This window comes from Coptis chinensis, chromosome 3 (genome assembly GCF_015680905.1).
Source record: "Coptis chinensis isolate HL-2020 chromosome 3, ASM1568090v1, whole genome shotgun sequence".
Taxonomy (NCBI): Eukaryota; Viridiplantae; Streptophyta; class Magnoliopsida; order Ranunculales; family Ranunculaceae; genus Coptis; species Coptis chinensis.
The window spans coordinates 60,084,522-60,141,927 of record NC_141458.1 but is presented as its reverse complement, the minus strand read 5'-3'; the positions used below and the strand labels follow the sequence as shown (position 1 = coordinate 60,141,927).

The 57,406-nt window shown below is 36.9% G+C and overlaps 3 protein-coding genes and 1 long non-coding RNA gene across 8 annotated transcripts; 3 read left to right on the top strand and 1 right to left on the bottom strand.

Annotated features, from left to right (window-relative positions):
- Positions 1–25,291: 25,291 nt before the first annotated feature.
- LOC147510243 (uncharacterized) lies at positions 25,292–26,843 on the bottom strand. Its single transcript, XR_015216752.1, has 3 exons — positions 26,506–26,843; positions 25,492–25,626; positions 25,292–25,408 (listed from the first exon to the last, which is right to left on the bottom strand). It is a non-coding gene; the product is annotated as an uncharacterized LOC147510243 (long non-coding RNA).
- Positions 26,844–30,343: 3,500 nt separating this feature from the next.
- Positions 30,344–36,261, top strand: LOC147510242 (polyadenylate-binding protein 2-like). The gene is made up of 5 exons (XM_086599300.1): positions 30,344–30,657; positions 30,887–31,669; positions 31,763–31,840; positions 31,928–32,018; positions 35,901–36,261. Exons 2-4 carry the CDS (start codon positions 30,926–30,928, stop codon positions 32,009–32,011), a joined length of 906 nt encoding a protein of 301 aa, XP_086455426.1. The 5' UTR covers positions 30,344–30,657; positions 30,887–30,925; the 3' UTR covers positions 32,012–32,018; positions 35,901–36,261.
- Positions 36,262–36,818: 557 nt separating this feature from the next.
- LOC147510241 (eukaryotic translation initiation factor 3 subunit B-like) lies at positions 36,819–45,124 on the top strand. 5 transcript variants are annotated; one of them, XR_015218773.1, is made up of 9 exons: positions 36,821–39,475; positions 39,542–39,672; positions 41,143–41,234; positions 41,316–41,438; positions 41,591–41,789; positions 42,159–42,221; positions 43,079–43,910; positions 44,045–44,123; positions 44,736–45,124. XR_015218773.1 is itself a non-coding variant. In XM_086602257.1 (8 exons), exons 1-3 carry the CDS (start codon positions 39,478–39,480, stop codon positions 41,326–41,328), a joined length of 300 nt encoding a protein of 99 aa, XP_086458383.1. In that variant the 5' UTR covers positions 36,819–39,477; the 3' UTR covers positions 41,329–41,438; positions 41,591–41,789; positions 42,159–42,221; positions 43,079–43,910; positions 44,045–44,123; positions 44,736–45,124. The 5 variants fall into 5 exon arrangements, 3 of the variants coding, with proteins under 3 accessions (XP_086458383.1, XP_086458385.1, XP_086458384.1); XR_015218774.1 differs by lacking the exons at positions 36,821–39,475; positions 39,542–39,672 and adding an exon at positions 40,690–40,837 and having other exon boundaries at positions 43,079–43,553; positions 43,641–43,910; XM_086602257.1 differs by having other exon boundaries at positions 36,819–39,672.
- A 7,506-nt stretch (positions 45,125–52,630) lies between these two features.
- On the top strand, positions 52,631–55,988 carry LOC147510240 (EIN3-binding F-box protein 1-like). Its single transcript, XM_086602256.1, has 2 exons — positions 52,631–52,968; positions 53,254–55,988. Exons 1-2 carry the CDS (start codon positions 52,944–52,946, stop codon positions 55,176–55,178), a joined length of 1,950 nt encoding a protein of 649 aa, XP_086458382.1. The 5' UTR covers positions 52,631–52,943; the 3' UTR covers positions 55,179–55,988.
- The last annotated feature ends 1,418 nt before the right edge of the window (positions 55,989–57,406 follow it).

Sequence of the window (57,406 nt, the reverse complement as noted above, 5' to 3'; positions counted from 1 at the left end):
GGAGTTTCCCCCTTGTTTTGTTTTCTTCTCCATTTGAGAGACATCTCATTTCCTCCCATGTGAAACATCAAACCACATTTACTTCATTTTTATCCACCACATTAAAACAAAGTGACACCTTGCCTTTTTTTTTCACTATTAACACCTAATCTAATTAATTACATGCAAGGTGTCAACTTTGCACCAATAATTTGTCATTTTTGTCTTGACATGCTCCATGATTGATGACTCATCCAATCTTGTGGGCTGCATAGTGGGTCCTATGTGTAGTCCAGTGGCGGTTTGGTCTTTGGGCAATTTTACAACTTCCTGCCTATGCGTAGAGTTCATCGCCCTGATTGTCTGAGCAGCTCACTTGTCGCATTCGGAGTCCTAGTTCAAGAGGTAGGAGCTTCGGAAGTTTGATGCTTCTGTGCGGATTTGGAAGAATTCATATATATGTCGTTCCTCGTGCTTTATCGTAGGTTTAAATAATATTTCCATGTTTACTGCGAATACCTGCAAAAGTATGAAAACATATTTATTTCATGATTATTAAACACATAATTAACCAAATTTATATGTCTCAATGGGGGTTTCATAATACACTTTTGGGTGTTTATCACTAGACTTGTGGTCAAAGGCTTTAGACAAAAGGAAGGATTGGATTATTTTGACACTTACTCTCCAGTTACAAGAATAACTTCCATAAGGATGCTAATAGTAATAGCATCAATACATGGATTTGAGATACATCAAATGGATGTAAAGACGGCATTCTTGAATGGTGAGCTAGATGAAGAAATATACATGGAACAACCCAAAGGGTTTATTGCTCCTAGACAAGAAAGGAAAGTTTGCAAGCTTGTTAAATCCTTATATGGATTAAAGCAAGCAACTAAACAATGGCATGAGAAATTTGACAACGCAATGTTGTCAAACGGTTTCAAAATAAATGAGTGTGACAAGTGTGTCTATGTCAAAAGCACTCAAAAGGGATGTGTCATTGTTTGTCTCTATGTAGACGATATGCTAATTTTGGGTAGTAATATGCATGTCATAAAATCTACCAAACAAATGTTGTCTAGTAAGTTTGACATGAAAGATTTAGGTGTCGTTGATGTTATCCTAGGAATTAAAATTTCTAGGACAGAGGATGGACTTGTTCTATCACAATCTCATTATATTGAGACGATTCTTGAAAAGTTCAAGAAATATAACATCACACCAAAAAGGTCACCAGTTAATGTAAATCTTCATCTAGCCAAAAATACTAGAGATAGCATATCTCAACTAGAGTACTCTCGTATACTTGGTAGTTTAATGTATGTCATGAACTGTACAAGGCCTAACATAGCATACTCTGTGAGCAAGCTAAGTCGATATACGAGTAATCCTAGCAAAGATCATTGGACTGTCATACTGCGAGTTTTGGGATACTTAAAGTATACTCAGAATTTTGGTCTGCACTATACAAGATATCAAGCTATTCCAAAAGGATACTGCGATACTAATTGGATATCTGACACTAAAGACTCAAAGTCCACAAGTGGATATGTCCTTACACTTGGAGGTGCAGCTGTTTCTTGGAAATCCCCAAAACAAACGTGCATAGCGAGGTCCACTATGGAATCAGAATTCATTACATTGGACAAGGCTGGAGAAGAAGCAGAGTGGCTTCAAAATTTCTTAGAGGATATTCCAACTGGGCTAAACTTGTGCCAGCAGTGTGTATACACTGTGACAGCCAATCTGCTATTGGTAGAGCACAAAGTAGCATGTATAACGAGAAGTCTCGACACATACGTCATAGACATAACACCGTTAGACAATTACTCTCAAATGGAGTTATCTCAATCGACTATGTAAGGTCAAAAGATAACATTGCGGATCCGCTTACAAAAGGTTTAACAAGAGAGCAAGTGGAAAGATTATCAAGGGGAATGAGCTTAAAGCCTTTGAGATAATCAACTAAGAGTCCTCATAATGGAAAAACCAACCTAGTTGACTGGAGATCCCAAGATCTAGGTTCAATGGGCCAACTAAATTATGTTTGTGACTCAGTTAGCACTAGAGAGTAATATTATACTATAACCCATTCCTATATAAGACAGTGCATATCTGTCGCGAGAACCAGGATAAGTCAAGCTTTTAATGATTTACTATATCTTGGAAAATTATGTTATCTAAGTGGAGTATTGCAGGATACTCTTTATAGAAATCACTTATGTTAGCGTGAAGTGGAGCCGCTTCTATGAGAATTTTAAAGGTAAATGTCTTAAAAGCACTATCTGAAACCAAGAAGTGTTCAAGGCTAAAATAAACACAAACGTGAGAACCAACAGTATTCGAGAAGGTACTGCGTGAAGATGATTGTTTAGGTTTATACAAACGGGTGATAGTTCAAGGACATTAATTGAAGTCTATTGATCATCCAATTAAATCCGATCGTCTTTCACTAAGGCAAGTTCAAGGCCTCCCATGCTACTTAACTTGATGCGGTATCTTTTCATTTGTAAAAAAATAGAAATCCGATGTTTATGATAGAATAAGCCAAATTTTCATTCATATGGGGGATTGTTAGAAAAATGGATTGGCACAAATCCATTGAGATATGAATGAGTAATTTGTCTCCTAAGTTATCCCACATTGAGATGAAATGGGTTTCTTTTGAAACAGTACATAAAGTAAGAAAAACCTTTTCAAAAGAATGCACTAGTTCGAAACAGTGCATTATGCCGAAAAGGTGCGACCTTTAGAAATGTGCACTGGTTCGAAACAGTGCATCATGCCGAAAGGGTGTGACCTTTCAAAATAGGCACTGGTTCGAAACAGTGCTTTATGCCGAAATGATGTGTCTTTTCGAAACATGTGACTTTTCAAAGAGTTGCTTACTTTTTCCCAAGAGTCACTCTGTTGTTTCGAAGAGGCACCACTCACCTATAAATAGTGAATGAATTTGGAGAGAAAGACACACCAGATCACACAGAGTTCTGATCTTTCTCTTCTCCCCCTGTTCTTAGTCAAATACTATGTTGTGTTCGCTGATTCTATAGAATTGAAGTGCTAGCTTTCTACAGAAAGAAATCCGTTCTATCTTGGGAAACAGTTTTCTATCAACCTTCAAGCATCGTGAGGGGGAAAATCTGTCTTAAGGACATCGTGTATCTACACTAGGCTCGGATTTAACTAAGAAGTACAAGACAAAAGGTTTGTATAGTTTGGTAATTGGTAAAGAGTAAGTACAATTAAGTTGTATATTCCTAACGTTCTTGTGTCTTGCATATCTCCAGATCTTTTTCCATCTGGACTAGGAGATGAACTAGTGCAAGCATCAAAAAACTTCAACAGAGAGTATTTGATAACATAAAACCATCACGCCTAATGGCTCGGGTGAAAGAACACGATGACTGCTACAAACTAGAATATGTAGTCCCTACTGTATTAGAAGTTGTTCTTCGCGTCATAGTGAAGAGCACGACCTATGCTCAACCAAAGCATGCTAGAGCGCGACCTGCACCCATGCCTTGACGAGAGTCCAGGAGATATTGCGTGTGCAGAGCGCGACCTGCGCTCGACCTGCGACATGCCTTGACGAGAGTCTAAGCAATATAGCGCATGCAGAGTGCAACCTGCGCTCGTCCAAGGCTCAACCCGAGCGCACCCCGCACCTCATGTTTCTCAAGTCACACCTACTGTTTTGTTTCTATTTAATTTGTTACCTCTATTTAGAACTTGTAACCTATATATAAACAATTGTAATCTCTTTAGAAATCAATCAAGTAAACATTCTTAAATCTCTCTCTCTCTAATTTATCATAGTATCAACCTAATATTGATCCAAACCCTAATCCTAAACTCTATCAGCTTTTGCCTCCTCTCAATTCTCAATGGCCGACGCCTCCACTCCTAATAATAACTCTCCTCCAGATTCTGATGATCCTTTCTATGTCCACCACTCAGATAGCCCCACGGCTATCCTCGTATCTCCTCTGTTATCAGGGGACAATTATCCAACTTGGTTACTGTCTATCTCTAAAGCCCTTTGAGCAAAGAATAAGTTTGGTTTTGTCGATGGCTCTGTAACTCCTCCCAGCACTCCCAAAGAAAAATTCAAGTGGTCGCGATGTGATGACCTTGTTGCTTCATGGATTCTCAATTTTGTTACTCCAGATATCCGTGGCAGCATCCTCTATGCCGACTCTGCATCCGAAATATAGAAAGATCTAGGTGATCGTTTTTCACAAACTAATGTACCCAAGGTTTTTCAAGCTGAAGGATTCCGTCACTCTTCTCAACCAAGACAATCGTCCGGTATCTGTTTATTTCACTTTGCTTAAATCTTTCTGGGATGAATTAAGTTCTTTATCTACTATGCCTGCTTGTACTTGTGGTCATGCATCTATTTTTTCCAAAGAGGTTGAAGACGGTCGTTCTATGAAATTCATGCAAGGCCTAGATGCTCGTTTTCAATCCATCTACAGTCAAATTCTCTTGATGGATCCTATTCCTCGTATGTCCAAGATTTATTTTTTAATCCGACAAGAGATTCATGCACTCTCTCTTCCTTCTGCTCCAGACGCTGCTGCCCTGAGTACTCATTTTCAGAAGACCAACTGGGCTTCTTCTTCGAAATCAGGTCCGTCTAAACCTCCACAGTAGCCTGGTGGTTCGCACCAACCTCAAGCGCGCGCGCCCTCAGATACAGGGCCACCAGAGTGCGCATGCGCTCGTCCATTCTGCAACCATTGTAACCGAGTTGGACATCATATTGGTACATATTACAAACTGCACGGTTATCCAGCCAAGCCTGCTCAGGCTAATTCGGTTGCTACAAACTCCAATTCTCCCTCCATAGAACAATACAACCAACTTCTCAGTTTGCTTGATTCAAGTAGTATCTCTTCACAAGCAAACCTGACAGGTATATCTCTCTCGTGTTTTTCTAAATCCTTATGGATCATTGACTCTGGTGCTACCAATCATGTATGTTCATCATTACATATGTTTTCTCATTATCATACTTGTTTAACATATTCTACTCTTAAACTTCCGGATGGAACATACCATTTAATTATTCATGTTGGTAGTGTTATTCTCTCTCCCCTTTTGTGTCTTGAGAACATTCTGTTTGTTCCCACCTTTCATTTTAACTTGCTTTCCATTAGTGAACTAGTCAAATCTCACCCTATCTCTGTCACGTTCACTAATGGTTCTTGCCTTTTTCAGGACCAGTTAATGAAGAAGAAGATTAGATTGGGACGACTTAATGGGGGACTCTACCATCTCCAACTAGCTTCCGTTTGCTCATCCCACAACTCCACCACAAATAATTTATGGCATTATCACCTAGGACATCTATCTTCCATGCCTTTGTAGATTTTAGCTAAGCAGTTTCCTTTCATCTCTAGTTCCAATAATGCTACTTGCATTGTATGTCCGCAAGCTAAGCAAACACGTTTATCTTTTTCTCATAGTTCAATAAAAACTATTAGACCTTTTCAAATGATTCATTGTGACATTTGGTGGCTTTTCATTTACCATCATATTCCAATGCTCTTTTTTTTTAACTATTGTCGATGATTTTAGTCGTGTTACATAGATTTATCTTTTGACTGTCAAATCTGAAACTGCCATGCATTTACAATCTTTTTTTGCCATGGTTCATACTCAATTTTATTCTACAATACATTCACTCATATCTGGCCATAGCAACATTGATGACCATTTTCATGAAATCCAAGTCCTTCGATCCGACAATGGCTCTGAATTTATATCCTATAATAACATGCAACAATTCTTTTCAAAACATGGGGTAATCCACCAACGTAGTTGTGTTGCTACTCCCCAACAAAATGTTGTTGTTGAAAGAAAACATCGTCACTTACCCAATGTTGCACGAGCATTACATTTTCAAGCTCATCTCCCATTATCCTTCTGGGGTGAATGCATTCTCACCACAGGCTATCTCATTAACAAAATCCCTAGCACCTTGTTAAATGACAAATCACCTCATGAGCTTTTATTTACAACACCTCCCACTCTTACCCATCTTCGTGTTTTTGGTTGTTTATGTTTTGCTCACAACACTTCCATTAAAAATAAGTTTGATCACCGCGGGAAACCTGGCATCTTCATTAGTTATCCTTATGCTCAAAAAGGCTATCGCATTTATGATTTATCTTCCAAGAAAAGTTATACTTCCCGTGACGTGATTTTCCACGAGACTGTATTCCCCTATCAACATTTATCTTCCCCCCATCACATCTGCCCATTTCTCCCTTACCCATCCCAAACAATGGAACCTTCGACATTCAATCATCTCATGTAATTCCAATGGACAGAGCACGCCCACGCCCTGCTCCAGCCCAAATCGAGCGCGACCTGCGCTCTCTTCTTCCTGACGATCTTCCCACTCCTACAGCTCCATCACCCGCACTTTTGGAAGACCCTCAACCATCACACCTAAATCCTCCTACCTCACCTCAATCTACTAGAGTGCGACAACCCCCACCACTCCTCATCAAAGATTATCACTGTCCTACTCTCACCAAGGCACTTACAGTCCCTCGTTCGGCCAACCTCCTCCAATCGGACTCTAAGGTAACACGGTCTTCCACTCCATACCCTATGGCTTTTTATGTTTCTGACACTAACTTTTCTACTTGTCATAAAACTTTTTTGTCTAAAGTGCCTTCTTCAGTTGTTCCCACATCCTTTTCTCAAGCTGTCAAAATTCCAGAATGGAGAGCTGCTATGGCTGCTGAAATTGCAGCTTTGGAACAAAATAACACATAGACTCTTGTTCCGTCATCCTCTCATCATAAGCTTATTAGTTGTAAATGGGTTTTCAAGATTAAATATCATTTAGATAGTTCTATTGAACGTTACAAACCTCGTCTTGTTGCCAAGGGTTACAATCAGATTGAAGGCCAAGACTATCATGACACTTTTGCACCCGTTGCAAAATTAGTCACTGTTAGATTACTTCTCTCCATTGTTGCTATCAGAAATTGAACTCTTCATCAGCTGGATGTCCACAATGCCTTTCTCCAAGGCGATTTGGATGAAACTGTTTATATGGCATTACCTCCTGGATTCGCTAAACAGGGGGAGATCAGGATATGTCGCCTCAATAAGTCCTTATATGGACTCAAGCAGGCTTCTCGGCAATGGTTTGCCAAACTATCTACCACTCTTATCACTACCAGCTTCACTTAGTCTAAGTCTGACTATTCTCTATTCACTAATATTTGTGGTTATAATTTTACATTTGTCCTTGTATATGTGGATGACATTCTGATCACAGGCAACAATCCATCTCTCATTCAGAACTTGAAGAAAATTTTAGAAGCAAAGTTCTATATCAAGGACTTGGGACGTCTAAAATATTTCTTGGGTATCGAGGTTGCTCGTTCGAAAGAAGGATTATTTCTTACACAGCGCAAATGTCTTTTGGACATTCTGTCTGATTGTGGCACCACTCGTGGTCGTATTTCTGAGTTCCCTATGGAACAAAACATCAACCTCCTTACCGATGATGGCACATTACTTCAGGATCCTACTGTCTATCGTCGCTTGATTGGGCGTTTCTTATATCTCACAGTTACACGTCCAAATATCACTTATTCTGTTAATTATCTCAGCTATTTCATGCAGTCCCCACGGACTCCACATCTAGATGTTGCTCATCATATACTCCGCTATCTTAATGGTTCAATCAACAAAGGGATTCTCTTATCCGCTAATAGTTCTTTACACATCTCTGGTTTCTGTGACTCTGATTGGGTTGGCTACCCTGTCACTCGTCATTCTACTAGTGGTTATTGCACTTTTCTTGGTTCTAGCCCTATATTCTGGAAAACAAAGAAACAGAGCATTGTATCCCGTTCTTCTACTGAAGCCGAATATCGTTCCATGGCTATTCTGGCATGTGAACTTCAATGGTTGAAGTACCTTCTCTCTGACTTAGGCATCTCTCATCCTTCTTCAATAAACATGTTCTGTGACAATTAGGGCGCCCTTTATCTCTCTCAAAATCTAGTTTTTCATGAACAAACAAAGCACATCGAATTGGACTCTTATTTCTTACGCGACAAGATACAGGCTAAGTTACTATCTCCTACGTTCGTTCCAACCTCAGATCAGGTGGCTGACGCCTTCACTAAATCTCTCGGCAAGGACACCTTTCTAAGATTAATTCGCAAGTTGGGCGTTCTTGATATTCACTCTCCAACTTAAGGGGGAGTATTAGAAGTTGTTCTTCGCGTCATAGTGAAGAGCGCGACCTGCACTCAACCAAAGCATGATAGAGCGCGACCTGCGCCCATGCCTTGACGAGAGTCCAGGAGATATAGTGTGTGCAGCGCTCAACCTGCGCCCATGCCTTGACGAGAGTCCTGGCGATACAGCGCATGCAGAGCATGACCTGCGCTCGTCCAAGGCTCAACCTGAGCGCACCCCGCACCTCGTGTTTCTCAAGTCACACCGACTGTTTTGTTTCTATTTAATTTGTAATCTCTATTTAGAACTTGTAATCTCTATATAAACAATTGTAATCTCTTTAGAAATCAATCAAGTAAATATTCTCAAATCTCTCTCTCTCTAATTTATCATTCTGTAGCTAAGGAAGAGATAAAGATCACAATTAAAGATGGGATTTTAACCATAAAAGAAGAGCAAGAGGAAGAAGAGGAAGAGAGCTCAGACGATGAGCATTGGTCTTCTTGGAGATGTTATTATAATCCAAATCTTTTACTGCCTAACAATGCAAAGATGGATGAAATGAAAGATGGCGTGATATCTATCACCATACCTAGAAGTAAGAAGCCTAAAGCCCATGTCAAGGAAGTACAAATTTACTAGCTCACGAGTCCAAGGAATAAATAAAATCTTTTACACTTCGGCTTGTTGATTGACTCATGACTGTGATGAGTATATATATATATATATATATATATATATATATATATATATATATATATATATACATCCCCGCTCACAGACGGACATCCATAAAATGGACTTAACAAAAAAATAAAATTTCACAAAACATACTTACGAAGGGTTTTAACATATTTCTCTCTTTATATCAATTAATGGGAAAAAAAAATCTTTATATCATATCTTCAAACATAACGTTCTCTCCGGGTCTTCTCTTTCTCTCTCATGCGAGATAAAATTTCAGTTTGACTGTTTGACTGTTGGAGTAGTAGAGAGAGATAAAAGTGATTGTTTAGTGACAGAAATTGTTCGTTTCCGCAACCAGGGTTTGAAGGTTTTTCTTTTTTCCTTTCCAGCAACAATTTTGATATGTGGAGGTTCGATTGAGTGATCTACTGTTAGGTTGTTGGAATTGGGCATCAAAGGTGTTGATTTATTGTAGTTTGGGTACTTGAAGTTCACCATTTGAAATGCAATTTGATGGGTGCAGTGGCAGTTAAGGTGAGTGGTGGTACACTTTGGGTAGTTGTTCACCTTATTTGTTTGACGAAATGCTCCATAGATGGAAACAGCAAATGATGGTAAAGACATTTAATGATCTGTTTTTGACTTCCACTGGAATTTCTACTAGGTAGTAGTATTGGTAATGGAAATTGTACTTTAGTAGCAATTTTTAAATTGATGGTGAATTGGTGCCTTTGAATGGAATTGGTTATGGTGCAACATTGTATTTCCGGAATTATATAATAATCAATAACATAAGAAATATCATTATGTGCATTCCTTGCTTCATTAGATCATCTTAAATTATTGTTTAATGTCTACAACAAGCTTATTGGGGCTCTATTTTACGATTCAAAAGGTTTGAACTTGGGTGTTTCGGCGAGGGACACCGCGGGGACATGGCACGATATCTTGCGTCGACAGCGGAAAAACAAGTTACTAATGTGAGCTTCTTCGGATTAGCTCAAGGCAATGCAAGAGGGGCAATTCCCTCGGCAAGGATTGCAGTTTACAAAGTCTGTTGGGAAGAAGGATGTGATGCACAAGATATTTTGTCTGGTTTTGATGATGCTATTAGTGATTGGTGTGGACATACTTTCAGTCTCATTAGGCGGAGAGAAGTCAGATGACTATTCGATTGATCTAATCGCCATCGGTGCATTCCATGCCATGCAGAATGGGATCCTCACCTCACGCGATCATCGAAAAATAATGGTCCTGAACCAGGATCAGTTTCGAGCATTGCTCCTTGGATCCTAAGTGTTGCAGTGAGCAACACTGATCGGAAAATCATAGACAAAGTTATCCTCGGTGACAACACCACTTTAGTGGTGAGAATGACTCGTTGCATTTAAGTACACATAGTTTTGGTTTTTTCAATTGTTACTATATTGTTTGGTCGTTTGTTTTTTTGTTTGGTTAGGCTGGGAGAATGGAAAACCAAAGTTGGCAATGGCAGTGGGTGGCAGTGACAATGGCATGGTAGTGGCAACGGTAATGACATGGTAATAGCAAGTTGAGTATTCTGGATGCTCAACTTGAGTGGGGGAAGTGTTAAGTTGGTATTGTTGGTAGTATTTGGAAGTTGGCAGTATTGGTAACATTTAGATTTCCATTGCTCCGTCCATAGAGAATAAGGCATTGTAAATTTCTTCAGTAGACACGTCTTCAGTAATATATTTTCAGTTTTAGTAATGATTGGATAAATATGATGTCGATACATTCTCATCTAAGTAAGGATTTGAAGTAGTAAAAAGTTTTTTTAAAAAGTCAATAGTATGATTTCCTATATCTTCTCAAGAGTGAAGCCAGTTATCACTTTCATCTGTTAAAAAGTTGTTTTTGTATAATAATCAAGTTGTCAGAAAATTTATATGATTTCCTATATCTTCTCAAGAGTGAAAATTTATTATTTTTAGCTAATAATCAAGTGTGTAACAAAAATCGCACCAGCAACACAAAGACTACTGGCATAGACAATTTGAAGCCCAGCTTGTACTAACTGCTAGAATAATGTTGAAGTATATATATCAGATTCAGAATGGATATGATACATTTGCAGCACTTGATTCCTATTCAGTACTTTAACTAAATGTGGATTAAAGAGAATAGTCAAAAAGAAAGGCTTGGTGAATTCCAAAACAAGAAAGAGTACTTAACCAAATGTGGATTCCTTTTTTTTTGAGCTAACTCTCACACACAATTTAAGCCACTTTCAACAATATATAGTACACCTTTCCACTACAAAATTTTAACAACTTCCCCATAAACTATATATACACAAAACTATCTTCACTTTTGGCTGCCCAAACAACACTCCTACAAGAATCTAATTTACAATTGCACACATATTAATCAAATTAACTTCCCTTGAGAACTACTATTCTGTATTCAAAATTTTCTAAATAAACCGTCAGCAACCCAATTCAGATGATAGTGTATAGATATTGATTGCTACGTTTCCTGTTATACTCCAAAAGGCTTCCATAGGTACGATTAGCCACTCCCACAACGAGAGCCTCGGTATCTGGACTGAAGGATATTCCTGCAATCTCACCGAAAAGATCAATCTCTTGCTCTCTCTCATTTACTCGGTTATTATGTATCATAGATGTGAACAAAATCTCTTTGCTCGGTTTATTGCCATGAATCGCCATCCGAAATGAACTTGATTGCTCTTATTGCTCCCATCCTACCCTTGAGCACAGCCCGATGATTGAGAAGGATTCCTCACATCCCGTGAGTCTGCATGTCTTTCCGTCACGGTTACCGGTAGCTAGGATCTTGCCATCCGGGTGCCAAGCCGAGGCGAAGGAATAGTCCAAATGTCCTCTAAGACTCCCAACCACACAAAAAAATCAATATCAGCCTTCTCGGATATAACCAAGTTAATTACCACCATAAATACTAATTTAGATTATACTAGTTGATTATGCAAGTATTACACTTACTTTTTCCTCGACCGAAAGCATCGCAATAAGGCAATTCACATTGTCACCGGTAACGACAGCGGACTTTCCGTCGGCTAACAGTGTTCTACAGCCAGACATCAAAGAGTTAGCAGAATATTCCAAATATGACAGCAAGTTGCTTGCCACAAATTGTGTTAAAGTGGTTGATGTTGTAGTGTACTCACATTCACGGACCAGGGGAAGGTGAACTGACCAAGGCAAGCAAAATTTTCAATGTCAAAGACCTCACTGCAGCATCATTGTTTGTCGTCATCAGTCTTGTAGTGCCGCTATAGGAAAACAAATTAGATAATGGTAGGGGGCTTTGTAAGTTCAATTTTGCATTTCTTGCATGCAAGAGGAACTGATAAGTGCTCAAAAGTAATGATTTATAACCCCAATTATGTGTATTTTAGTCTCCATTTTATATTTAAATATTCTAATATGATGCAATTTGAGTTTTTGCAGGTCAAAGAACCTAAATATGAAATATGGAGGGAAAAGAAGTCAAACAAGTCAAAAAGGAGTCACTGGGAATTACAGCTAAAGGCCTAGGGCAAAAATGTCATATTTGTCTCCATAAGTGCCAAGCCTAATGGGACTCTAAAAGAGGATAATAATTGAGTTAGAAGAGTCTTCAATCTGATCTCAAAGCCTTAATTTCGACTTCATAGGAAGATGAGATCAACATGGAAAAGAAGTCAGAGTTTCACAAGAATTAGGAAACTGAAAGCTGTCAGAAGCTGCAGCTTGGAAAATAGCCTGCAGGGCAAAGTGGGCCACGTCCAACTTTGGCCCAACCGAATTTAACTTTTCCAGGATTTCTTCTAGAAATATTACAGAGAGTTTGACACCAAATAAACATAGGATTCGGATATCTATCCGCATCGAGCATGTAAGCCATATATAAGGCACAAAAACCTCAGTTTACATTATCTAGGAAATTTAGTTTTTGCATCTTAGATCTAGAATTAAGAGAGAAGAAAGTTCAGACCTTTTCACCATTAATAGCTATAAAGATTATTCCTTTTCATATTGTGTTCATAGCATAGTATGAGGGGCTAATCTCCCTTCTCTTGGGAGGGGAGATGAAGCCTTTTTCGTATGTTTTAGTTTAGTTCTTCTTCTATCATGTTTTAGTTTAAATCCCTCATTGAGTTTCTTCTTATTCGTCCATTGATCTAACGCTCCTGTGGAGGTTAGGAGGTCTTAGGGTAATTCAAGATTGTGTAGAGCCAAATACCACAAACCCTAGATTCTTTTCTTCTAGTTTTTAGTGTTCTAGTGTGATGATTGGATTCTTTATGGCACCTCAATTAGTTGTATGGTTAATGCCACATGTGGATTTTCCATGGCACCTAGAGTTGTATATTGAATGCCACTTAAAGCACAATTTGGTTAGATAGAAGATATCATTGGAGATTGAAGAAGTATTTAATGGAAAGATAGAAAGCACGTTGAAATCCACATATTATCATCATGGTTATGAGCATCAGGTTTGTAGGTATGGTGAGTTTCTATTGGAGATTTATATTAAGCATGATAGGTAGATCTATTAGACTAATTCTATGATTTTGGTGGATTCATCTCTCCCAAGATATTCTCTCTCTTGATTCATATATATATATTTAATTTAGTTTATTTTATGCATAGTTTAAATCTCAAATCAAATCAACCATATATTACTTATTACTTAGCCACATCTTTTACTTGCATCCATTAGAGTAATTTAGATTAGGAATTTCTATTACTATCAACTAGTTATTTAGAGTAGGATTGATACCTTGCTAGCCACTATACTAATCAATATATATAATAGGCTAAGTAAGATTTGCAAAAGATACGTAACACAAACAACGACACAAATAAATACGTGTTGCGTGCTTTTTCAATGGCGCCGCTGCCCGTCTAAATTGATTAGGTGATATAATATTTAATTTAGTTTACTTTAATTTAGGAATTCATATAGTATAAATTGCATATTTAGCATAATTAGATTAATTTAGCATAATTCAATTAGATTTGCATAGTAAAAAGTATTTCCATAAAGTTTAGTGTTTGTTTAATAGAAAAGAACAGTACAGAAAACGTATTTATAAATTTCAAAAAATTCTGAAATTTTACAGAGTTGATCTGTACAGTATCGGTAATTTATTGAAATTTTTTCGAATTTTTAGTGCTTGTCTTACCTGGGTAACTAACATCGTCTTTGCAGTAACCCGTTTTCAGTTTTCAGGACGCAAGCATCTGTACAAACAGTCGAGCAGAGTTATTTTCACATTATCAAAAATTCTAAATTTTTTACAGGAAGAACCTCGACACGTCAGGAGCCTCCAGTAAAAATTTGAGTACTTTTTGACCTGTTTTGACCACTTAACTAGTTGCTTGTTTTCAGTGTGTTTCTGCAGCTTTTCAGGACCAAGGTCTCTGGAAGAACAGTCGAGAAGAAGGATCTATAAAATTCTAAATAATCCAAACTTTTTACAGGATCATCCTTGAGACGTCAGGAGACTCCAGTAAAAATTTCGTGATTTTTAGTGCTCTTTTACGTATTTATTCAATCGATTGTTTACAGTGTGTGCAGAAAAACTTCTCACTTGACTCTGCAGGATTGAACAGTAAAGAAGAGGGACTTAGCAAGCTCCGATTGCTCTGAAATTTTACAGGCTACTTTCTGGACGTATCAGGTAGCTGCTATAAAAATTTCAAAATTTTTGGACTTGTTTTGCTTGCTGTAACAGTAAGTGCTTCTCTTCCAATCGTGAATCTCCTCGTTAGCGGTTTCATAATTAGCATTAATAGTTAGCATCATATAGTTTGATAATATAATTTAGTTAATTAAGTGCATATTAGATTATTTTACATAGCTTTATTATCTAGTGCATGAAAACTTGGTTTAAGTGATTCACCTCAATAAACGTTTAATCGGAAGAGCTAATTCTTGTAACAATCTTCCAATTCGGTTTTAGAGAATACCACACCATCAAACTCGGGGATCGATTCTGATTAAAACACACACACCACTAGTAGATTTAGAGAATACACCGGAGAGTACAATTAGACACCATGGCTGATCAAAGAACTCTTAGCACCTTGTTTCAACCTATCGCAGTTCAACCACCAAACCGCATAGTGATGCCGCACAATAACAATAACTATGAGATTAAACCGACCATTCTTAATATGTTGCCAAGATATTATGGCAAAAAAATGAAGAACCATATAATCATCTCGAGTAAATTCTTGAGCATATTAAGTACTTTTAAAGCACCTCATCTTTCACCAAGAGACTAAATTAAGGTTGTTCCCATTGACTTTTGAGGATGCCGCGACTACGTTGGTATAGATCCCTACCCTCTAATTCTATAACTACTTGGGAGCAACTATCACAAAAGTTTATGAAACAATATTACCCTTTACGTAAAACCGAAGCCATGCAATTGGCTATTTCAACTTTCAAAGGAAAACCTAATGAAGAGTTTCATACAACATGGGATAGATTTAATGATTTACTTGTCCGTTGTCCACATCATGGTTTTGACATACTTAATATCGTACATTACTTTATAAAAAGGTCTTTCACCTATGAACCGTCGATTAATTGAATCAATGAATGGAGGAAGATTTACTAGTCTTACTCGATGAAGCCTACACTTTTTGCAAAACTTTTCTCGAGAGTTCTAAGGATTGGGCCAATAGTAGTGACCATGAGGACATGGCACGGGTAGATGGGGGATGAGTTTTAGTAAACCCGGTATGTATGAGGTTAAAAATGAACTTAATGAGAAACTTGAAGGTGCCATTGCTAGTTTAACCACAGGAATCGAAAACTTAAATAAGAAATTTGATTCATTTACTTCAAACCCTCCAATGAATAATCAACCTCAACAAGCAATGAGTGCCAATCAATTTTGTGAAAGTTGTTTTGCCACAGACCATGATACACTAGTTTGTCCAGTATTTGTTGCCCATAACTTTAGTAATAACTATAACCAAGATCCACGAAATAATTATCAATGGAGACAGAACATGTCTCCACAGCAAAACCAATATGGTTTTCAAGGTAATCAAGGGAACAATAGGCAACAATACATGAATAATAGAGGCGCAGTAATACCTTCTCCACAGTATTACCCACAACAACAACAACCAAACGTAAATAGAGAATCAGCTATTGATCCTATGGCTAATTACCAAACCCAACCCAACACCACAGATGAAACCATGAAAGCTTTAGCCACCAAAACTGAGAATGAATTCAAAAGAATTGACCAAAAATTTGATATTATGGCTCAACAAGTAACACAACAAATTTCTCGTAACTCAACAAATAACTCAACGGATGAGCCAACAATTCAATCGGATACTAGCTAGTCTAGCGGAGACGGACCAAGGGAACTCTACCAAGTCAACTGAACAAAACCCTAAAGGTAGAAATGTTTATCAAGTTGAAACCACCCCTTCATCCGTATCCCACGAGGTAGTTAACTCAATATCTACCCTTAGGTCCTGGAAAAGAAAATAGATAACAAAGTTGACATACCGATTACGATGAAGTTGTTATAACAAAAGATAAGGAAAAGCCGGTTGAAACCGAGAAAACCAAAGAGCGGTGTAACCGAAAAAATTCCACCAAGACCATTCCCTCTAGGTTAAAAGATAACAAAAAAGGAAGCACAATATAATGAGATCATGAATATTTTTAAAATCTACATATCAATATTCCTTTTCTAAGTGCAATTAAACAAATACCTTCATATGCTAAATTTATAAAAGACCTAGTAAAGAAAAAAACAAATATTCCTAAGGACGCTTTTATTGCACAAAGTTGTTCATCCTTTCTACAAAACAAAGCCGTAGTAAAACATAAGGACCCGGTAGTCCTACAGTTATGTGTAGAATAGGAGAGGACTACACTGATCAAGCATTATTGGATTTAGGTGCTAGTGTGAATTTATTACCATACTCAGTTTATAAACAACTAGGGTTAAAGGACTTGAAACCAACAAATGTTAGACTACAGATTAGGCGATAGATCTATTAAGATTCCACGAGGGATAATAGAGGATGTGATTATCAAGGTCTCTGATTTTTATTACCCCGTTGATTTTATAGTTCTTGACACTTTGCCTACAAATGGAAACCAAATTCCTATCATCTTGGGTAGACCATTCTTAGCTCTGTGAAGCTTTAATTAATTGTAGGAATGGGAACATGTCTATCACTTTCGGGAATATGAGAGTAGATGTAAACATCTTTACATTATTTAGAAACCCTGACGATGATACGGAAAAGATGGATGATCTATGTGCAATACACACAATTGCTAATAAAATTTTTAGGAACACTCACTACAAAGATCCATTTTTATCATGTGTATCACAATTAGGCATGAATTATAACAATGATAGTGTTATACACCATATTAATACTTTGCTAGACACCGGTCAACCTCATACAAAAATATAAAGACATTCGAGCATCTTTATGTCAAGCTACTTTTAATCGTAGATTTATCAAAGATTTAATTAAGATGACTAAGCCCTCTACTAAAATGTATAGGCCACGCATGGAAAAGAAGGAAGATAAAAAGAGCAAAAATTGGATTACAAACAAGTTTTAAGTCTAGGGAATCTGACTATAAAAGACCCACAAATTTATAAAATTAATTACCTAATTTAGTTAGGGGGGTGAGAATTAAGTTTCCCCTATGTGTCGGTTTATATGACATTAAACTTAAGCTTATGGGAGGCAACCCAAGTAGTTTAAATAGATAGTAAAATTATTTCTTAAAAAAAAAAAAAAAAAAAAAAAAAAGATGCGTACCTGAGCTTGTGCTGAAAATTCATAGCAAAATCCTCACTAAACTCACATTGCTTCAACTATATAAGAGAAGATTTTTTTTTCCTACTTCTACTTCAACTCTCGTTAGCTTTATACTAATTCCATTTTAATTAGGATTAGAGGACTTAGGATAGTCCAACATAACCCAAAAGACTAAATATTTTCGTGCAAAAGAAAGAAGAGAGAGTCAAGAGTCTATAGAATTCAAGTTCAAAAAGGAATAGAAATCTACCCAGCGTCAGGAAGCTGTAGCTTTGCGTTTCTGACTAGAAGAGAAGTGGAGCACGTCTGAAACTTCTCCTATAAAGCTATACTTTGTAGCATCTCCTGAGTTCACTATTTCAATACCTTCTACATCTCTTTCGTTCTGTATCTCATAGCCAAAACATGTCAGAAGAAATCGACCCATACTCTCCATATTTCACCGCTTTCACCGCAAATACCTCTCAAATCATAAACCGGCCATGTGCTACAATGAATTATATAAACTTAGGAACATTCCAGACTGTTGAATTCACCCAAATCAATCTCTCTCCAGATGCCAAGATCATACCAGAGAAGTGCTACCAAGATTTGTTTAACAGCCCTTTAGGACATTACTTCGGAAATCAACTAGAAGTTAGAAACTTGACTGGTTTGTTTTATACACCAGAAGACACTTACTCTCCTCAGATGGTTCGTGAATTCTATTCTTGTCTTCAAACCTTCAGTACTATGGGATACCTAGTAGGATCTCTTAAAACCATGCACTTCTGCATAAGCCCCGAAGTGATTTCAAGGATGTTTGGAGTAGAAGATGAAGAGATTAGGCGTGAACTAACAGGATTGGTGGAGGATATGAGTCGAGGAGTCAATAGAAACTTTCTAAACCAAGAACCAAAGAATGGGGCTCTCACCTACGAGAAGCAACTAGGACCAGGTTTGAAAGTAATAGATCGCAAGCGCATCCCTATAAACACCTTTGCTCGGAACCGTGCCTTAGCTTTGATGTGGATCTCTACCAATATCTTCGGTGATCCTAATCTATTTTCTGCTGATAATTATAGCCTACACTTACTAAAGGATTTGGAGAACGGTGAATTCTACAACGTATTCTATAGGATGCTAACACAAATCGTATACATCTTTCTTAGGAACACCAATAAGCTAGTGCTCCCCGTTTTTATTTGCAAGATGGTACGTTACTTGTGTCCAGGCTTAGAGAATCACTACAAAGATTGGGTCCCAATTCAAACAGTCAATGCACTACACATTACTCTTAGGCGCTCTAGACTCTTGGCTTGGGATTATAAGGTTAAATTGGACATCAAATACGGAAGAAAGTTATTGTCGAGGTGTTATTGGAGTGATGAAGATATTTATAAAAATTGTACCGACAAGGAAGTTTGGAAGATAATTTTTGAGCACATTGATAGCAATGACAAGGTTCGGGAAGGAGCTTGAAGTATCGAGAGTACGGAGAATTAATCTATTTTTTTTACTCGTTAGGGTATAGTATTTGGAAGAGTTTATGTAGAAGTTAATTTTATTTTCTACTGTCATGGGATTAGTTGTTTTTAATTTCTTAAAATATCAATAGTTTATGGAGTGAGTGATTAGTTTTTATGAATAAGAATGAAATTGATATGAGCTTTGAAGTGTATCTTGCGACACATATATATATATGTTAAGTTGTGCTTTAGTAAGGTGGAATTCTTCTCCATTCTGGACTAGATCTCTATTCCCGACCCGATGAGTTAGAATCCCACTTTGTTTTAAAACCCAATCCTAATAAAAACTCTCTAAAATCGATTTTGGGCCTTAAAACTCAAAAAAAAACAACCAAAAAAACGACTTCATCTTCTTCCGGCCGCTTCCACACTTATTCTTCTTCTTCTTCTTCTTCCAGCCCGAACCACCACCACGAGTTGCACACTTCCTCCGCCCCCACCACGAGGTTGCACACCTCCAAACACACTTCCAAACCCCACCACAACCCGCAACTTCCAGCCGCACCCTTCCACACTTATTCTTCTTCTTCAGACACACTTCCAGCCGCAACCACCACGAGTTGCACACTTCCAGCCGCCCCCACCACGAGTTGCACACCTCCAAACACACTTCCAGCCGCCCCCACCACAACCCGCAACTTCCAGCCGACCAGACACACTTATAATCGTGTTCAACACCTGCTCACCGGCAAGATCGATCGCCGGTCAAGCATGATGGGATTCGAATTATGGGTGGCTCAAGATTCGACCGCCGTGTTCAACACTACCGCTCAGTTTCGATTATAGGTGGCTGAAATTTGCGATTTGAAGTCGTTTTTCAGTTTTTCTTTCTTTGTTTTTGTTGGCTGTTGATTGAGGAGAATGGGAAAAACATGAAGGTAGTAATGGGTGTTGAATTGTGAAGAAGGAATAGTGCTGTAGTTAGGCTCGAAAATTTTTTTTTTCAGAGAAACAAGTTTGTTTTGTACTGGACGATTTTTGGGTTTACTGAACAACTGTTTGCAGTATTGTTCCAGTAGTCTTGTTGTGTTATTTTACCCTCTGTTTGGCCATCTCCATTACGACAGCCCTAGGATAAGTTAAGCAAAATAAATATGACGACCGAACGAAAGATTCACGCCGAACTTTGTTATGGAGAGTTGTTTGACAACAATGCCATGAACGGATTTTTTAAAGAAGAATGTGAAACTCGGGGTTGGGACTGTCTATTTTATTCTAATGAAGACAAATATCATGAAGGCATTGTTAGACGTTTCTATGACTGCAGAATTGATTATGAAGAGGTGAATGGGAAAATGACATTGTATTGGGATAATGACTCTGAACCCACCATTATCACTCCTGATTTTCTAGTCGAAAAAATGGGAATTTCAGCACACTATGGACCACAAACAAAGGCGAAACAATCATGTGATTATAGAGCCGTGCTTGGAAAAGAGTAGAAGTAGATTCTGCAAATCGTGTCGAGTTTGCTCCGCTTCAGTGAATCAAATTTTGACATATCGTTGGATTTGTGATAATGTCATTGGGTCGAAAGTAATTTTTCTCTGATTTATGAACACGGTGGTCATATCCTTTTTATGCTAATGAAGAGGGATAGCAAAATTTGTTTGGGAAAGACTATAATGAAGAATATTATGGAGAGGAAGAATGCAAATCATGGGCATCTCATCCTTCCAAAATTTATCACTAGGCTTTTGTGCGAGTTAGAATTGTTTAGTGCAGAAATAGTTGAGGGAAGGAATAGAAACTTAAAGAAGGACAGATTCCTAGGCAGATTTTACACCGGCCCACCGATTTTGGGAGCCTAGTTTATTGATGCGAGGGTGAACCAGTTTTGGTATGACACCAGCTCATCCGACCACGATTCCCCACCTCCTTATTTTGAAAACACTAGTGTCTTTGATGCTCGAGATGGATCCGAATGTGCGAGACATGGGTTTAACACTGTTTAGGGGTATGCACAAATTGTATAATTATCAGAAAAACAAGGAGGAGATGAGTATTCAGCGACATAAGGAGTTGATGGAACATATTCTTATACTCCAGAATAACAAAGCCTGAAACATCCGTTCAAAAAGAGAGGTCGTCCAAAAATCAAAATAGAGTCCTCTATCTAGGATTATGTATTCCAAGATTCTTAATATGATCACTCATGTACTTGATTGTCTATTATGGTTTTATCACTCTTATTTGTAGCCTTGTAGGCAGAGACAAATCTTGTATTCCGTATTTTAATTTATTATTATTATTATTATTATTATTATTATTATTATTATTATTATTATTATTATTATTATTCATTGTTTATTTTTTATTTTTATTCAGTCGTGTCATTTGTACATGTGACTCTTACATTCTACCTCCACCTTTTTGGAGACGTATAACTCTATAGACATGCACATGACAAATATAGACATGCACATGACAAATATTTAGTCGTTGTAGTAATTTTAATCCTCACGAATCATTACTCCTATTTCTTTTGTTAAGGATATAAATTCTACAGATTTTAGCTGATGTAATTTTGCACGCATTTAAGGTAATATCCCTCCTTCTCTGATTATTTCAATCATGGTAAGCTTTAAGTTATTTTATTTAGTCATTGAGGACAATGCCTAATTTAGTTAGGGGGGTGAGAATTAAAATTTTGCAATATTTTAATTACAATATTTGGAAAGTTTATATGTGAATTATGGTGATTCTAGGTGAAAAGTATATTTTTATCGTTTAAACTGCTAATGAAATAGGAAATTATAAGTCATGACCGAGATTAGTAAGACTTTTTAGACTAAGTTTCTATTACTAGAAATAGATCTCACTGATAAAAGTCTTAGTCTAGAGTAAGTTCATATAATACACCACTAGAGGAATTTCAACTAAAAGAGCAACTTAAACTTCTACCAAACTAGATGATTAGTACAGAGACTTGACCTGTGAGACTTGAGCCTTTCAATTTTAATTTCTTGGAGAGTTTTTACGTAAATCTGAGTCCAAGTTGACTCAACCATTTTTCAGTGCTTAAATTAGTTGTGTAGTCTCATTTATTCTTGATTTGGTCAATCACGAGGTGACATCAACTGGGGAGATAGCCATTAGGTCTTGTAGTCTATTCAAAGCGGAATATCATACTGATAAGTCAAGTAGTGAACCAATCAGCCTTTATCCCACCTAGTAGGATTATCATATTAACCACTTTTGAGCCTTATATATTAAACCTTTTATTTTTAAACCAATCATCTTAAACCCAACTCCAGATAAGGAGTATATCCCATATTATCAGCCTTATCCATATTTCTGAGGATTTCTAAAGACTAAAGAGAAAGCTAGAATGAAGAAGATTTTTGAAGGAAATTTTACTAAAGTCAAATGAAGAAAATCATTCCTTTTGCTCAAAGAAAAAAAAAAAAAAAAAAAAAAAAGAAAAGAAATATAAATAATTGAGCAAAAGTAGTGATAGAGGTCAAGTGTTGCAGTCTACAAGTGAAGAAAATTTCCAAGAAGGTCAAAAGCAAAAAGTCTTTAGTATATTCTCAGAAATTTTTGAATCCTTTTTACCCTTTTCTTGTTAACTTTGTCCTAAGCCCCGCTTTTAATACCCGACTTATCACCAAAGTATGATATGAAGTGTAGAATAGGTGAGAGGATGCTAAAGTGAAGGACCCGACACTTCAAATGTGATTGACATTCTTTCCATGAGACTTTATTTATATATTTGCAAATTTCCGTCTTTCTGACTAAATATGTGGGATGTTATACTTTTTACTCATTTCCTCTGCATATAGAGGTAAAATAGAAAACTTATCTGAGAGAGATTTCCTTGTGAGTGTATGAAATGGTGAGATTTGAAGTCGAAATACTAATCCAAAGGTGAGGTAGAAATTCCGTTGCTTGGAAAAGAGAAAGGAATCAAAATGGTTAAAATGAATAAGCTCTAGTTAGGATGATTAGTCAGGTCTTTTCTATCTTTATGAATAGAACCTTAGCCTAATGTTTTATGATCATGGGTGTGATAAGTTGTAACCTTTTGATTTAGACATTTTAACTGAAAAAGTTGTTTTCTCTAGATTTCACCATAGTTCATATGTAAAATTGATTTTGTGGGTATATCAACTGAAAACCCTCACGAGGCTATAACTCGTCCTTTAAGGGTAACTTAAAGGTTTAAGGCCTTGTTGCATATGGTAAATGCAACCGATGCCTGAGAAAGTGAGTTAGTTTATTATTTAATTAGTATTGTTAACTTTGAACACTTCTCTAGTATACCACATATTTGCTAAGAGACTAGCAAAATGCTAGTTGGGGGTTGTGATAAGTGCTCAAAAGTAATGATTTATAACCCCAATTATGTGTATTTTAGTCTCCATTTTATATTTAAATATTCTAATATGATGCAATTTGAGTTTTTGCAGGTCAAAGAACCTAAATATGAAATATGGAGGGAAAAGAAGTCAAACAAGTCAAAAAGGAGTCACCGAATTACACTAAGCGCCTGAGGGCAAAAATGTCATATTTGTCTCCATAAGTGCCAAGCCTAATGGGACTCTAAAAGAGGATAATAATTGAGTTAGAAGAGTCTTCAATCTGATCTCAAAGCCTTAATTTCGACTTCATAGGAAGATGAGATCAACATGGAAAAGAAGTCAGAGTTTCACAAGAATTAGGAAACCGAAAAGTCTGCGGCTTGGAAAAATAGCTTCTCTGAGGGGCAAAGTGGGCCACGTCCAACTTTGGCCCAACCGATTTTAACTTTTCCAGGATTTCTTCTAGAAATATTACAGAGAGTTTGACACCAAATAAACATAGGATTCGGATATCTATCCGCACGAGCATGTAAGCCAATATATATAAGGCACAAAAAACTCGGTTTACATTATCTAGGAAATTTAGTTTTGCATCTTAGATCTAGAATTAAGAGAGAAGAAAGTTCAGACCTTTTCACCATTAATAGCTATAAAGATTATTCCTTTTCATATTGTGTTCATAGCATAGTATGAGGGGCTAATCTCCCCTTCTCTTGGGAGGGAGATGAAGCCTTTTTCAGTATGTTTTAGTTTAGTTCTTCTTCTATCATGTTTTAGTTTAAATCCCTCATTGAGTTTCTTCTTATTCGTCCATTGATCTAACGCTCTTGTGGAGGTTAGGAGGTCTTAGGGTAATTCAAGATTGTCTAGAGCCAAATACCACAAACCCTAGATTCTTTTCTTCTAGTTTTTAGTGTTCTAGTGTGATGATTGGATTCTTTATGGCACCTCAATTAGTTGTATGGTTAATGCCACATGTGGATTTTCCATGGCACCTAGAGTTGTATATTGAATGTCACTTAAAGCACAATTTGGTTAGATAGAAGATATCATTGGAGATTGAAGAAGTATTTAATGGAAAGATAGAAAGCACGCGTTGAAATCCACATATTATCATCATGGTTATGAGCATCAGGTTTGTAGGTATGGTGAGTTTCTATTGGAGATTTATATTAAGCATGATAGGTAGATCTATTAGACTAATTCTATGATTTTGGTGGATTCATCTCTCCCAAGATATTCTCTCTCTTGATTCATATATATATATTTAATTTAGTTTATTTTATGCATAGTTTAAATCTCAAATCAAATCAACCATATATTACTTATTACTTAGCCACATCTTTTACTTGCATCCATTAGAGTAATTTAGATTAGGAATTTCTATTACTATCAACTAGTTATTTAGAGTAGGATTGATACCTTGCTAGCCACTATACTAATCAATATATATAATAGGCTAAGTAAGATTTGCAAAAGATACGTAACACAAACAACGACACAAATAAATACGTGTTGCGTGCAAGAGGAACTTAAAGAGAAAGGATAGAGGAGAGGTGGTGAACATGTTCTTACTTAGCAGCTTGGTACAGGTCCACAGCATTGGTGATAATATTCTCACCATCGGTAATTTTTACAAAAGCCAACTCGTATGATTCGGATAATCGCAAAGATAATAAATCACCAAAGAGAAAAATGTAAGCTTGATTCAAATGCTTAAGTTATAATTCTCAAAATTAATGCCCACGTCATTTGGGACCTTGAATTCTGAAAATTCTACTACCTTACAAATAAGTTCCCCGTGGAAACCACCAGCCACCATTAGATTATCCTTAACAGCCATGGTGCTAATTTGTACTCTTGAAAGTGATTGTGTGAAGGATCCAGCACGTTTCTGTTGAAGTAACATTAACCAAATCACTTTATGGATCTGTCTCAATAGAAATGAAGATTCCAGTGTAAAATGATCCTACACACCATGGCGGGCACAATCGGTTTGGCTGCATTGAGTACTTCTTTACCACTTCAGAGCAGAGATGACCAATGCATGACAGAGTAGTTCTCTATCAGGTATGCATCATGTTTTGATGTTGCCCATAATAGATTCCTCAGCTACACAAGAACAAGGATCATTGACAGACATATCATGTACATTTCATTACATAAATTAACTGGTAGGAAAAACCCATATATAACATAGTAGACCAAGACTCTAATTGTTCCCTCGCCAAGTAAGTATTATGATCCAACTAGATATTAAAAGTTCCGTAGACCAATATATAGCTTAGGTAAATGCAACTAATGCGGTTATATGAGAAATTTAAATCAATTATGTGCGTCTTCATAGTAGTCTACAACCTGCTGCGACCAATTTTTATGACTCGTTTTAAAATACTAAACGTTAAAGACATTATATACACACAAAAATCTAAATAAGTTATATACGCTTGTTTTGCCAACCGCTCAATATGTAATCACCATCCAAACCATACACTATTAGAGTACCCGAGAAGTTCTATCTTTTTCGTCATCCACTATCACTAAGTTCTAACAATAAGAGCTCATGTAGCGGTCAAAGAAATATTCGAGGTTCACAAATCTAAATTTAGAAGAAGAAAAAAAGGTACCAAAGAACTCATATCATCATCACAGATCTAATGTTTTATGCAAGACAAATGAACAACTTATTGAATATCGAAATATTGAGTCGGCAGGAGAGCAGTAAACAAAAAAACGCTTTAGTCAAGTCATAACACTACATCCGAGAAAATGAACATTCTTCAAAATGTACTCCATAATAGAGCATATTTCATTTAATAGAGAAGGGGACTCCTATTTTCTCTATGAACCAGATAACTGAGACAATGGCTCATCACATAACCGGTGATGAACAACGTTGTCAGCTTCTTCATGACCCCGAAAATACCAACAAAACTTGGGGACATGAACTTTTACAGAGGCCACTAAATTCTAAATATTTTCCTATCATACCATATGGATAGGTCGCCTTTTCCTCCAGCTACTTAAGAAGAACTTCCATCCTGCTTTTAATGCTGAAAGAAAGATAAATATCGTTCTTCCTAATCGATACACAGGAGGGGTTAAAGACACATAACGAGATATATTTATACAAGTCATCCAAATCTACAAATAACGAGCAGCTATTCGAAGTCTCTAACAAGAAGGTACCACACTCCTTAGCTGTGACCACAGAAAGATTATGACAAGTAATATTATTGAATAACACCGAAACTGCAGCTTGATAACCGTAATGTTCATTCTTCACAACATGAACTGGTCCTAAATCCTAAAGACAAAATGGTTGTAAGAAACAGTTTTTGAGGTTACTTCTCTACATGACTTTCTTTTTGTTTCTCTTCAATCTCTCCACCATTCTTCACATGCGAATTTGCAACCTCGTTTTTAATCGGAATTTTAAGATGAGAAATAGAGAAAAGAGAAACCTCATGAGAGGGAGAGAGTACAGAGGGGGAGGCAGGTCACTCTATGTTTGGCGAGAGAATAGGAGAGGGAGCGAGCGAGAGAGTTTTGAGGATCCTGCTTCAAAACCCTTCGCGAGATTATATTTTGAAATTTCGGTTTTTAAGTAAAGTCCATTAAATGGACGTCCGCCTAAGAGCGGATGTATATATATATATATATATATACGGGCCGGCTAGGTCGACATACTATTCTAACATACTATCTTGACATACCCAAATTTACCCTCGATCAAACAAAATCTAATGGCGGATCTACTTCTAGAAAACCAAGCAAATAAAAAAGCGAATGGGCCACAAATAACAACGGGGCTTAAAATGTCATTTTAAATTTTTTTGCCAAAAGTTACACTTTTTTTTCTTTCATTCATCGCTAAATAGAAACCCCATTTTCTCGATCGGGCAAAAATACTAAAAAAAAATACTACTGGGAAAGGCTCTCATAAAAGAAATAAGAGTCGAGAAATGGGAAAGGGCTATTGATAATCCCTCGACCTATGCCTCATGTGCACCAGGTCCCATTTCATAATGTAAATGAAAAAGAATCCGAACACACAACCATATTTGGATCATTTTAGTACAGATTGTGGAAGCCATGCCGAAGACTCCATAAGATTTTTTATTGCACTTTATGGTATTGTCATGGGTTGAATCCATTCCGGAAGCTTGTCTTGAAGCTTTCTGGTTTGTGTTAGGGCATGAGAGTTTGTTTCCTCTCATAGTATGCAAGCTTATTGAAGGTTCCCTGCTGATTAAAACTGTTTCATATCCAATGTTGTTCATGATATGGTTTCCTTTGTATCTCGACAACAAGATTAATGATGCAAAGGAAACCTTTGTTCAGGAAAAAATAACAATTAACATTCAAATTTCCACAGAAAATCTAATTCCTAAAACCAGCTATTTGTTCAAGAAAAATCAGTTTCAAATCTGACTAGAACACTAACCGCAAGGTGGTGCATTGGATAGTAATCCTCAAAATTCATTGACTTGAGAGACGAACTTTGCCCTCACTGAATTTTCCAACACGTAATGCTATTTCACCATCTTCGCTCTTTACTTGCAAGTTACAAGAAGTATACCGATATACACATGCATGCACCGGCGCGACCGCGCAGCAACCAAGGCCCGTAGGACTGGTAGATAAAAAAAGGGAAATTCATCAATTGTCGGTTTGAATCCACTTGGCTCCAAAGTGTCTCCGGCATAAGTCTTTTTCTTCTTCTTTTCTTCGAAACATATTCAGCCACCTCTACCATCTCCTCCTCTTCGTGAATCTCATCCATCATCTCTTTCACAACCTCGTGCTCCTCAATAACTTCTCGTTCAAGAAGTTTAGCAACAAAATTCTCCCTCACACGCTTTTCATTTGCCGCCATCTCTCGGGGCCGATATTTTGGTGCGTGTAGGATAAAGGGTAATGTAATATCATCAAAGCTTAAATTCTATTGGCTGATTTCCTCGGATATATTCACTAGAGGAACAATGAAAATGATCCCAAGCTCATAATTACGGATGTGGAGTCTCGCACCAAGAGAACAATTTGTTTTACTAAACTCAAAATTTTAGACCGATTGATGTTGTTGGGCGTCCCGTGCAAATGACTAAAATTATGTGATCCACAATATACCCATCCAAAAGATGAAGAATTTGTGTTGGAATAGAAGCGTCTTCTTGCCACCAAGTCCAAATGAAGAAGAAGAAAGTTTTCCCTTTTGCAAAACAAAAAATGTCATTTTTGCTCTTATTTTTTTTTTTTAAATTATTTGTTTGGTTTTCTAGAAGTAGATCCGGCCATTAGATTTTGTTTAATCGGGGTCGGGCTGGGTATGTCAAGATAGTATGTTAGAATAGTATGTCTCGATCTAGCCGTCCCGATATATATATATATATATAATGCCCAGATCTTGAGCTAATTTAACAAAGAAATCGGGAGGGTAACTTAGTCATTTGACTTTCTATTCACAAAAAAGAAACGAAAAAAAACACCCGACCCTCTTCTCTTTCTCCTAGGGGTGCAAGTGGATATCCAAATATTCGAATCCGATTCGAATTTGTATTCAAAAAATCAGATATTATCCGAAATTTTCGGATATCGGATTCAGATAAATTTTTATGTCCAAACTGGTTTCGGATACGGATTCGGATGCTACCATATCCGATCCGACTTAAAAAATTAATAATTATTATATATAATTTATTTATTTATTTATTACTGTATAAAATATTATATAAAATAATAAACTAATAATATAAAACTATAATAACAAAATAATAATAATAAATGACAAATATATATACTTATAATAGTTTTTATAGTGGTAAAATAAATTATTCAAAGCAAATAAAATTTTAATTAATATTAATTTTCGGATTAGATATTATCCGATATCTTATTCGAATATCCAAAATCGGATTCAGATAAATTTTTTAATATCCGTCGTATTTGAATTCGGATTCGAATATCGGTATAAATTTTCGGATTAAGATTCGGATACAGACATATCCGAATCCAAACCTATCCGTTTGCACCCCTACTTTCTCCTCACTCTCTCTCCTCCTCACTATTGAGAAACCAGGCTACAGCTCTCTCACTCTCTCACCACCGAATCACCGCTTTTTTCAAAGAAAAATCTCGGTCCAATTCGTTTCTGTCCCTCTCAAACTCCTCAACAGTCCAATTTGCGCCATCAATTTTTATGTCCCTCTCCCTTCAAAAACCAATAACAATACTATATGACAGGCCAACAAATGCAATTCGAAGTTCGTTTCAATCAAATTCAAAAGGCTTTTTTTGTTTCAGGTTCGACTTCAATTTCGGGATTTCGTTTAATTTCAATTAATTGTATTGTACCATTAATTTGTTTTATTATTATTTTTTTCATATTGTTTTTCACAAATGCATTAACCATTTTTATTTATTTATTTACAGGTTAGATGAATTCAAAGATGAAATGTCAATGGTGTGGTAGATTGTTAATTACCAGAACGTTGGAAAGCGAAAATAATCTGGAACGCCATTTTGAATTTCAACTCAAGCTTAAATTCATCATTGGATAGCTAGCGATTTTGAATTCAAATTTTTTATTGTTTTAATGTTGAAGTATGTGTTCTTGGTTTGTATTTTATTAGCTGTTTTGTGTAGCTTCAAGTACGTTGAAAGCTTTGTAAACTTAAGCTCTGTTATCAGTAATCTAAGACCATTAATACTGAGTAGTGGGAAATGCTCCCAATGACCCACGTCAGCCCCTTTTTTTTCTCTGAGACTGACACATCAGATTTTTCTTAAAAAAAAAGTAAATCTACGCATTTTTTTGCAGATTTCAATTGTTAGTAACCCAAACAAAGATAAAAAAACAAAACTCTTCACCATACAGAAAGAAAAAAAAAAAAACAAAACAAAACCTACCACTTCTTATTCACCGCCATTACCATGAAATATGAAGCAAGAGCTCATTAATGGAACCATTTTCTTCTAAAGCAGAACTCTCTCAGCATCAATTTCCTTCAAATTTTTGTTTAATAAAAATTCTCTCTGTTTTGTTTCATTATAGGAGTTATAAGAATGGATTCGTGTGGCATGATTTATCAGAAAACGCTTACATCTACCCAGTTCATGGACAAGAATATGTCACTTTTGAAGGTTTGAGCAGTCTGTTTGCCAAATTGAGTTTCTGCCATATGCGGTTATTTTAATTATTGTTTGATTGTTGGACTAACATTTTGTTCCTTACCCGACCTTGCTATCTAATATTCGCTCTGTTTTTTATAAGACGACATGTTCTTTTGATAGATCAATCAATATATGAAGGTCTCATACTAGAAGTTATGTTGGTCTTTTCCAGTCTGATCATTTGAATTGTACATTGCAGCTAAATCTGCGATGGAGATATTGAACTTCACACCTCTCAATGGGAAGCCCATCAGGATTATGTTGTCACATCGAGACCTTAGCATCCGCAAAAGTGGACATGCATGCTAATGTCTTTATCAAGAATTTGGACCCAGAAATAGATAACAAGAACTTGCATGATTCTTTTTCTACATTTGGCAAGGTTCTTTCATGCAAGGTGGCCACTGATTTGAATGGGCACTCTAAAGGTTATGGATATGTGCAGTTTGAGCAGGAGGAAGCTGCACAAAATGCTATTAAAGGTCTGGATGGAATGTTGATGAATGATATAGAGATCTCTGTTGGTATTTTCGTCCGTAAACAAGAGAGACATCGAGCAGACGGATCCGAAAAAGATACCAATCTATATGTAAAGAATTTTTCTGAAATACTTACTGATGAGGACCTTAAGAAAAATTTTAGTGCTTATGGTACCATTACTCATGCCTCTGTTATGAAGGATGCGAACAGTGGAAAATCTAAAGGTTTTGGTTTTGTTAAGTTTGAGAAGTCAGCTGATGCTGCTTCTGCAATTGAGAAAATGAACGGATACAGTCATAATGATAAGGTCTGGTACGTTGGGCTGGCTAAGAGCAAGACTGAAAGAAAGGCTGAGTTGAAGTCCAAATTTGAACAAGAAAGCAATGGTAAAGTCGATAAACTACAGGGTGCTAATTTATATTTGAAAAATCTTGATGATGACTTTAGTGATGAGAAACTGAAGGAGTTGTTTTCTCAATTTGGGACGATAACATCCCACACGGTATGACCTAGCATTATGGAAAATTTATTTCATGTTATTTTATTCGTTTTTCTTATGATGTATGTAACCACATCCTTCTTTGGTTTTCTGCAGATCAAGCGCGATATGCAAGGGCAAAGCATGGGCTATGGTTTTGTTGCATTTTCTACTCCTAAGGATGCTGCTAAAGCAGTATGTTGTCTTTGATCCCACCATATTTACACACACATACATACATAATACATTATGAGCTCTTAAAAGTATGCATTTTCTTATTAGGTGAACGAAATGAATGGAAAGATGATTGGACGAAAACCTTCTGTACGTTGCTGTGGCCCAGCGCAAAGAAGAGAGGAAGGCTAGGCTACAGGTATGTAGGGAACCCAAGATTTATGTAGCATGTTTAACATATTATAACCTGCTTTCATAGTTGTTTATTCTTTATTAGGATTTTGAAAATTGTCACAATATGACCATTATAACTATATTCAAGAGATACACTACAATTCGATCACTTAGTGTCCTATTTTTTCTTGCAATAAGTTTAGTATGAGAAATTTCCAGTTTAGGCGTTGGACTGATCTGCAAAACAAGGAACAACTTGAATAATAGTACACTATTGTATCTGAAGATTTTACCTGAGCCTTTCTCTGCCCTACTAGATGATTGTGATTGCAGTTAAATCTAATTTTGTATGTATGCTTTATTAAACAGATAGTCATTATTCTTCCACAAATGAAGATGTTAAGTGCTTCGTGGAAAATTGTCACACCCCGAATTTCGACAGAATTCGGAAAAACATTATTTGTTCCCGACTCTTCGATCTCCGAGGTGTGACGCACTCTCAACTCCCAAAAACCCATAAACAGTTTAAATATGCGGATAATAAAAACCAATAAAAATTTTAACTTAAACAAAAGTCTTCTTCATGACAAAGATTCACAAATAAAATTAGGTTACAACTCTCATTTCAATAACTCCTTAATAAAATTTACAAATGAAATACAAAAATTGTTAGTCTGAAATTCTATATCACCTCAAGGGAAAAAAAACAAATCCTCGAGATGCAACGCTTAACGCAAAACCACAATCGAAGAACCACTCTTCTTCAACACTAAACCTCATCAAAACTTATCAACTATGTTCATTGAATGAACACACCCGATAAGCAAACATGCAAATCGGGTCAGCATTATAAAAATGCTGGTGTGAGTAGCTCTAAAAACAACATCTACTTATACAAATATATACATAATCCATACGGCAGTTAGTTCCTCCACCGAGGCGCCTTAACTTTCAACGACTAATATGACATACTCAAGTACAATAATTAAGGCAGGTAGTTCCTCCACTGAGGCGCCTTAACTTCCCACTAACCACACAACAAACTATACGCATCATAAATAAGGCATGTAGTTCCTCCATCGAGGCGCCTTAGGTTCTAACTAAACAAATAACCAACCAAGCATATTACCATAATTAGATTATTTCAGGCTTTCTTTGCGTGTCCCTAAAATTCACGTCAGATCTATGTCTTACCTAGTTTCCCGACTACCACAATCGCTACCCAACGCCCGACATGTACATCCATATGCCTCCCCTTACATAATGAACCACTCAGTGCGTAACCACCACCGAAATGGATGCCGCGACACCGTAAATCCTCACACGGAAGCAATTATGTAAGTAATGCCACTATTCGGCATAAAATATCGCGGCGTCATCGTTCTATTTTGCTTAACGGAATAATCAAGCCACTATTTGGCTTACGCCGTAGGGCCATTCAAATTTAACTGAAACGCCGGGAAGGGGCCAATCACATTACTTTACGCCGAAGGCCATTCAGATTAACTCAAACGCCCGAAGGGCCAATCACATGAGTTGTGGTAGTCAGGTTCTAGGATTTTCGTTACGTAATTTATTCCGGTGTCATACATTTATGACTCATAATAATTCCACTATATCACGTGCAGGTCAATTACCTTATTGCACTAAGCCACAATATTTACAAGTATCTCAATATATCTCATAACCGTTTTCATTCTTTCACGTGCCAATATATTATTGCACTTCACCACACTCCCGTGGGCAAATATTCATCAATACTATACTATCTCATAGTAGCATCTCACATATATAATAATGGAGTGTCTATACATTTATTCCTCCCAAACCTATTGTATTATATATATATATATCCCAACATATTATATAATATCACAATATCAACGTCAAATCTTAATTAGATAATGACCAACCAAGTTATACAATTTCCGACAATATTTTATTACTATATTTGTCCATATAATCAAATGTGTGAAAAACTGAAAACTGAAAAAGTCAACATTCCACAGTCAACGGTCAATGGTCAAAGTCAAACTTGCATGGTCAAAGTCAAACTAGCATTTCCATGTTCGAAAGTTTAGAGTCATAGCCATGGTTCATGGCTAAGGTCAATGTGCATGGCTCATAGGCTCATGATTTAAAAACGTTCGGACCCAACTAGCCGAGCCCAAACCTTAGAACCCGAAAGTCTAAAAGTTGAAAGACCCATATAGATCTATTTTAAGTCCTATGGACTGGCCCCAAGCACTATTAGAAACTGGCCCAAAACAGTTAAGTGGTTCGGTCCAAAAATAACTAATGTGGTCCGGTCCAAAACAACTTAAACTAAAAGAGCCCAAACAAAACAAATAAAAGGTTGGCCCAAACAACTAAAACAAACCGGGCCCAAACAACTTAAACATTTCGGCCCAGCTAACAAACCAACTAAGGCCCAACTAATCACAACTAAAACCGGGCCCAAAGAACCAAGCCCAAACTCGAAATGGGTTACTGTTCATCTTCTCCAATTTTCCTCCACCACCGCCACCCCAAATTTCCGCCACCACCATCTCCCCCATTTCATCAAGTCGGTTCCCTCCTCATGAAAACCCTTTAAACTTTAACAAAAGCCAAAACCGAAAATCATACAATCAACACTCTTTCTAAATCTAGATCGAAAATCGTGGACCGCCATTAATGGCTTCTCTAAGCTCTCAAACAGCCCCATCAAATTCCAACATTCACACATACATCAACAACCCATTAAATCAACCAAAAACGGTTCAAACTGCTTTTTTCAAGGAGGTTTGGTCGAATCGCCATTAATGAAGCTTCGAGCTTCAAATGACCTTTTCCAACACCCATGACAAAGACGCCTTCCTTACAACCCATCCCAACAAATCGACCACCAATCTCCAATACTTAACCCCATCATCCACAATAAAAAACGAAAACCAACAATAACAGTTGCATAAACTATTACTAGTGATTTTTAAACTGAGCGATTTTCCTTGGGCCTCCCTCAAAAGCTTCACCAGCGCCCATGACGACCTCCAATCACCACCAATGGCAATCGCACTAACCCCACAACCGATCCCACAAAAACAAAACAACCTAATCAAAGGCGGTCGTTTCATGGGTCATACTCCCATGAACGCTTTGTTCATAACTTCGACAGTTCTATATCAACTCCGAGTTTCACTCGGGTTTTAACAACTCGACAACACGACGTCGAATCAAAACAATATAATGAACAGTATAAAAAAACATAAACATTAAACAGTATACCGATATGCGACAACTATAAATCCGGTGAAATAGCAAAATAGCTACTCACCTGTATGAACAACTCCTACGAATTCCTCCGAGTCCGAGCCGTCGCACTCTACCACTCGAGCAAACGAGCTTCAAGCTCTGCCTCCATTTTTAATATTTTATTATTCTCTTAACCCTATTTTCCAGAACAATGTGTTTATATACTTGGGTCCGAAACCCAAGCCCAACACAGACTCGGGCCCAAAACCAGGCCCACGTATCCCGAATCCAATCCGATGAATTTTGAAAATAATTAATTTAATTAATTAATAAATAGATAAAAATGTATTTTAAAAAAATACGGGCGTTACAAAAATGGTGGTATATCTTATATGTACGTAGTGAATCCTTCCCATTTTCTATGAATTTTTTATGCCATTCAAAATATTGCTTATGCTTCAAGTTTGGGTAGAGAAACCTAAATGTTTACTTGGTCATAATTGCGCAGCATGGTCTTTGTCGAACCATAAGGTTACAAGTTAAACCCCAGACAAACTTTAGATTTTATAGCAAGAACAAAAAGGAAAATAAATGGCCCATAAATAAAAGTAACTTATAGTAGTTGTATGATCATCTGTTGATCTTATTTTGAAAGCCTTTTTCTTGATGTTAGGCTCTTGCAAAGAAGGCTCAAAGGAAATGAAACAAGTTATGATTGAAAATCACTGTTGGATTTATATACAAAAGGGACCCCTTCCTCAATGTCAACCCGTTGAGGCCGGCCCTTGAGACGTAGTGTCTTATTCAAGCACATAGAGGCGACAATTTTAGGTGATACTGTCGATTGGTGTTATGTTGACAGTGGGGAATGCTGGTCTTGGTCTAGCATTCCGAACCGGTTGCCAAAGGGTGTGGGTATGAAAACAAAATTTAAACTTTGTGTATTTTTTTTTTTCTACCATACGCGGCATTGTTTTTACCAACTCTTATATGTTATCACTTGAGTTAATATCTTGGCAAGAGGCCGACAAAAATGATGTAAAATTTGTTCAAGAGATGAGTCTCAAATGCAACATAATTGTGCTCAGATCCCGAAGTTTCTATTGATACCAATTGCATACACAATCAACCACACTTATTCTCGTGAGCGTGGCGTCGAATCCAATCCCTTGATCCTCCGAATATGGTTCTCAATGCTCATAAGGCGAGAAGGCATCACCACCGTGCTTTTTTCACAAGGATCCGATTGTATTCTCGCCTAGATGTATGCAACAAAGTTACGCCCGTATAAGTGCCTCAAAATTCAAAGCAACATGATTTAGTACATGAAGTGTGAAAAAGACTGAATAAAGAGACAAAGGTGTCATGTTGGGTGCTCAAAATCCAAGCAAAAAATACGAATCTGCATTTAATTCGGGAATTAAGCTAGACTCAAGTCTCAACCAATATCACATAACTATTACATTAATGGGCATATGCCACAAGCCATCGCCCGATCACGTTTACCGCTTACTTACAAAACACTTCTAAATCAAGTAATGGCTCAAATTCTACAATACAAATATGAACTTGCGCAAAGATGGTCTTTGTCGAACCATAAGGTTACAAGTTAAACCCCGCATAAACTTTAGATTTTATAATGTCTGGTACAAGGAACTTCTTCAATTATCTTTAATGTAATCATTCATACAAATCTCTTCTTGCTCTTGCTCTGACAATTGTGATATTTTGTCACTATCTACAACAAAGAACTTGCCAGACATAAAGAACTTCAGTGGCTCTAACTTTACTTACTCTGTATATGTAAATGATATTAGTCTTTTCTTAGGCGTTCTTTTGTGCCTTCTGTCTCTGCACTCTGTCTCAATAGCTTTGTACATGATTTTTTTTTAGCTTTACTGTTTAATCTATAATGAACACAGACGAGCCTGTAATATACACCAACTATTGTACAGCTATACATCAACTATTTACTAAGATTTCCACATGCTTTCACGTGCAAAGGAGTGAACAACACTCACCCCACTCTATATTTAACTCTCATGGTTTATATATCTGTATTTCGTTGCATTGAATTAAAATCTTAAAATGCATTTATCTATGACCCGAATGATTTCAAATGCTATTTTTCATTACTTGAAACTAATTATACACACTGATGTCGAAAATCATGTGAAATGATCGTTTTTTATTGTTGGTCAGTGGTCATGGCATTTGTAAACCCTTTGTTGTCTCCATTAAAACCTTAATCGCTCTCACTCTCCGATATTCAATTTATCAGCTAATCTATTGAAAGCTAAGGATTCATTTACATTGGCTTATGAGGAGGAAGGTAAGTCAATACTCTGCCAATGGTAGGTAATTCAACTAATGGAAGGTAACGGTAGGTAATGTTGTATTGTAGTTGTTAATAGTTTGATAAAAGTAAAAATAGTTAATCGTGAACTATCAATGTAGCAGGTCCGGCCGCAGGCGGACTAATTGGCTAGTGTAAAAAGTAATTCAATGCTATGCTATTTTTTATATGGGTGCGCTTCTTGTATGTTGTCAATGCAGTAACTTGGAGTTGATTAGTGTCATATTTTTTCTATCCTAAATTGTTTGGCATGGCAACAACTCTATGACCCAAAGTCCTAAAGTCCTCTCATAATTTTTTCGGCAGCAAGCTTATAAATTCAACCTGCAATCTTCAACCAATAATCGACCTGTGAATTCAACTTGTAATCTAAAACTTGGTTGACATAAAAATAGACATAAAGCGTACACAAAAAGTCCTGTCATAAACCATGAGTGACAACAAATCTATGCTGAATTGGGGTATGTTTTCTGTTTCCAAACCAAGTTTGTTTTAGGTATAAAACCAAAAACAATGTAGTAATGTATGCCCAAAAATTTAAGCATACGAATTGGGCTAAGATTTTTCTTTGAAAAGAGTGGTGATTCGGTGGTGAGGGAGTGTGAGAGAGGAGAGAGTTGTAGCCTGGTTAAGTTTCTCAATGGTGAGGAGAAGAGAGAGTGAGGAGAAAGAGAAGAGAGTCGGTTTTTTTTTTTTTTTTTGAATAGAAAGTCAAATGACTAAGTTACCCTCTCAGATTTCTTTGTTAAATTAACTCAAGATCCCGGCTATAATCTAGTGAATGTAGTGAGCTGTCAAGGTAGCCAGCTCCTATCAAAGGCCATGAATACTGAGTAGTTGAGAATGCTCCCAGTGACCCACATCAGCCCCCCTTTTTTCTCTAAGACTGACACATCAGATTTTATAATAATTCGGCATAAAAAATGAATTCTACACCTTTTTTTTGCCGATTTCAATTGTTCGTAACCCAAAATATATAAAAAAAACAAAACCCCTCTTTCCATACTCTCTCTTCAATTGTACAAAACACCCGAACACAGAAAAAAAAAATCATCTCTTGAAACCCTTTCTCTTATTCTTCTTGCAAAATTAAACTAATAAATTGTTCGATATGCGAAATTAGATAATCCCACTGGAGTTCATGAGAAGAAATTGCTTGAAGAAATGGGGCATTCCAAGGAGAGAAAAAGAAGAGAAACAGGTTTAAAAAAGAGAAACAGGTTCTACTTCCTGTTGTCTCCCCTTACTTTCATCAGTCGCCAACAACAAAGTTGTGTGACCAAGAGGTACAGATAAAAGACAGCAACAAGGACGTGGTGGCTCCGGAGAAATTGAAATCCCCAAAGTGAAAATCAGGAATCAAGGCTTCTTCTTACCTGCGAAAGAATAACTCCAAAGAAAGTTTGTCCTATTCAAATCCCATTCATAATGGAGTTGATGAGAAGGAAATGCATCAAGAAATGGAGCAACCAAAGGAGGAGAAGATTTTGCATTCCAAGAGAAAGAAAAAAGTGAAAGAGGTTCACCTTCGGGTTGTCTCTCCTTACTTCCTTCAATCCACTACGGTTAAAGGCAAGGAGGAAGTAGCCGTGACCCCAAAGCCAAAAAAACCAAAGAAGGCTCCTTCTCTTTACTTGAGCAACTCAGAACAAGGAGAAACTTTAGACGACAACTCTGTGGAAAGCAAGAAGAGAAACACGTGCAGAAAGTGTCCAATAAAATCACCTGTTCTTTCGGTTGCTCAAAAGTGAGATGAGGCTTACAGAAGAAAAGATCCCGATAACACATGGAAACCTCCGCCTTCTAAAATTAGGCTCCTCCAAGAGCAGCATTTTAGTGACCCTTGGAGGGTTTTGATCATATTGCTACTTAACCGCACTATCGGTACACAGGTATGGTGTTAGATGTCAAAATTACAGAAGATGTTGTTCTTCAGAATGATGAAAAGTCTCCTGCAGATAGCTGTCAAGAAAGTGAAGAGAAAGCATCTGCTAGAGAAAAAACATCAACTGTGATTGATAAAGACGATAAGGATGCGGTTATGCGTGAGGATCTTAAGGCCCTCTTTCATAGGTTTGGAACCGTCAAGGTATTATTTTGATCAAATTCTTAATCATTTGGGTTCATTCCATTTTTTGCCTGAAACTTCCAAATATGTATGTGATGTTTTTATATAGTATCGAGTCTATATGTCCCTGCTTCACAAATGTGGATGCGCTCATTGTTTAATTATCTATAACTATTTGGTGTTACACGTTTCGATTAAGATAATGTTAACCCAGCCTTCTGTTTTTCAAATTGCACTTCATATGGATTTAAGTTTTCCAATGTGGGTCAGTACTACCTAATCTTAGAGTGTAGTTGCCTCAACCTGTTTTCATTCATGCCCACCTTTATGTTGTTTGCTCAACACCTCACTAGGACTTCCCATAAATATTACTAAAGTTATGGTCAAACAAATAGAAAAAATAATGACTCCGTCGGATTTAGTTGTTTTATTGGAGCATCACCAGGTTTGCTTATTCACAATCATGCAGTAAGATCAAACGCTGCTTAACTTTGCAAAGAAAGTTTTAGTTTAAGAATATTAGTTGTTTTTTAATTTAGATAATTTAAGATAGTTTTTCAATAGTATTTCTGTGTGACTAGCTCAAGCTTATATCTAGATAGCTATTCACAACTGGTAATCGTGGGTGACAGCAAAAGCACCAACCTTTACACCTAAAGCCATATAATAATCAGATCAAATAAAATCCATATTGTTCTAGATTATGAGAAACAAAGCTACAGGTGTTGCCCCTTTACTTGGATGCAAAAGTACATCTTCTCTTCCTCCATTAATTTTTTATGATTAAGGATATGGTTAGCTGTATTTAAATATTTTTAATCCTACTGATTCACAATGATCACCCTTTGACGTTAGACGCTAGAAAATAGTTTCGGGATCTCATTGAATGTGATCTCTCGAGGGAAAAACATAATTTTCAGTTAGTATTAGCTATACCCCGCCATTTTTTATTGCACTATCATACTGTTATTAGAGTACTACAAATTTTGGATTTACATGAATCACATTTATTTTTGCTTAGATGTATAGAGTGACCATTCTTAGCTTTGTTTGGCAGTTTTAGACTGATAATTTGGTACAGTGGTCCCGTCATGGGACATACTTGGCCACAGTTCTCAGGCAGGGTGCTGTTGTTTGGGGTGGTGCAACTATCTTTAAATGCCTCATGCGTTATCCCCATCCTCAGGTTAGAAAAAATTGTTATCCCCTACCAAATTATCTATCCAAAACTGCCAAACAAAGCTAAGAATGATTACTCGATACATCTAAGCAAAAATAAATGTGATTCAAGTAAATCCAAAATTTGTAGTACTCTAATAACAGTATGATAGTGCAATAAAAAATGGCGGGGTATAGCTAATACTAACTGAAAATTATGTTTTTCCCTCAAGAGATCACATTCAATGAGATCCTGAAACTATTTTCTAGCCACACCTTCTTTAATTCTTTGGTTTTCTTTTGCTCACATCAATTCTGATGGGAATAATACAGGTTAAGCTCATTGATTTCTCTCCTGGAAAGAAATTCTTGGTCACATATAGGCATATAGCAGTCACGAACCAAGCAATTCTTGCGATTCACATGTGAGCATACGCCACTTTCATTCCATCCTATATTGATTGGCATATCAAGTTATTTCTCATTTGATATCTTTCTTGATGTAGAGGTTCGTGTTGAACATTTTTGACGTGAGAACTGGAAAAGTGATGAGGAAGTTTGAAGGAAGTGATGATGATATTGTGATTGGAGGCCAGTCTGGGGTTTCATGGCCTATGGCCTGTTATGCGGTAATTGTGTCTCAAGTGTCATATGTTTTGAAGCTGAATACAAATTCACCCATAGCTTTTATATATTTTATTATAGCTTAAATTGTCCCAAAGGAGTGTCTCAGAATGGTGTCATTGTAATTAGTAATTAGACTATTGTTATTATTTTTCAGATGGCCTGGTGGAAACAACGACAAGTATTTTGCTAGAATGGGGAAAAATGTGATATTTGTGTATGAAACAGAGACTTTCACTCTTATTGACAAGAAATCTTTGAAGGTGCAAAATGTTATAGACTTTAGTTGGTCTCCTACTGATCCAATTATTGCTCTCTTCGTCCCAGAGCTTGGTGGTGGAAACCAACCTGCCAAGGTGAGTGGTAGATTTATTTGTTTATTTATTTTTTAATTTCTGAAGCTAGATTTGCTTTTGAAGTAATAGTATATTAATATCAATAGTTGCTTTATTCAGAGAACACTATAGCGGTTCCTTAAGTCTACCTCTAGCAGCTTTCATAGAATTAGTGGCAATTTTGATTCTACTAATGCATTGGTTCAAGCCACCTCTTAATCCATTTTCTTAAGGCTTTAGTTCTTGGCACATAAGTCATAGCCTTCTTTTAAAGCTTTCCTTTACTAAAAATTGTTAGAATTCAACTAAGAGTGGTTGTTAAATCAATTTTCTTCCATTTTGTGTTTTACTGATTGTGTTTCCCTTATTTCATTTATTGTTTGATGTTAGGATTGCCTACTAAAGTCATCTGTTCTCGGAGATCTTTATTCCAAAAAATATGCCCAATACTTGGTATGCATGTTCCATTCTCTTTTGTAGATAAATATGCTCTTTTTATTCTTATCAAAATCGTTTTAATTCTTCAAGACATTCCCATCGATAGTTGTTTTTAAAGTTTTAGAATTATAGATTTCACCTTATGGGAATGCTTGGTCATTAAATGGTTTTTTGTTATTTCTTTTATTATTGGTATCCTACTATGAAATATTTTGTTTGATGTAGGGCTTTAATTTGGTACCATGGTGCTTCAATAGTACTGTCATTAGATTTAGGTGTGGTTACTGCTAGAGATTAGATGCCGTTTTTAAAGTTAAGCCCCTGTTTTTTTTTTTTTTTTTTCCATTTTTTCTTTTTTAAGTTATTGTTTGATTTTTTTCCCTAGGAATAGAACCGTTGAGCTCAATTTCAATGGGATTCGTCAAAGGGGCCACAATTTAAGTCTTTTATAGGGAGCATAGTTGAGCTCAATTTCAATGGGATTCGTCAAAGGGGCCACAATTTAAGTTTTTTATAGGGAGCATAGTTTAAGCCTTTGGTTTCTCCACTCTTTGGAACCACCTAGCACAAAGTCTTTGAGTAGGTTTGCCATAAGGTATGGCCCTTCACAGCTCATTTAGTAAGCTATTAATAGAATACTTTGCAAGCTAAAAAGTTAAACAAAATAATATTCAATTGCTAGGTTCTCACAAGGCTTAATCATTGATTGATATGGTGGTGTTTAATTGAATATCTTTAGTCTAATTTTTTAAGGTGGTTTCATAGAATATAGTAATGTTTAGTGGTAACTGCTGCAAATTCCAAAATGCCAAAGGAAGAAAAAATTCTTCTGTATCATTTGATCAATCCAAGGCATCTCCTTATCCTTGCAGTTCGAGGAGCTCCTTGCAGTATCTGCCTAAGCCCCTTTTAGAGGATGTTAAAGAATGGGATCAGAAGAAACCAAGTGCCATGTGTGCATGGAACATCCACATACCGTTGTTCTCCGTCTATGTTCCTCCCAGGAGAAGGGCTTCCGTCCATTCATGTGTGACACAACACTCAAACTACGTTGATCAGCTCCACAATTTATTTGTAGAAAACCTTTCAATTGTTCCACTTCAATCAAGAAGAAACTACTCATCGGGAATTGCTCAAGAAACAAGGAGAGAAACCAGAAGGTCGAACCTACTAGATGCAAGGCGTGTAGAAGATGCCTGGAGTGTGCCCATTTCCAGTCCCACATGCGCCATGTGAAAGCTAGGTTCAGTGAAAACTTATCCGCCTCCTCTTAAGAGGCAAGCAGATCAGTGGTTGGGTTGTTATAGAATCCACTCGGAGGTTCATTAATTCCAGAGCTAGAAACTGGTATGTGGACCCTATTTTCCTTCAATGTTATTTGTAGGGTAATTTCTATAACTGAGGTGAATAACATACAGATTGTTGTGCAACAAGGTGTTGTTTGGTACAGGTGTTGATTTGTATAAGTGTTTGGACCATCTTCTTTTGAGGTGTCATTGAGGTGTCAATTATTTTGTTTGGTTATGGTATGAAGTGCTTACTTAATGTATCACTATTTGTGAATACAAACTATTATATTGTTCACTTTCTTTGTGTTAGTGAACAATATTAGCTTCAAACATGGAGGAAAATATGTGCATGCTACCAAATATGAGAACATTGGCTGATGACCGCCGTCTCCGTAGACAAACTCATAATTAAGAGGTTAGGTTCAATTCCTTTCTCTTTCTATGTACAAAATAATTTTTTCCTTTCATTTTACTCTTCAAATAAAATTTCCAGCGACTTCCAGAGGACAAGTGCTTTAGATATGACCCACCTTATATGACTTGATACAGGTAATCGCCGGTTGAAATCGAGACACAGCCAACATACAATTTTAGCTACTGTATAATGGTGTTATACCCAAAAAAAGTTGTAAGATGATCCTTCCTCTCTATGTTGGATTCACTTTGGAATTATATATATATATCAAACACTCTCATATTGGATAATCTAAGTTTCAATGTTAATGGGTACTGCTATTGGGGTCACATATTGATAAACAAAGATTTTTACTTCAAAATTATATAGCTTTAGCTATATGAGAGTGTTTGATACTTGGATGTGTTGGATCAGAATTTGGGGTATACATGAGATGAACTATGAAAGCTAACAGTCCGTAGAGCAGTTTTAGGCGAAGTAATTGGGTAATTGCGGAAAATTTTAAAGTGGGTATTCAGGGCACATACCCAAGTAGATTATAACCACACTAACGTTGTTTGTTCCATTGTTATCTCATTCAATTAAGTTAGTGGGTTACCTGGTTTCCTTTTTATTGTGCCGCTTTGAACTCTAAAGTATTATTATATTAATTTGTGTGTGATAGTTTTTAGAGAAAAATCTCAACATGCTTACTAGACTGTTCCAATTAGTTAGTAATTAAGTTGCAATGTTTATGAGTTATGTACCTAATTACTATTTTAGATTGGATTTCAGTGTTAAAATTGGTACGAATTTCTTCCACTGAGTTGGATTTTATCTTTACAGGTTTAAAGCTTGATCTAAGATGTTGGAATAATGTCAATAAAACAAAGAAGGTTATGCCAAAAAATTTGGAGGAACTGTGTTCATGGGCGTTGAGGAGCTACCATTCCACCACGAATGCAGAGAGGCAATGCCGAATACGCGCCAAGATAGAAAACGGCGACATTAGAGTCTTTATCATGAGAATTACCATATTCAGTTTTTGTTAGTATATATTTTTGTTTTCCTTAAATATAAACTTATCTACATTATTGTTCCCTGAGAGGTTCAAGGTTAAATGCACATTAAATCAGAGGCATATAGTTTGGAGGTAGATATAAAATACCCAACGTTTGGTCAATTTATGCATACCATATACTAATTTTAATTAAATGAATTTGTCAATGAACTTCTTTCTTTTTTTGCTAGATTTCTTAGATTTGAATTAATCAATTTCCAACTAAGAGATTGACAATGTGTTGATGAAAACTATATCATTGAACATGATTACAACGAACTACTGTCTTTAGTTTCCTTGAAAGAAATATTATACTTACTCTTCAAAAGAATTAGTACAAAGGAAACTTAATTTCATATGGCAGCCCCCTATTAATTTTTTATGCTACTGATGCATCAATTATATTTCAGTGGAGAAAGGCCAGTCAATACTTTGCCAATAATGTTGGGTAATGTTATATTGTAGTTGTTAATAGTTTGATAAAAGTAAAATCAGTTAGATTATTGTGAACTACCAATGTAGCAGGCCGGCTAATTGGCTAGTATATATATATATTTCACTTCTGCAACCATTTTCATCCACTCTCAAAATGCACTCAAAATTCATTGAGGTGTAGTGAGATATGTATAGCGCATATCTCAATTCACTTGAACGGTCGATGAAAAGGTTGGAGAAGTTTACCTTTCAAATCTGCAACTGGTTATTGAGGAAAAAAAAAAAAAAAAATGTTATAAATTTTTCCAAAATATTGTATATATTCTTTCCTAATTAAGCTGCGCATGTAAAGCCAGCTACAAAGTGGAAGATTCAATGGGACCCTAAAGCTGTAAAGTATAATTAGACACTGTCACTCTGATCAAGTTGTGGATTAAGTTAAATAGCTCTTGATTGAAAAAAAAGGTTAAGTTAAATAGCTGTGGAGAATATATGAAAATCCACTTGGTATTTTATTTGCACATGGAGTCATGGAGAGAAGGAACACCTGAAACCGAGGGGTCTGAATTTTCAAGTGAACTTTCATGTCTGTCTACATGTAGACATCCCATAGGGTGATATGGATATGTTAGAAAATGGCAAGTGGAGATGGAGAAAAACAAGATGAGCATAACCTGGCATATAGATCAAGTGGGATGATTTGGAAATTTTCTTCTGCATAAAAAATAATGTGAAGCAACTAGTCCATGCCATTGAATATGGGTAGCCACCTATTATATATGTTGATGATCCAATGGAACTGCCTTAATTGGGGATTCTATTAAACTCCAAGCGGCATTGTAGATTTGTTTTCAAAATCACTGAAAGAAGGTATAATAGGAGAAAAATAAGTTGTTTTATAAAAAGAAAACAAAAACAAAAAGAGGAGTATCGTTTTATTCTCCGGTATCGTCTCATGATTCATTTGTACTTTGATAGTGGTTTATACCCTGTTTGCAAAAAGAGTAGACTGGATGTTTTCGGAGACCATGCTCATGATCATATAGGCGTTTTCCAGATTTCAAATATCGACATGATCATGTTAGAGACATTTTATGTGATGCATTTTGGAGGATTGGGGTACAAGTGAAAAATGAGGCTTATGTCAATTTTCTCACTGATCCGAATTAAGATAGATCGACATTTCAGCCTGCAAATGTATTGATCTATAGTTGGTATGAGGGGAAGCATGTGTGTGTTGATGTAACTAGAGCATCTCCGTTGGTAGTGCTTGAAAATCGAGTCTTTAAGACGAGAGAAACAGCTAATAGAGCAGCGGCAGAAAAGATTGAGAAACGCGAGAATGTTTGTAGTGCTAACCAGTATTATTTCATTCCGTTTAGTTTCAACACTTTTGGTTTTTTGGCACAACAGTCTGTTGAACTTTTTAAAAAGTTGTAGAAAATTATAGACAGTAAAGTTATGACAACTGGTTTTAACAAATTTGTATTTAAGAAGATAGAATTTGTCATTCATAAAAGACTTGTGACGCAGCTTGTATTAATTATTTGTAAAACTCATTATAGTTATTAATAAAAAAATCCACTTCAAAATAAGAAAGTAAATTGGAAAGTCAACCTCAAGTAGCATTGATTCAAACTTTTACGAGATACATTGCTTCTAACCTTTCCGTGCTCCTGCCCGGTTTCTTCGTGTGTACAGTATTCCTGCACCGGCCATGTCATCCTCCAGACACGGATTCATGCACATCCCACTCCATGTCTAAGACAAGAGAACCGAAAAGTTCCATGTACATATGAGGTGTACTGCCCTGTCCCACAGTCTATCATTTTAATTTATGGGTCACCATTTTGGGTCCCATGAAACTGACTTACTGACTTGACTCGTTAGGCCCAATAGTCTACTATAGGGTCGGTTCTTAATAACGTAACGGGTCAACCACCCATCTTTTTACGGTTCTAAAAACGTTTTTGACATTCTGAATTAAGCATAAAGGACAAGCAGGTTGACGAAGTCCATGTGGTTGCATCTTTCATCAGTAGTAACTAATTACCTAAAAAAAATCTAATGCAGAGTAGATGAAGTTCGGAGGAGTAGTTCGGACGTTGCAAGTAGATTGCCATTGAGAAAAACCTTTGGAGTAGATGTGCATACAGTTAACCCAACAGCAGTGAAAATGACATCGCCACGAGATCACGTATCAGGTTCTTTTTTATAGTCACTTCATATCACAAGTCCGTCCAAGCTCGCGTCTTCAAACACTTAAACGTATTGCCACGTGCCATCACCTGTTTTAAATTTACAAATACCTTCCTTCCTCTAAAACTCGAAACTAAACCAGGATTTTACAGTTTAGAAAACAAGTGAAACGGACAAATATCCTCTTTAAATCACTCACAAAACTAGCCGTATTCAAAATCACTGAGAATGATCGGGCTGTAGGGTCAAGTTTACCCCTTGGCAAAATAATGAACGACTCGGCCGCCCCTACAAAAGTGACCCGACTTATTTGGAATGCACATTCAGCGTGCACAATAATCGTGTGCATAACCTAGTGGGGTATTATTATTAGTCTGCAAAAGTGGGATAAGAAATAGTGTGAGGACGTGCGCCCCATTGTTTAGGACTGAATAAGGCCCTAGTTTAGGCCTGAACAAGGGCGTGCGCTCCCTAATTGAGTTTGTTCGGTTTGCTCTTTACCGAGTAGTTTCTATAAGTAAAACTCCACTCTTATAGAAACAATAATGCACCATTTTGGATATATATAATAAACCCTAGAATCAATCAAGCAAAAAACATATTTCTTTTCTAGTGGACGTAGGTTACTGCAATGGCTCTGAACTATTATAAACTTTGTGTGTATTATGTCTTTAATTCTTCTTTATGTTCTACATGATATCAGAGCGAGTGCTTAATCTCTCCTCTCAATCAACATCTTATTACTTAAAAAAAACCATGACAAATCCAAATCCAAACCTAAAGTCTACTGTAACAACAGACACTGAATCTAATCCCAGCTGAAAATTGTCATCGATTTTTTTGAATATAACAAACTATATACCTTGGTCTAGGGTTGTTACTTTATCTCTAGGCGGAAAAAGGAAACTAGGGTTTATTAATGGTGCAAAGGAGTGTCCTGCCATTAGTGATGTCGAATATAAGAATTGGGTTTCTAATGATCAACTTGTTCATTTTTGGTTGCTCAATTCGATAGAGTCAACTATTGCTGACATCTTTACATTCTCTGATTCTGCAAAGAAGATGTGAGAGTCGATTGAAGATTTATACGAAAACTAGAACAACTCTGCCCGTGTGTTTGACCTTCAACTTGTAATCGGTTCTTTGCAATAAGGTGAGAAAAACGTTACAGAACACCTTGGGAATCTTAAGAAATTGTGGGATGAATTAAACATATATCATCCATACACCATATATATATGCTAAGACACTTTTGAAATGGGCTGAAGAAGATAAAATATTTGCATTGTTTCGTAGTCTCAAACCATAATATGAAATTCTAGAGAGCAATATTTAATGGAAAACACTCTTCCATCACTTCTTGTTGTTTGTGCAACCATTCAGCGAGAGGAAACAAGAAAGAAAACCATGAACTCTGAGTTGAAGTCTCTAATCTCTGAGTCTTCTATTCTACTTGTAGATAATGGTTTTCAAAAGAAGTCACAGGGAAAAATGGAATCGCCTCACTGTGATCATTGTGGCAAAAACTGGCACACCGTACCAAGGACTGTTATTGGAAATTGCATCCGCACCTTAAAAAGGAATCGTCCAAGAAAGATCACGCTGCAGTAGCGGAGACATCAATCTCCAACTCAGACATCAGTCATCAGTTGAGTCAAATTCTCCAACAGCTTACCAAGTCTAGTCCATCTAACAAAGGTCTATTCGCTTCAACTCATATATGTGTCAGGTAATTTACATGCCTATTTTACTATGCCAGAAAATAGTAATTCATGGATAATTGATTCAGGAGCTACTGATCATATGGCTAATTGCCTTTCATCTGTCCATAATTTTGTACCCAAGACAGGAAAACATAATATCTCCATGGCCAATGGATCCACCGTTCCTATTCTAGGTAGTGGTCAAGTAAATTTTTTTATCTCAAAAACCCAATAATGACGCTCTTGTTGTTCCGTCATTCCCAGTTCAGCTTCTATCTATTGGAAAAATTACAAACTCCTTAAATTGTGTCATTTTTTCCCCAACTCTGTCGTCTTTCAGGATCGAAAGCTGAAAATGACGATTGGTCAAGACATTTATTCGAATGGGCTATATTTGCTGAATTCTCATAAGAAAGCATGTCAAGCTAGTGGTTTAGTTGAGAGTCGTATTTTGCATAAAAACTTAGGCATCCATCAAGTCGTGTCCTATCAAATTTGTTTATGTTTCTTTCTATGAACTCTGATGAAGTTTGTGATGTTTGTCAATTCTCTAAACAAACTCGTTTACCTTGTTCAAACTCACACACTATGTCTAATAAATTGTTTGAGTTAATTTATTTTGATGTTTGGGGACCTACTCCTATTAATTTATATGATGGTTATAGGTATTTTGAGTTGTTTATTGATGATAAATCTCGTACTACGTGGTTATATTGTTGAAATCCAAGACTGAGGTTGTCTGCTTTCAAAGATTTTTATACAATTGTTACTAATCAGTTTGGGGCTAAACTCAAGATGTTTAAATCTGACAATGGTACTGAGTTTGCTAAAGGACTGCTACTTGAGTATCTTCGTAGCTAGAGAATAATTCATCAAACAAGTTGTGTTGGCACACCTCAGTAGAATGGTGTGACTGAAAGAAAAAATAGATATCTTTTGGAGACCACTCGTGCTTTTATGCTTGGCAAGAATGTTCCTAAGCAATACTGGTCTCATGACGTCTTAGATGTTGCGGCATATCTGATTAACCGTCTTCCCAATTGGATTCTTGATTTTAAGTCTCCATTGGTAGTTCTCAAAACTAGGCGCTTCTCATATGCAAGTTTTCGGGTGTGTATGTTATGTGCATCAACAAGCAATCCATCAGGATAAATTTGATGCTCAGGCTACTTGATGTATCTTCCTTGGTTCTTCCCCCTGGTTTAGGCCTAAACAAGGAGTGTGCGCCCCCTAATCGAGTTTGTTCGGTTTGCTCTTTACAAAGTAGTTTCTATAAGTAAAACTCCACTCTTTTAGAAACAGCAATGCACGATTGTGCATATATATAGATCCCTGTAACAAACCCTAGAATCAATCAAACAAAAAAAAAGCATCTTTCTTCTCCAGTGGACGTAGGTTGCTGCAATGGCTTCGAACCATTATAAACTTTGTGTGTTATGTTTCTACAGCATACCTATTAAGGTGTACATATTCGGTGTGCATATATACATTCAATGTGCAAAACAAATCAGTGTGCATTTTAATGGGGGTATGCACATGGTTTTACAACTCAATTGATGTGAACCGGAGTTAGAGCTCCCCGGTTGGTTTTTTCATGCTTAAACAACTGGTTCTATTGCCAATTTGAACTGTCTAATTCAAGTTAGAAACTGGTAAACTCAGTGGTTCAACTGTAACTCGATTAAAAAATTAGTAACTCGGTGGTTTTTAGTCAACCTGACCGTGTTGACTCAACTTGATCTAGGAGGATCTTTACCAGCATTAATAACTCTTCCACCAATACTTGTCGTTAATAATTTCTGATAGTAATTACTATCAATAGTTTTTGCCTCCTGTCGTCGCTTCCTAACGACGACGCCTCCTATTACCGCTTTCTGCTTCCGCTTCTGACAAGATGGTTATACAAGAAAGATAATTATAGGGAATGGTTAAGTTATATCAGAAGGATGATCATACAAGATGGTTCGACCATGATGCTTCTGTCTACTACAAGACTAGTTCTACTATGGGGCTTATGGGACTATGAGTTAGGAGATAGGATATTGTTAGGAATTCTAATGCTTGTTAAACACTTGTTGAGTAGGGCAAAGAGTCACACTCTATCACTAAGTCTTGTAACCCTAAGAGGGGCAATTTTAGTACTTGTAAAACTCTCTAGTAGAGTATGAAACACTTTCAACTCTATAAATAGGTATTGTAATCCAAAGGGAGCAAGTACAGTACACAGGGAGAGAAATAACTTAGGTCTTGTAATCCAAAAATAAGCAAATAGAAAAAACTTCTATTTATTGTAAATATGTTTTGGACACCAATAAAAGAAAACCCTATATGTTTTGGACACCAATAAAAGAAAGCCCTATAAGATATTTTTCCTCCATTGTTAATCTTTTTTGCTTTATTCTTGTTTAATATTACTTCTCTTTAATAATCTTTTCTATCTACGTGGTTGTTGTTTGGATCACAACCCAAACATTAGATACTTTGCTTTATTAATCTTAGATATATCGTACTTTTTAGGACTTCTCTTAACAAAGAACCACCAGAGTTTTATTTGAATTGGTGGTTTGAACCAGGATCTGTATGGTTCAATTCGAAAATAAAAAACCAGTTCTAAAAACCATGGGTATACACGATCTGTGTGCACACTCAAAATAGATATGTGCAACTCGTGTGCATACATATAGAGGTATGCACATTCAAACATATACATGTCTCATTATGCTTATTCTTTTTTGTTAGTTTTGCATGTCAAGATTTGTATGTACATAAACATAATCGTGTGCATATCTAAAGGGTTATGCATAATTGGAATGAAATTATCATAAAAACACTGGATCAATTTGTTCTTGTGGGTTATTTTAGTTTCAAATAAGTTTTTTTTTTTTGGCTAATTTCATTTGGAATATATGTGTCTTAATGAGCGATTAAAAAAAAACGTGCCATCTGATTTTAACCCGAATGGCCCAATTTCATGCTACATTTCGGTAGTTTACACTTCACACCTAATGGAGAAATAACCCTGAAATTATTTTGGTCCGGAACTACGGACTAGAGTCGTACAGAAAAACCCAAGTAAAAATAGGGTTTCCAAGAAAATTATGATACTATTGTCTTCCTTTTAATTAAATCATAGTGAACGCGTGATGTGAGCTAAATAATTCCAAAAAGTAAACCCACCAAGTAGAAAAAAGGATTAAAAAAAAAAAGACAGGGGGAAAGAACCAAAAAATGAAAAACAACACTGGTATCCGGTTTCTAGTATTTTTAGGTAAGGGAGGGGAAGAATGGGTAAGAAAATAGCAGTATTGGGTCAGATACATAGCACTTAAGCATGTGTGTCCCATAAACAAAAAAACAAAAAACAATAATTTACGGCTGAAGTGGACAACGTCTTGAAATAAAAGGTGTTAAGAGGAAATGAGATTCGATCAAATTCACATCACAAGTTTTTCTTCTTCCACGTTTTTCCCTTTTAATTTTTTTGCCCTCTCGATAGGGTTTCGTTGAATCTTTTCTGTAAATGCATTCAGTTTTTCAAGATCTAAAAATAAATCTGATTCCGTTATTCCTCTCCTTTTTTGCTCTCTTTAGAGGGTTCTCCCGTTTCAATCGGTGCTTTATCGACTCCCCAGTACTTCTTTTTACTCTATTATACTCATGCCGGCTCTCGTCAACTACGGTGGTAAGCTCCGGATCTTTATGTTTCTAGCTTTTATTGTAGATCTTTGATTTTACATGCTTTATGTATCAATTATAGTGGATCCGTTTTTTTTTTTTTTTTTAATTTAGCTGTATTGTTTGTTGATAGGATTTGTTTTCGTATTGGTATGTAGTGTAGATCGTGTTGATTTAGGAAGATTGTGGTTGGAATTTGTAGTTTATGCTAGATTAAGAGGGATCTATATGGATTTGATGTTTGTTGTTGTTAATCTGAGGCTGAGGTGAATTTGGTTTGTGATTTTTATAGGGGATGACGATTTCTGTACTGGGGGGTCGATATTTTCGAATATCACCATGGACACGAGCCTCTTGCTTTCACTTGGTTCCCACGTTGATGTGTATTATCCTCCTCGTAAGAGGTCTCGTGTCACTGCACCATTTGTATTCAGAGGAGACAATTTTAGACTGGCAAAGCAGCCGGCTATTGATGTTCTTCCTGATGAGTGTCTCTTTGAGATCTTCAGACGGTTGTCTTCAGGCCAAGAAAGGAGTGCCTGTGCTGGTGTCTCCAAGCGCTGGCTTATGCTTCTGAGCAGTATTAGCAGGACTGAAGCCTGTGCTACTGAACCTGCTCAGGTTAAACTGGTTAAGGGTGATGATGAGATCATGGAGGAAGGGAAAGATGAAGTTGAGAGTGATGGACACCTTACCAGATCCCTGGAGGGGAAGAAGGCTACCGACATTAGACTTGCTGCCATCGCTGTTGGAACTGCTAGCCGTGGTGGGTTGGGTAAGCTGATGATCCGAGGGAGCAATTCTAAACGAGGGGTTACCAACGTTGGTCTTTCAGCGATTGGTCGTGGTTGTCCTTCGCTCAAGACTCTTTCCCTGTGGAACGTCTCTTCTATTTGCGACGAAGGTCTTATTGAGATTGCCAAAGGTTGCAGCAAGTTAGAGAAGCTTGACCTCTGCCAGTGTCCTATTTCCAACAAGGGTTTACTTGCTATTGCAGAGAATTGCCCCAATTTAAGCACTTTGACGTTAGAGGGTTGTTCTAGCATTGGAAATGAGGGTTTGCAAGCAATTGGGAAAAGTTGCTTGAATTTACAGTCTCTCTCTATTAAGGACTGCCCACTTGTTGGGGATCAAGGAATTGGATCTCTGGTGTCTTCAGCTTCTTACACTTTGAAGAAGGTAAAGCTTCAAGCTTTGGATATCACCGATCTCTCGCTTGCTGTTGTTGGCCACTACGGAAGAGCTATCACTGATCTAGTCCTCATGGGCCTCCAGAAAGTGAGTGAGAAGGGCTTTTGGGTCATGGGTAATGCTCATGGTTTACAACAGGTGAAATTGTTTACCATCACCTCATGTCGTGGGGTGACAGATATCGCTCTTGAAGCAGTTGGAAAAGGTTGCCCAAATCTAAAGCAGCTTTGCCTTCGCAAATGTTCTTTTCTATCTGACTGTGGGATGGTAGCTTTTGCAAAAACTGCAGCATCCCTCGAGAGTCTGCAGTTGGAAGAGTGCAACAGGATCTCCCAAGCTGGGGTTCTTAGTGCCCTTTCCAACTTTAAGGCTCAGTTGAAAGCACTTTCCATTATCAAGTGCATGGGTATCAGAGACATAGTGTCTGGTTTGGATACGCTCGCTCCTTGCAACTCTTTACGTTCCCTGTCGATCCGCGATTGTCCTGGATTTGGTAGTGCCAGGTTGGCATTGGTAGGAAAGCTGTGCCCACAATTGCAGCAGGTAGACTTGAGCGGGCTTTCTGGCATCACAGACGTCGGGTTTCTCCCGTTGCTTGAGAACTCTGAGACAGGTTTGGTGAAGGTGAACCTCAATGGTTGTTTGGGTATCACAGATTCTGTAGTTTCAACCATGGCTAGGTTACACGGTGAGACCCTCCAGGTGCTAAGTCTGGATGGCTGTAAGAAAGTTACAGATGTGAGCTTGTTTGCAATTGCTGTGAACTGCTCTGTGCTTCGTGATCTTGATGTTTCAAAGTGCGCAATAACTGATCAAGGTGTGGCTGCTCTGTCATGTGCAAAGAAAATGGAATTGCAAATCCTCTCCTTGTCAGGTTGTTCACTAGTATCAGATAAGTGCATGGCCTACCTTGCAAATATGGGTCAAACCTTGGTGGGTTTGAATCTCCAACATTGTAATTCCATCAGAAGCAGCACAATTGAGCGTCTTGTGGACAGCCTTTGGAGCTGTGACATTCTTTCCTAAACTAGGAGCTGAGACGCCCACACAAGGATCCAAGAAGAACAGAAGTCGGTGGTTGTTTGGATCTGGGTGTAGGAGAACCTTGGCGCCACTTGGAAGTACTACTAGTAGTAGAGAAGCATCATTTTATTTGGGTAGCAGAGTGTCGACTTGCTTTTTATACCCGTTTGTGACGGGTTTCCACTTCTCCCATTGACTCGGTTGTTTTCCAGTGACTTTGGCTGGTAACTTTTTCCTTTTTTGCAGCCTTCCTTCACATCGGAAAGCTGTTGCAAGTGTTTGGCTCCTCTTACTTGGGGGTAGCCTCTTTCATGGCCATTGTTTTCTGAGAATACAGTCACTGAGTTCTGGGATTAGGGTTTCAGTTGTATTTGATTTGTCATTACCACGGTAGCGTCATTCTGGTTTTTGTGATGCCTGGTGTCTTCACCTGGCCACTCATTTTTCGTTCAAAATGTTGGTTAAGCTTTTGTTCGAGTCGGTACTTATCAGTTGTTTTCAGGTCTTTCCACGTTTGTTTACCGAATTTTCCACGTGTTTGAACTTGTTCTACGTGATGGTTGTCTCTGTTTTCCGTTGGGGTTGGTTCACTGTTATGCCCTAGTTGCTTTTGGCTGTTCTAGGTCTGGCTCCTGAGTATCCTGGGCTTTGGCAGTGGTAGCAATTTACAAGTCTGCCATTATGACCTTTGTTGGTCGTTTTTTTTTCAAAGCCCTAGTTTTATTCAAGGCCAGTGTGTTCTTTGAACTGTACCCTGCAACTTATTGTAATATCAATATGAATGAATGGAATGGTATTTGCTATTGCTGTAAATGAATTTGAGTGACGGTATTTACTATTTCTTCAAATCTACTTGAAAGGATTGTTCTTTACATATTTAAGCTTGGGTGTACTTATTCACGGAAAGGTTGGATGTGCATTGCACTTAATTCATAGGATTTATCAACTAATGCTGTCGTTGGTTGCAGCAAGAGTGCAGGTTTAATCAAATTATTGAAGAACATTTCTTCTTTTTAATCTGTTGGGATTATGTAACAGACTGAATACCTGTCAGGCTATCACGTCATGGTTATGACAGGGAGATACATCTCCCCTGAGGCCTAAATAAGACTAGAAACAGAAATAATCCCATTAGTTTTATCATCTTTTTATCTATATCCACATTAAAAAATAGCTAGCGAACTTTTTTAAGTCTTTAACCCACTCTTCTTCTTCAACGACTTTCGTATATGAAATACACTCGTCACTCTTATTAATTGTTCCTTTCTTGTTGATCTGAAGAATCTATGGTGAAATTTGATAAAAGAACACTTAATTAAGAACTCTTTACAGGTGTAAAATCGGTAAAATCTTTGGGTAATGATACCAGAGGTATATTGGATTCGAATTTTGGGCCTTGCTTTTTAAGTCTTTAACCAAAGAGTTACCGATCTTATTTTGTTCCTTTCTTGTTGAAAATCTATGGTGAAATTTGATAAAAGAACACAATCAAAAAAAAAAAAAATTAAGTCATTTAAAACAGACTTACCAATCAAAAAAAAAAATTAAGAACTTTTTAGAACTGGAAAATTCACTTAGATTTTTTTTTTCGTTGTGAAAATTCACCTAGATGATTACTATTTCAAATTTTAAATTGAGGATTGTAAATGTATTTTCATTTGCTTGTTAGAGATCATTAGGTGGGACAACTGCTGAAATGGGGTTTCAGGGTTTCATTGGCTATGCAGAAAGCAATAAAACAATTTCAAAATTTTAAAGTGGTTGCCATAAGTCATAACAACACATCAAAATGTTACAAGTACTCCATTTGTTAATTTGAGCAGTTTGGAAATAAATAGTTTTACAGAGGGAAACGTGAACCACAACAGAGAATACACAGATTGGATGGTGGTTAGTTTAAGTAATTTCGAGGCAAAAATTGCGAATTGTGCTTGATGGAATTATAGAGATACGGAGAATCAGTTTCAAAGATGACGTGCTAAACTGTAATTGAATAGCAATCCCATTTGAATGGGAGTAGGAAATCCAAATAAAAGTCTCCCAAAAACATCACGTAAGGCTAATTCCAATGGGTTTGTCCGCTATCCCACTATAGCACATGGATAGCAGATAGTGTTAGCGGGATGGTGTCAGTCACACCCAATGGTTTCTAAACCATCCCCCAGTGCCAAAGGCGTGAAGAAAATATTTGAATTTCTAATCGCCTCTTCCAATGACGTGTAGCCCAAATC

Excerpts from the sequence above, each read along its gene's own strand:
- LOC147510241 (XM_086602257.1), top strand. The coding sequence starts at position 39,478 with ATGGTGTTAGATGTCAAAATTACAGAAGATGTTGTTCTTCAGAATGAT. Across the intron at positions 39,673-41,142 it reads ATAGGTTTGGAACCGTCAAG|GTTAAGCTCATTGATTTCTC; the intron begins GTATTATTTTGA and ends GGAATAATACAG.
- LOC147510242 (XM_086599300.1), top strand. The coding sequence starts at position 30,926 with ATGGGAAGCCCATCAGGATTATGTTGTCACATCGAGACCTTAGCATCC. Across the intron at positions 31,670-31,762 it reads GGACGATAACATCCCACACG|ATCAAGCGCGATATGCAAGG; the intron begins GTATGACCTAGC and ends GGTTTTCTGCAG. Across the intron at positions 31,841-31,927 it reads CTAAGGATGCTGCTAAAGCA|GTGAACGAAATGAATGGAAA; the intron begins GTATGTTGTCTT and ends TTTTCTTATTAG.
- LOC147510240 (XM_086602256.1), top strand. The coding sequence starts at position 52,944 with ATGCCGGCTCTCGTCAACTACGGTG. Across the intron at positions 52,969-53,253 it reads GGCTCTCGTCAACTACGGTG|GGGATGACGATTTCTGTACT; the intron begins GTAAGCTCCGGA and ends TGATTTTTATAG.